This window comes from Pan paniscus, chromosome 5 (assembly GCF_029289425.2).
Source record: "Pan paniscus chromosome 5, NHGRI_mPanPan1-v2.0_pri, whole genome shotgun sequence".
Lineage (NCBI taxonomy): Eukaryota > Metazoa > Chordata > Mammalia > Primates > Hominidae > Pan > Pan paniscus.
In genome coordinates, this window is record NC_073254.2 from 146503920 (window position 1) to 146576008 (window position 72089).

A 72089-nucleotide genomic window follows, 5' to 3' on the forward strand; every position below is an offset into this window, starting at 1 on the left:
CAGAGAATACTCTAAACACCTGTATGCAAAAAAACTAGAAAATCTAAGAAATGGATAAATTCCTGGACCCAAACATTCTCTCAAGACTAAACCAGGAAGAAGTCGAATCCCTGAATAGAACAATAATGAGTTCTGAAATTGAAGCGGTAATTAATAGCCTACCAGCAAAAAATGCCCAGGATCAGACAGATTCACAGCTGAATTCTACCAGAGGTACAAAGAGGAGCTGGTACCACTCCTTCTGAAACTATTGCAAACAATTGAAAAGGAGGGACTCTTCTCTAGCTCATATTATGAGGCCAGCATCACACTGATACCAAGACCTGGCAGAGACACAACAAAAAAGACAACTTTAGGCCAATATCCCTGATGAACATTGATGTGAAAATCCTCAATAAAATACTGGCAAACTGAATCCAGCAGCACATCAAAAAGCTTATGCACCACGATCAAGTTGGCTTCATCCCTGGGAAGCAAGGCTGGGTAACATATGCAAATCAATAAATGTAATCCATCACATAAACAGAACCACTAACAAAAACCAGATGATTATCTCAACAGATGCAGAAAAAGCCTTTGATAACATTCATCATCAATTCATGTTAAAGAAGAAACTCTCAATAAACTAGGTATTGATGGAACATATCTCAAAATAATAAGAGCATTTTATGACAAACCCACAGCCAATATCATACAGAATGGGCAAAAGCTGGAAGCATTCCCTTTGAAAACCCACACAAGACAAGGATGTCCTCTCTCACCACTCCTATTAAATATAGTATTGCAAGTTCTGGCTAGGGCAGTCAGGCAAGGGAAAGACCTAAAATGTATTTAATAGGAAGAAAGGAAGTCAAACTGTCTCTATTTGCAGGTGACATGATTCCATATTTAGAAAATCCCACAGTCTCAGCTGAAAAGCTCCTTAAGCTGATAAGCAAATTCAGCAATGTCTCAGGATACAAAATCAATGTGCAAAAATCACAAGCATTCCTTTACACAAACAATATACAAGCAGAGAGTGAAATCATAAATGAACTCCTATTCACAATTGCTACCAAATGGAATGAAATACCTCAGAATATAGCTAACAGGGATGTGAAGGACCTCTTCAAGGAGAACTACAAACCACTCCTCAGGGAAATAAAAGAGGACACAAGCAATTGTAAAAATAACCCATCCTCATGGATAGGAAGAATCAGTATAAAAATGGCCATACTGCCCAAAGTAATTTATAGATTCAATGCTATTCCCATCAATCTACCATTGACATTCTTCACAGAAGTAGAAAAAACTACTTTAAATTTCATAGAACCGAAAAAGAGCCTATATAGCCATGAAAATCATAAGCAAAAAGAACAAAGCTGGAGGGATCATTGCTACCTGATTTCAAACTATACTACAAGGCTACAGTAACAAAAACAGCATGGTACTGGTATCAAAACAGACATGTAGATCAATGAAACAGAACAGAGACCTCATAAATAACACCACTACAACCGTCTGATCTTCCACAAACCTGACAAAAACAAGCAATCGGGAAAGGATTGCCAATTTAATAAATGATGTTGGGAAAACTGGCTAGCCATATGCAGAAAACTGAAACTGGTCCCCTTCCTTACATCTTATACAAAAATTAACTCAAGATGGATTAAAGACTTAAATGTAAAACCCAAAAGCATAAAAACCTAGAAGAAAACCTAGGCAATTCCATTTAGGACGTAGGCATGGGCAGACTTCATGACTAAAACACCCAAAGCAATAGCAACAAAAGCCAAAATTAACAAACGGGATCTAATTAAACTAAAGAGCTTCTGCACAGCAAAAGAAACTATCATCAGAATGAACAGGCAACCTACAGAATGGGAGAAAATTTTTGCAAGCTACCCATATGACAAAGGGGTAATATCCAGAATCTACAAGGAAGTTAAACAAATTTACAATAAATAAAAAACCCCATCAAAAAATGGGCAAAGGATGTGAACAGACACTTCCAAAAAGAAGACATTTATGCAGCCAACAAACATATGAAGAAAAGCTCAACATCACTGATCATTAGAGAAATGCAAATCAAAGCCACAGTAAGATACCATCTCATGTCAGTCAGAATGGCAATTATTAAAAAGTGAAGAAACAATAGATACTGTCGAGGCTGTGGAGAAATAGAAACGCTTGTACATTGTTGGTGGAAATGTAAATTAGTTCAACCATCATGGAAGACAGTGTGGTGATTCCTCCAGGATCTAGAACCAGAAATACCATTTGATGCAGCAATCCCATTACTGGGTATATACCCAAAGGAATATAAATCATTCTACTATGAAGACACATGCACACATAGGTTTATTGCAGCACTATTTACAATAGCAAAGATATGGAACCAACCCAAATGCCCATCAATGATAGATTGGGTAAAGATAATGTGGTACATTCATACCATAGAATACTATGCAGCCATAAAAAGGAATGAGATCATGTCCTTTGCAGGGATATGGATGAGCCTGGAAGCCATCATCCTCAGCAAACTAACACAGGAACAGAAAACCAAACACCGCATGTTCTCACTCCTAAGTGGGAGTTGAACAATGAAAACACATGGACACAGGGAGGGAACAACACACACAGGTGCCATTCAGAGGGTGAGGTGGAGGGGAGGGAGAACATTAGGACAAATAGCTAATGTATGTGAGGATTAAAACCTAGATGATAGGTTGTTAGGTGCAGCAAACCACCATGGCACACGTATACGTATGTAACAAACCTACATGTTCTGCGTTTGTATCCCATAACTTAAAAAACTTTTTTTAATGGGCAAAAGTATATGAGCAAGCAATTCACAAAAAAGATAGTCTGGATAGCTAATAATTATATTAAAATTTGCTTAATTTCATTGGTAATCAGGCAAAGACTAATTTAAATGATTGGCGGGACTAATATGTTCATTAACTTCAAGTGTTGGTAAAGAATATAAACTATCCCACACTCAGAGTAAGATTCTGATTTAATAAAGCGAATATACACAGAAACAAGCCAGTTTTTCTGAAGTTAATATTAGGACACTAATTTAATATGTTTGTATCTTTTGTTATTTTGAGTTGAAGCTAAGGCATGCAGTTACAATTTTCCTGAAATAAAGTGTCATATATCAGTTACAATTAATATATTCAAGATATAAGATTCAACCTGGAAAATAAAATTATAACGTGTACAAAAATTACAAAATAAAGTTGAAGAAATTATATAGTTTACTGAAAATTCACAAATGTATAAGCATGCAGAGGGTCACACTATTAGGCTGAGAAATGCAAATAACTGTGTAACTGGTATATCTCTCCATTTATTCGGATCCACTTCTATGCTGTTTTTAAGATTTTAAATTTTTTCTCTATGAATATTTTTGCTAGATTAGTTTGTAGATTTTTTTGTTGCACTAGAGAGTGGCATATTTTCTATTCTATTTTTAGGTGGTAGAAAGGGGCATTAATAATTGTAAGTTTAATAATTTTTAAGCTATCTGCACTGTCTCTGTTGATTCACTTTACTTTCCCCAAATCAACTTTTGCTTATATTTGTTTCATTAGATTTATTATTCTTTTAATGGCTATGTTTGTAGACATCTTCTAGTTTTTCATTTTGTATTTTGTTAATTTGAATTCTTGTTCTCTATTTCTAAAGTACTATGTTTAGTTTTCAGTAATTGTAATTAATGGCAAACAGTCTTTATTAAAAATATTTTAGTAGATGATAATTTATTTGGTTGCAGAATTCTAGGTTGAAAGGTATTTTATTTCATTGCTATAAAGCTACTTTTATTGTCTTCTGTTCTATATTGCTGCTATAAGGAATTGGTTATTAGTTTAAATGTTATTTTTAATCTATAACCTTTCTTTTATCTTGGGCTTGTTTTTAGACCTTTTTATTTTTGGTCTAGAAAGAAATTTATTTATTATTACACTATGTCTAGAAAGAAATTTAGTTTTATTTATCTTATTTAGAGCTTATGATTCTTCTCAAAACCAGGCTATTATCTCATTGTATATTGTCTTTCCTACCATTTATCTATTCTCTCCTTCTGTAAGTCCTATCTGAAGGTGACCATCTTATCTTACCCTTCATATCTCTCAAACTCTTCTTTTTGTTTATCATTTATTAATCTTTCTGTACTTCATACTGTGCAAATTTTCTGATACTTTTTTCTAGTTTATTAACCCTCTTTTTTACCCACATCCATTTTTTTATTTGTTCTTAAATTTCAATGACCATATCTTTCTTTTGTAGGGTTTTCTTAGTTCTTTTCACATCCTATCATACCAATTTCTGACTCATGTTATGTGTATGTACTTTATTTTGCTATTTATTTATTTACTTACTTAAAACATATTTTATATCAGATTATTTTGCCTCCTTAAATTCTTGGGTTTCTAGTCCTCTTGTCTGTTTTTTTCTGCTAACTCTAGCTTCTGATAAATTGTTTCTTCATACATTTTGTAACTTTTGATTGTGAACTCATCTTCAGGGTGACTTTATCAGTAGAAACTGTGATTTAAGTTAATGGTTTACCCTGCAGTTGTGGTTGCACATGCTGCCAAGTGCTTCATGGAATAATCAACCCAGGATAAATTCTTAAATTTATTTCTTGACTTGAGGGCTTTCAGATCATACAGAGGTTAAAATTTAAAATTTACAAGAGGCAAAAGTTAGAATTTTTAGGAAAGCTTTCTAAAATTTGTTAGTTTGTTTTTGCTCATCCAGAGTTCTGACAGAAATACTTAACATCAGTAACTCTCTGTGGTGGTGGACAGAATTTTTCTGTTTTTCAAACAAGAGTATGGCCTTTTGAGGGTCCTGGCTTTATTCGTGTGTGCCAACTGCCCCCTTATGAGAGAAGTTCCCCTCTATTTCCATGCAGAGTTTAAAACCAGAATCCTTGGGTTATAAATATTGGCTGCCACCCCAGAGCTAACCTTTTCACCCTGCATTTCACCTTGTATTCGCAGAAGTCACATATTTAGCTAATTTCTATTGTGTTCAGGTCTCTTTTCCTCTAAATCTCCAACTTATTTCCCTTTATTTATTGAAAACTCTGTAAAATACTTAAAATCCTTTTTATATTACTGTTTTTCACATTTTTATGTAGTTTTAGCAGACTACTTTTAGGGACAATTTATGTTTTGCCATAAATGGAAACTAGGAATTTTCCATCATACCTTTCCTTGAACTTCGTTGATCCTCAATTTTTAAATAAATCTTCATCATCATATCACATTTCTCCACTTACAAACTTTTTGGCTTTGATTATTTTCTCTTTCTGCCTCTGAATTTTCTGCTCTTTGACTTCCTTCTTGGTTTGTTTTTCCATTTGAGTTTAAAAATGCTTTGTTTTCTCAAAACAAAGTTTTAGAAAGATGTTTTCTAAATCATTGTACTATCTTCAACAATAAAGATTTTTAAAAACATTTAACAAATGTTTGTTTGATGGCTTGTGTGGGAATTGAAACAGCATATATCTGCAGTGCACAGGACCAGTACTTTAATTTCAATACTTTCATGACTGTGAAAGAAATTACCTTTGTGATTCTTCCCAGGAAAAATCTCTGCCAATCTGTGGTGGTTAAATGGTCAATTTATTTGGCTCCACAGTGGCACACTTGGTTTTTCAGGGATTAACTTAACCAGCTTTAAGTTAATCGGTCTATTTCCTTCTTTATTCTTGATAATTTCTGTGAATTACTTTTATTATTTTTTATTTTAGTTTTTGTGGCTACAAAGTAGATGTGTATTTTTATGGAGTACCTGGAAAGTTTTGATACAAGAATGCAATGCTTCATAATCACATCATGTAAAATGAGGTACCCATCTTCTCAAGCATTTATCTTTTGTGTTACAAACGATCCAATTATACTCTTTTGGTTATTTTAAAATATACAATTAAATTATTATTGACTATAGACACTCTGTTATGCTGTCAAATACTAGGTATTATTCATTATTTCTAACTATTTTTTGTACTCATTAACCATCCTCACCTACCCCCATACCCCTACTTCCCTTCCCAGCCTCCGGTAACTATCATTCTATTGTCTATCTCCATGAGTTCAATTGTTTTGATTTTTAGATCCCACAAGTAAGTGAGAACATGCGATATCTGTCTTTCTGTGCCAGACTTATTTCACTTAACATAATGGCCTCCAGTGCCATCCATGTTGTTGCAGATGACAGGATCTCATTCTTTTTTTTTTTTTTAAGACTGAATAGTACTTCACTGTGTATAAGTACCACATTTTCTTTATACATTCATCTGCTGATGGACACTTAGTTGCTTCCAAATTGTTGCTATAGTGAACAGTGCTGCAACAAACATGGGAATGCAGATATCTGTTCAATATACTGATTTCCTTTGGTTGTATACCCAGCAGTGGGATTGCTAGATCATATGATAGCTCTATTTTTTTTTTGAGGAAATTACAAACTCTTCTCCATAGTAGTTGTAATAATTTACATTCCCACCAACAGTATACGAATGTTCCTTTTTTTCCACATTCTTGCCAGCATTTGTTACTACCTGTCTTTTGGATGTAAGCCATTTTAACTGGGCTGAGATAATATTGCATTGTAGTTTTGATTTGAATTTCTCTGATGATCAATGATGTTGAGCACCTTTTCATGGGCCTCTTTGCCATTTGTGTGTCTTCTTTTGAGAAACATCTATTCAAATTATTTGCCCATTTTTAAATCTGATTATTAGAGTTTTTCCTACAGAGTTGTTTGAGCTTCTTATATATTGTGGTTATCAATCCCTTGTTAGATGGGTAGTTTGTAAATATTTCCTCCAATTCTGTGAGTTGCCTTTTGACTTTGTTGATTGTTTCCTTTGCTGCACAGAAGCTTTTTGTCTAATGTGATCCTATTTGTCCTGTTTTCCTTTGGTTGTCTGTGCTTGTGGAATATTACTCAAGAAATTTTTGCCCAGGCTAATGTCCTGGAAAGCTTCCTCGAAGTTTTCTTCTGGTGGATTCATAGTTTGAGGTCTTAGACTTAAGTCTTTAATCCATTTTTGATTTGATTTTTGTATATGGCGAGAGAGGGATATAGTTTCATTCTTCTGCATATGGATATCGAGTTTTCCTTCATGGTTCATATTGGTAGGTTGTGTGTGTCTAATCATTTGTCTATTTCTTTTAGATTTTTCATTTTATTGGCATATTGTTCCTCATAGTAACCACTATGATCCCTTGAATTTCTTCAGTATCAGAAGTAATGTCTCCTTTTTCATCTCTGATTTTATTTGGATCTTCTTTTTTCTTAGTTTTGCTAAAGCTTTGTCAATTTTAACTTTTCATAAAATCCAAGGTTTTTTTTTCATTGATCTTTTGTATTGTTTTCTTCATTTCAATTTCATTTATTTCAATGAAATAAATTTTAATTTCTGCTTTGATCTTTATTATTTATTTTATTCTACTAATTTTAGGTTTGGTTTCCTCTTGCTTTTCTAGTTTTTAAAGATGCGTTAGCATTGTTACGTTGACTCTTTGAAACTTTTCCTCTTTTTTGATGTAAGCACTTTTAGCTATGAACCTCCCTCTTAGCACTGCTTTAACTCTTTTTCATAAGTTTTGGTATGGTATATGTCCATTATCATTTATTTCAAGAAATGTTTCAATTTTCTTGTTCATTCCTTCATTGACCCACTAGTCATTCAGGAGGATATTGTGTAACTTCCATGTGTTTGTGTAGTTTCCAAAATTCTTCTTGCTTTTGATTTCTACTTTTAGTCCATTGTGGTTGGAGAAAATACTTGGTATTATTTCAATTTCTTCAAATGTTTTAAGACTTACTTTGTGACTTAATACATGGTCTATCCTTTAGAATGATCCATGTGCTGAGGAAAACGATGTGTATTCTGCAGCCATTGGGATGAAATGTTCTGTAAATATGTTAGATTCATTTGGTCTATAGTGCAGATTAAGTCTGATGTTTCCTTGTTGAGTTTTCTCTCTCAATGATTTGTCCAATTCTAAAAATGGAGTGTTGAAGTCTCTAAATATTATTGTACTGGGATCTATCTCTTTTTAGTTTAATAATTTTGCTTTAAATATATGGATGCTGCAGTGTTGGGGTGCATATATATTTATAATTGTTATATCCTTTTGCTGAATGGACCCCTTTATCTTTCTTTTTGAGACAGAGTCTCTTTCTATCACCCAGGCTAGAGTGCAAATGGCATGATCTTGGATCACTGCAACCTCCGCCTCCTGGGTTCAAGCAATTCTCCTGCCTCAGCCTCTCAAGAAGCTGGGATTACAGGTGCCCATGACCACGCCCAGCTAATTTTTTGTAAATTTAGTAGAGACTGAGTTTTGCCATGTTGGCCAGGCTGGTCTCAAACTCCTGACCCCAGGTAATCCACCCACCTGAGCCTCCCAAAGTGCTGGGATTACAGGCATGAGCCACCATGCCCAACCTGACCCCTTTATCATTATATAGTAACCTTCTTTGTCTCTTGTTATTAGGTTAGTGCAAAAGTAATTGCAATTTCAGATTATGAATCTTAAATCATTATAAGAGGCTCAAGCACATCTTTATTAATCAAAATAGGAACCATTACAATCAACATATTTTTGCCAATGAAAAATATGTTTGTTAATTCTTGTAGCATAAAGATTCATGCTTCAGGATTTGACAAACTACTGGAGAGCATTTTCTTCATCCTGCTGGTTGTGGAAGCATTTTCCCTGCAAAAAGTTGTTGCAATGCTTGAAAAAGTGGTAGTCCCTTGGTGAGAGATCAGGTGAATATGGCAGATGAGGCAAAACTTCATAGCCCAATTTGTTCAACTTTTGAAGTGTTGGTTGTGTGATGTGCGATCGGGCATTGTCCTGGAGAAGAATTGGGCCCTTTCTGTTGATCAACGCCAGCTGCAGGCATTGCAGTTTTGGTGCATCTCATTGATTTGCTGATTGTATTTCTCAGATGTGATGGTTTCACCAGGATTCAGAATGCTGTAGTGGATCAGACTGGCAGTAGACCATCAAAGAGTGACCATGGCCTTTTTGTGATGCAAGTTTGGCTTTGGGAAGTGCTTTGGAGCTTCTTCTCGGTCGAACCATTGAGCTGGTCATCACTAATTTTCATATAAAATCCACTTTTCATCACATGTCACAATCTGGTTGAGAAATGGTTTGTTGTGTAGAATAAGAGAAGATGACACTTCAAAATGACAATTTTTAAAATTTTGTCAGCTCATGAGGCACCCACTTATCAAGCTTTTTTGCCTTTCCAATTTGCTTCAAATGCCAAACAACTGCAAAATGGTTGACCTTGAGTTCTTTGGCAACATCTTGTGTAGTTGTGAGAGGATCAGCATAGATGATTGCTCTCAACTGGTCATTGTCAACTTGTGATGGCCAGCCACTATACTCCTCATCTTCAAGGCTCTCATCTCCTTTGCAAAACTTCTTGAACCACCACTGCACTGTATGTTTGTTAGCAGTTCCTGGGACAAATGCATTGTTGATGTTGCCAGTTGACTCTGCTACTTTATGACCTATTTTTAACTGGAATAAGAAAATTATTCGAATTTGCTTTTTATCTAACATAATTTCAATAGTCTAAAATAAACAGCAAGTAATAAGTCATTAGAAAAAAAGCAAGAAATGGCTATTAAAATAACGTGTAACATAACCACATTTATTTAAGAATGTATTCCAATATCAAACAGCAAATCCCAACAACGCAAAAACCACAATTCCTGCTGCACCAACCCATTTTTGTCTCGAAATCTATTTAATCTGATATGAATATAGCTACTCCTGCTCTTTTGTGGATCCATTGGCATGAAATATCTTTTTCCATTTCTTTATTTCTCATCTATGTGTGTCTTTATATGTGAAGTGTTTTTCTTGTAGGCAACAGATCATTGAGTCTTTTTTTAAAACTTCATTCAGTTGTATGTGTTTTGATTGGAGAGTTTAGTCAATTTTCATTCAATATTATTATTGATAAGTAAGGACTTACTGCTGCCATTTTATTATTTGTTTTCTGGTTGTTTTATGGTCTTCTCTTCTTTCTTTTCTTTCTTCCTGTCTTCCTTTTAGTGGAGGTGATTTCTCTGGTGATATGGTTTAGTTTCTTACTTTTTATTTCTTGTATATCTGCTTTATGTTTTTTGGTTTGTGGTTACCATGAGCCCTGCAAATACTACCTTATAACCCATTATTTTAAGATGATAACAACTTTCTATTCATGTAAACAAACAAGCAAATAGACAACTAAACTAATGAAGACTCTATGCGTTACTTCATCCACCTACTTTTTAAGTTTTGTTGTTTGTATTTACATATTATTGTACTTTCTATTTCTTAAAAAGTTGTTGTAGTTGTTATTTTTTACTGGTTCATTATTTTTACTTAAGGGAACTTATTTTACACACCACAGTTACAGTGTTATAATATTCTGTTTTTCTGTGTATTTACTATTACCAGTGAACTTTGTACCTTTAGATGATTTATTATTGCTGATAATGTCATTTTCTTTCTGAATGAAATACTTCATTTAGCACTTCTTACGGGAAAGGTCTGATGTTGATGAAATATCTCAGCTTTTGTTTGTCTGGGAAAGTCTGTATTTCTCCTTTATGTTTGAAGGATATTGTCACCAGATATACTATTCTAGGGTAAAACACATTTTTCCATTAACACTTTAAATATGTTATGCCACTCTCTCCTGGCCTATAAGGTTTCCACTGAAAAGTCTGCTGCCAAGTGTATTGAAGCTGCATTGTATGTTATTCATTTCTTTTCTCTTGTTGCTTTTAGAGTCCTTTCTTTATCCTTGACCTTTGTGAGCTTGATTATTCAATGCCTTGAGGTAGTCTTCTTGGGTTAAATCTACTTGCTGTTCTATAACCTTCTTCTACTTGGATATTCATATCTTTCTCTTGGTTTGGGACATTCTCTGTTATTATCCCTTTGAATAAACTCTACCCCATTTCTTTCTGTACCTACTCTCCAATCTTTAAGGCCAATAAATTTTATGTTAGCCCTTTTGAGTCTATTTTCCAGATCCTGTGGACATGCTTCATTGTTTTTAATTTTTTTCTTTTGTCTCCTCTGACTGTGTATTTTCAAGTACCTGTCTTCAAACTCACGAATTCTTTCTTCTGCTTCATCAGCTTTGCTATTAAAAGACTCTGATGCATTCTTCAATGTGCCAATTAAATTTTTCAGCTCCAGAATTTCTGCTTGAATGTTTTTAAATATTTTAATCTCTTTATTAAGTTTGTCTGATAGAATTCTGAATTCCTCCTCTGTGTTATCTTTAATTTCTTTGAATTTCTGTACAATAGCTATTTTGAATGTTTTGTCAAAAGGTCACTTATCTTTGTTTCTCCAGTGTTGGTCTCTGGTGCTGTAATTAGTTCATTTGGTAAGGTCATGTTTTCCTGGATGGTCTTCATACTTGTAGATGTTTGTCAGTGTCTGGGCATTATTAAGAGTTAGGTATTTATTATTGTCTTCTCAGTCTGGGCTTATTTGTACCCATCCTTCTTGGGAAGGCTTTCTAGATATGCAAAAGGAGCTGAGTCTTGTGATCTAAGCTGTATCTGCTTTTGGGAGCACCCTAACCTTATTAACATTGTGGTTCTTGTGGACTTGTTGAAATACCACCTCGATGGTCTTGTACAAGATCCAGAAGAATTATCTGGATTACCAGGCAGAGACTCTTGTTCTCTTCCCTTACTTTCTCCCAAACAAATGGAATTTGTTCTGAGCCACCTGGACCAGGTGATGAAGTGACATAAGCACCCCTGTGGCCACCACTATTATGATTGTGCTGGGTCAGGCCTGAATCTAACAGAGCACTGGGTCTTGCCCAAGGCCTTCTATAACCACTCCCTGGCTACCACCTACATTCACTCAAGGCCTTGGGGCCCTACAATCGGCAGGTGACAAAGCCAGTCAGTGCTGTGTCCTTCTCTTCAGGGTGGCAAGTTTCCTTAAGCCGTGGTTGCATCCAGAGATGCTGTCTGGGAGCCTGGGACTAGAGCAAAAATCCTTAGAAAGTCCCTCTGATGTTCTAACATACTTAGTCTGACCTGGCACTCAAACCACAAGATGTAGTTCTTCTCATTCTTCCATCCACTTTCCAAAGGCAGAGGAGCCTCACCCTGTGGCCACCTCCACCACAGGCCCATGGGGAGTACTGCCAGACTACAGCTGATGTTCCCTTAAGGCCCAAGTGCTCTTCAGTCAGCTCGTGGTGAATGCTTTCTGTCCTGGGATTTTCCCTTCAGGGAAGTGGGCTCCCCTGTGGCCCAGGGCAGGTCCAGAAATGCCATCCAAGATTCATGTCCTGGAATTGCAAACCCCAAGAGCCCACTTGGTGCTCTATTCACCTGTGGTTGTGCTGGTACCTAAGGTAAAAGACAAAGTACCTCTTACTTTTCCCTCCACTTTTCTCAAGTGGAAGTTATCTCACCCCATAGCCACTACAGCTGGGAATGTGCTGAGTCTCACCTAAAGCCAGCAAGTCTCAAAGTCTCCCTCAAGGCCATCAACATAGTACTTGGGTATTGCTGCTGGTTATTCAGGGCCTAAGGGCTCTTCAGTTAGCAAGTGATGAATCCTACCAGGACTGGGTTCTTTTCTTCCATAAAGCAGATTCCCTTCTGGTGCAGGTCATGTCTAAAAATGTTGTTTGGAAGCAACGGCTCGGAAAGAAGACCTCATGACTGACTGGTGCCCTATCCTGTTGTGGCTGAGCTGATATTCAAGATGCAAGATGCAGTGCTCCCCGCTCTTCCTTCTCCTCTCCACAAGTGGAAGGAAGGGGTTGTTTTTGGAGCCACAAGCTGTGTAGCTTGGGGTTATGGGAGAGGTAATGCCAGAACTCTCTTAGCTGCCCTTTGCTGGTGTCTCAGTAGGCTGAGCTTGTCCCAGTCCACTGGCTAGGGGTGGCACTAAGACTCATTTAGGCATTGCAGTCCTTGTGGCCTAGACTGCCTTTCAAGTTTAGTTAGAGCCCCAGAGCACTTTAGCCCATATTGATGAGACTTGAGGAACTCGAGTTCAGATCACTGGGATGGCGATTATCCTCAGGCTAGGGCTGGTTTGAATGCTTCCTCCCTAGGAGGGCATTGGCTGAGTTTGGTCTGGTTTTGTTTTCTGCTATAACAGGGGAGTTCAATGCCTTAAAATTGCTGTGTTCTCCGTCTCCCCAGTGCACAAAAACACTCTGCACCAAGCCACTGATGCTGAGAGGGATGGAGAAGAAGTGGTGGCGGAGACTCAGGACTGTTTTTCCTACTTCTTCAGTGCCTCTTTCAGCAATATGAAGTTAAAACCAAGTGCTGTGAGTGCTCACCTAATTTTTGGTTCCTATGAAGGTTCTTTTTTTGTGTGTAGATAGTTGTTAAATTGGAGTGTCTTGGTTTGGGGGATGATAGGTAGAACCTTCTATTCTGCCATGTTGCTCTGCCCCCAAATATTTTTAGATATATGTATTTACCTTAGTTCCATATATAAAGAATATTCTTCAAAATTATACCATCACAATCACAAAACATACTAAGATCTGAACTGGAATGTTTAAAGACCAACAACAAACAAACCCTACATCCTATTTTCTCTTAATGACTCTCTCTGGGCTGCTATACTGGTTGGATCATACATAATAATTCAGTGTTTTAGAATGACACACTATAAATTTTAATAATTCTTTAATAGCTGTGCAAAATGCATGACTAAAAGAGTGATATTGGGGTAATGATAAGATAGATATTGAGATAATGATAAGAGATAATGACTAAGAGATAATGATATTTGATTCTGTGAACTTATGATAAAATTAAATATTACATGTTATTGGGTTCCCTATAGAAGGCAATTCAATAATGAGTGATCAAATGATAAAGAAGTGAATGCAAATAACAATTTTTAAAATGCAGTATACACTCTCATAAGGACAAAAGGTTAGAGCCGTTTGTATTGATAGAAAGTACAAAAATTAAAAAGGACATTTATTTCAAAGGTAAAAGAAAAATGAGCTTTGCCTTGAATTCCCATGCTTGACAGAGAGATGTGCAAAGAGAAATTTTAAAAGCAGCATAATATGTGTTTCAGAGTTTGGTTATTTTATTTAAAAATAATTAATTAAGTATTTTAATTGACAGTAATTGTATATATTTATTATGTATAATATGGTGTTTTGAAATATGTATACCTTGTGAAATGGCTAAATTAAGCTAATGTACATATATATCACCTTGCACACATCATTTTCTTGTGATGAGAACATCTAAAACCTATCCTCTTAGTGATATGTAAGAATATAATACATTGTTATTAACTATAGTATCTATGTTATAGATCTTTTGAACTTATTACTCCTACATAAGAATATTTTGTATTATTTGACCAACATCTCCCCAAAACCCTCTGCTAGACTCTAGTAACCACCATTCTACTCTCTGCTTCTATGAGTTTAACATTTTTATATTTCACATAATTGAGATCATGTGATACTTGTCTTTCTATGGAGTTTTTCCCTACATTCTAGGAGTTTTACAGTTTAAGTTTTTAATCCATTTTGAATTGATTTTTGTATATGGTGTGAGATAAGGGTCTAATTTCATTCTGCATGTGGATATCCATTTGTCCAAAAACCATTTATTGAAGAAACTGTCCTTTTCCCATTATATGTATACTTGAAAGCTTTGTCAAATATCAATTGACCATAAATGCGTAGATTTGTTTATAGGCTCTCTATTTTGTTCCACTAGTCTATGTGTCTGTTTTTACACCAATATAATGCTATATTGATTACTATAGTTTTGTAGTATATCTGAAAGTCAGGTGGTGTGATGCCTCTGTTTTTGTTCTTTTTGATCAAGGCTGCTTTGGATACTTTGGGATCTTTTGTGGTTCTATACAAATTTTAAGTTTGTTTTCTTCTATTTCTGTGAAAAATGTCATTGGTATTCTGATAGGGATTACATTGAATCTGTGATAGCTCTGAGTAGTATTACCATTTAAAAAATATTAATTCTTCCAATCCTTGAACACAGGATATCTTTCCATTCCAGGACTTGTTTTAAAAGTGTTGTAACTAGTGCCGTGTCTTTGGTAAAACCTTGCTCAATAATTGCTATGCCATGTCCCAAGCATTGTTCTTATAAAATGAAGGAATTATTTTATTTCATATTATATTTTTACAGACAAAACAATAAGAACTTAGTCCCCTAAATGCTGAATATTAATTATATAGTGCACATTGTTATAAGTTTCTGTAACACATTTAATTTGTTTGGTTTTATTTTGTGAGTGACAATGACTGCTTAAACTCTACTATGGATTGATCAAAGATAGTGAAACGTAATGTTTACAATTCTCCCTCAATCAACATCAGACTTTTGGTAAAATACATAAAACTGAATTATTTCTTTCATAAAATTAGATTCAACTTATACAGTTTGAATTTAGAAATCCTTTACAGGGGACATGACTGATTATATGTAAACATTATCTTGTTCTTACTCAATGAGTTAATTTTTAAAATCAGTTATTCAGATGGACATTTAAGGACACTCTTGATCAAAACTGCTTTCAAAAATGGTGACTTTATCAGGTATAAGCTTCAATTATATAGAAAACTCAACTAGATATTAAACACTTATTTTCCCAGTAATGCTTAGGAGATTGAAGCAATACTTTATGCCTGGGAGGGCGGGGGGAAACAAAAACAAAACTATTTCTTAAAATGAGTTCCTGTTTGCAAGAATGAAGAGAAAACAAATCATAGGAAATGCAGCCTGTATTGACCCCATTTCTTAGTCATTAAGCTATTTTTGAGACTAATGAGAAAATATGTCAAACATATTTAATTTTTCTCCACATGAACAACCAGAATAAACCTCTGTGGTGAGCCTAGCACACTGATCAAGTTTTCATATCATTTTTTTAAGTGAGCACCTTCCCCAAACAGTTTTTTTGAGTGAAATAGTCAAGGTAAGGAAAATTTCCTTGCCAGCCTTCCTTGAGCATACTGAAGCAGCAGTAACAGAAATGATTGTACCAGCCCTTTCACTGTGTAAATTCAAGCTGTAGTTCAGAGAACATCAAAGGGGTCAAAGGGATAGTAGGGGTTTTTGTGTCCCAACTTGTCCCTATTCTTTTTGTGGTAGCTGATCCCATCTGTCTCCAAGAGCTGATTGTAGCTTATTCTTTGTGAGTATTTTTCACAAGTCACATAAGTAAAGATTAAACTTGTGGCTCCTTTCCCATGTGTTCAGTCTGGTGTTAAAATGTAAAAACAGCCGTCTATTTGTACGAGCACACAGTCATAAGTAATGTGAGTCTGTAATATAGAATAACATTATTTAAATTTAACATATAAATATTTGAGATATTTTATGTTTTTATACTTTCTAACGATTTTAGAGATTTAAGTAGCCAAATTAGGCAAATAAAAGTTACTCTGCAGCGTGGTTGTGAAGCTGGAGGTTTCCTCAACCTGCAGAAAATACTGAGTATAGTGACTGACAAACAGTAAATAATATTTATGAATGATCATAACTGAACTTCTGGCCATAATGAGATTCATTAGCTGAAGAAAGGTGCTTTCAATGGGAGAGGATATATTTTTATATTTTCTAAAATCTTTACCTATTTTCTAATTTCTCCTTAAGTGTAAGGATGACAGCTTCTATATACTGAGCAACGACTATGTCTAACATTTTGTTGTTATTGCTTTACATTCATGATGTTGTGGCAGATATCTTATAATACAATTCCCCACACCAGAGAATCTAGATACTTAACAAAAAAAAGCAACATGTATAATTGAGAAACAATTGGTCATTAATTCTTAGGCTTGGTTTTAGGGGAAACAGAGTTAATGCACTTTAATAAGTCTTCCTGTGGTACATATGTGTTGTAAGAGAGCTCTAGAGACTTAAAGCCTACAGGAGGTGTCTAGTGTGAATTAAACTACATTTGTTAACATCATTTTTCTGACTTATTTATAATGATTAAATATACTCGATTATTTTGCCCATAACCCAAGAATTAATTGACCTGGGCATTAAAAAAATATATATATATATATTTGTTTCAATTAAACGAAACAGATAAGTTAAATTGTTTTTATGTCCTGTGAACACTCCACCTTTGTTCATTATAGTAAATAGGGGAAGTACAAGTCATTTGATTGCTCTTTAACCTTTCATTATATCGACAATCTGTTATTGTCTAGCATCAATTCCATCCTTCTCAGAAGGTGGCTTGGCATTTTTGTGGTATTTTCAATCTAGGGAAATAAATCTGCATCTCCATCTGGATTGACCAGATGAGGCTCCCTTCAGAGCCAATTAACACTTTACCAATGGGGTCACCTCAGCATGGTAGGAGGTGCTTTGCACCTCCAGGGCGACCATAAACTGTCTCCACAATGCCTCCAGATGCTCCAGGTCTGGAAACCAATCAATCTTTTACATAAGTGGTTAGTACACCTACCCCAGGGTGTACTAGAAAGACACATCAAAAGATATGTATAGCTTTCCAAGACAGAACTTTTTGAATATTCTTTTGTTTGTCTCTTCTTGTATTTACACTGACTGAGAAGAATACTTTTGACACACAGAAAAGCAAATCAAGTTTGGTGCGCAAGGCACAAGCCCCACTCCTGTTAAATTTTATAGTCACACATATGTTTATCACTTCTTAGCTAGTTTGACTAGAGATTTCTCAATAACCTCATTTGTGACCATTGAAAAGCCATAAATCCATATGGAAAGTCTTCTAGTGCCCAGTCCAGGGAGAGAGTTACAGGTCACACACCTGTAAAAATGTTTAAAGCATAGTCAGGGCAGCTCTGACACCACTGTGGGCTGCCTAAGGCACCTCTTTGTGGTATCCTGGTGGTACCTGAGAGATCTGTGGTTGTTTTTTTTAGGAGCCCAGACTTAGTTCACAGATTTCTTCAGCTTTTCTGCATAGGCGTCTCATTTAACGAAGCAATTTCCTTAACTCTACTTTAGCTGGGAAAGAATGCAAATTAAATATTCTTTACTAGAAAGAATGGGAGGGGGGACAAGTGAAGGAGAAAAAAGAAAAAAAAAGCACAGGAGCACAGTGGAGCCACGAAGTTCCCTCAGGTGGCTGGCTAACTAGCTTGGCTCTTTGTGTAGACACTGTCTGCCTGTGGGATGGAGCTAAAAGACAGAAGAATGACAGTCTGAAGGAAGAAAGAAGACAGTAATTATGGGATGCGTGCGATTAGTGTGGTAGCCAGAGAAATTAAGCCACAAGTCCTAGGAATCTTCCTTTCTGTATGGTACCTGCAGAGGAAGAGAAAAGACCTCACTACAGAGTTCAGTTGGAATCTACTCCCTGCCAGCTCAGCTTGATTGCTTTCTGGGTTACCTACTGTGGAGGTTCAGCAGCTCGACCTTCCTTTCAGTAGAGCTATATTGTCCTGCTCTGAAAAAAGGCAGATTAAGAATTTACAGGGATCCCTCCATCACTGGTCTCTGACAGGAACACTCAGGGAGCTGATTTTTCATGGTTCAATTTGCCTGTGGCCAAGATTCTTATCAAAATGTATTCTGTTAATGTAAAGTGCCATTGCAGTTTTAAGAAATATCTAACTTTCTGTTAAACTTTCTCATTTCTTTACTCTTCATCCTTTTGTTTTAGTGTTGGAATTCTTCCCTAACTACTTTATTTATTATTATTGTTATACTTGGAGGAATGTTTGCATTTAAATTCAGGTTTATAGGTGAAGAATAAATCATGTCAGTTGAGAAGTTTATAATTATTTTGTAGGTAGGTAAACTGTATTCTAACTGCCCTGAATCTGAGATATTCCCAGCTATAATTCAGATCATCCTTCAGTTGTCTATTTTGATTTAAATGCCTTAATTAAAAACTGTATGTTTGCAGAATTGAAAAGGACTCTTTGTTAACATGAAAGCTATTTCATTTTGTCAAGCCAAGAAGAAACAAAAGATATTCAATCTCTTCTTAGTTTAATACATATTTTTGAGAGCTGTTTCAAATGGAGGAGGGAAGAGGTTAGTCAGATTTTGAGCCAAGAATCTTTTCAGCCTCTGCATGTGTATTATCTTAGATAGTTCTGATTAGGTCTGAATATTGCTATCATTTTTATTGCCTCTTTTTTATTATAAGTGACTTGATATTAACCTTTTTAGCATGTATAATTCTATTAATATCTCTGCTAAAAATTTGAGGTTTTGCTGGTAAATGAAATAATTGTACTATACTTGGTTTTGTGACTTCAAAAACAAGAGGTTCTTTAATGCTGTATGTTTTGTTAACAGGGCAAGTAAAAAACTGGAAATCACATTTATTCTACTAGAGATGAGAAAGCTTAGCAGATGTACTGTAATGATTTTCCAGGAGGAGGAAAGTAAACATCTTTGTCTCCTATTCAGATTAGTTTCACCTGGCATAGTCAGACGGCGCAGAGGCCTTCACTAGCTCACTCAGCAACAATGCCTCTTGCCTATTTGTCATGTTTGATATAATAATTTTTGATGCATTGTATTTTGTTATATATTTTACATCTTCAAAATAAGTAGTTTTGAGAGTTACTCATTGAAGCCCATTTGTTTAAAATGTTCAATATAAAACATACATATGCTACTGTTCTATGTAGGCCTACCTTATTCTGGAAGGATCTATGTCATGTTCTGTCCTATTACAAGATCCTTAAAAAAGATCTTCATCCCTATTACTAGACTCTGGTAATGTAGGGTCTAGGAAATGTACTTTGGAAATGCAGAATGATGATTCCATTGCCCTACCATGTCTTATAGCAGCTTATCTCTTTAATCCTCATTCTCCTCATCACAATCTTATAGAAATAAAAGTGAGGAAGACTGACGTATTGTTTGATATCTCTGAATGACTTTATTTTTAGAGCTATTTATTAGTGGTTTATAATAACTTCAAATGAAATATATGTATTCTTCATTTTAGTTATTTTCTAATATTCAAATAACAATATATCTGAGAAATGCGATATGCATTCTCAATAAGTAACATTATTTTTTTGCAACAAAACTCTGTCAATAGGTCAGGCTATCCTTCTCATTACCCTCTAGCAGGCAGATCTTCTAAGACCTTACTCTTTTTAGTGGAAAATTTTCAATTTTATTCTCTTGATATTATTAGAAAATTTTCCAAAACATCCAGCTATGGCATTCTTCTAGTAATGATTTCTTAAATGGGATGGATGTGGTGGGGAATCTAAAAAATAAGAGGAGAGAATAAGATTTGAAACTGAAAGTGAGTTGGTTGTAGTATATCCCATTAAGAAGACAAAATAGGCTGGGCACGGTGGCTCATGCCTGTAATCCCAGCACTTTAGGAGGCCGAGATAGGTGAATTGCTTGAGGCCAGGAGTTCGAGATCAGTCTGACCAACATGGCAAAACCCCATCTCTACTAAAAATACAAAAATTAGCCAGGCATGGTGGCACATGCCTCTAATCCCAGCTACTTAGTAGGCTGAGGCAGGAGAATTGCTTGAACCCAGGAGGCAGAGGTTGCAGTGAGCCAAGATCATGCCACTGCACTCAAGCCAGACTCTATCTCCAAAAAAAAAAAAAAGAAAAGGAAAAATAAATAAGGTGGTTAAAAAAGACCAAAGTGACTTGAAGACATCTATCTGATGCTAAAGAATCATGTTGGGAAAACTATCCAAAAATCATGTTAGAAAAAGTTATAGGAAATGATCAATTGGCTAGAAAAAAGAAAGGTGAATGAATTGCTGCCAAGGCTAAGTGAAGGATGACTATCAGCTCCAGGTTAATTAGCTGGGACAGACAACTATGTTGAGATGCACAACGTCAAAGAGAATACTGAGCATGTTGTGATGTTACCACTGTACAGCAGAGTGTGCTAGAATGATTAGAACCAAACTACACAGTAAGCTGAGGTCTGTGATAATGTAGTAAGCAAGGAAATAAAAAGAGGCAAGGGAGAAAAGGACAAATAAGGAAACTGGCTGTTGATAGCTTGCACACACTTGTATGCTATAAGGACCTTTTGAAGTTGCAGCAGAAACAGTCCCTGTGGAACAATGATAACAGGAGAGACAGACATTGATGTGTAAATTACATCATCACCCAAAGCCACTTCCACTCAAGCAGAGTCCCAGATCATATTGGGGTTCAAAGGGACTCTAATCTTACCCTACTCATTTTTTTTTTCTCCTAAACTCTTGCCAGAAATGAGGGAAACACAGAGATGCTTGTTCATGTTAGCTTTTCTGACTTGACCTGGAAACTGAGAGTCATGTAATAAGACAAGGGCTGCCCAGAGTTCACAGATTTAAGGATCAAGTTTCTGAAGACATTGGCTTAGATAAAAGGACAGTAGTTAACATTAACATTACATAAGCTTGAACAACTATCTCAAGAGATATCCAGTACTTTGAGAGAAACAAGAAATTGTATCAACAGTTTATAAATAAATGTGAATTTATAATAATATGGCTAGAACTGTCTGTGAAAGGAAAAAGGCTGACCTTTCTGTCTTGAAAAATATTTTTCTTTTCTGAATAATTTAGGGCTGGACAATTTGATCTTTTATAGGTCATACTAATCAACATTTTGCTATTCTTCACTAGACTAGCTTGTTTAGCAATATGAGGAGGGTGCCTCCACTTTCTGAGGGCCATTAGAATTCCTAGGGATAATCATTGTTCAAAGAACTGGATATTAATGATAGTTTCACATAACATTATATATAGTATAAATAACATGCCTACTCACTGAGAGTGGTACGGAAATCAAGAGTCATGAAACCCAGTACAGGAAAATTAACATTGAAAGTACAAATCAAACAATGATATGGCCAAATGTTATCCCCTGTAATAAGAACCATAGATTTGAAAAGTCCCTAAATTCAAATGATAAAGCCCTTTCTCAGTATAAAGTGTTTATATAGCACAAGCTAATTAGTATTAGAAATATCTGCTTTATTTCCTTTTCTCTGAAGCTTAGACATCTATCTGGGAGGAGGCTGAGTACATCAAGTGTTCCTTTCAGTGTAAGCAATAAGTAGTTCACTTCCTGTACTTTCCATGAACTTTGTAATGGTTAAATAAAGCTATATTCAACATGAACTTGTGAATACCTCCCTTTTAATTTTTTTTTTTTTTTTGGCTAGGATTGAAACTTCAGTATAAAATAGAAACTAGTTGACTTTCTGTTCTAATACCATAACAGATTCTTTAGTAGGGTGGTAATATTAATCAGATGTGGCAAATTATTACCATTAAAAGTTAAGTGAGAACTTTGTCACTGTAGAATGTTGTATTAGGTTCATGCTGTTACATATTCCTCAGCTGTTAAAATATTGTAGGATATTTGTGGAGGTCTTTAGAAAACTTTTTACAGTAATTATTTAAATATTAGGCTGGCTTTAGTTTATTCAGTGAGAGTCTCTAGACTGCTGTCCTTGGTTATATTCTGAAGAAGACTTTGCCCTATAAAGTGAACGTGTTTATATATGCTAATTTGAAATGGGTATATGTTTGGCCAGAATTCTGGCTGGCAATTTGACAGTAAGATAAATGCAAGACACAAGGTTCATGCGTAACAACTGGTGAAGAAAGAGATTAAAAGGGGAAGTTGAAAGTTAGCATAGAGTAATTGGAGGAAGCTAGCTTTGATAAGTCCCAAAGGAATTGTATTAGTCAGGGTTCTCAGGAGAAGCAGAGGCAATAGGATATATAGATATATAAGAGAAAATATAGGAATTGGTTCTTACAGATATGAAGGCCAGTGAAGTCCCATGGTATGTCATCTGCAAGCCAGAGATCCAGGAAAGCTTGTGTAATTCAGTCTGAGCCAGAAGGCCTGAGAAACAAGAGTTCTGATGTCTGAGGGCAGGAGAAGGTAGATATCCCAGCTTAAGGAGAGAGAGAGAAAAAAAATAAAAAATAAAAGAAAATTCACATTTCCTCCACCTTTTGTTCTATTTGGGCCCTCAACAGATTGAATGATGACCGCTCTTATTGGTGAAGGTGATATTCACTCAGTCTACTGATTCAAATGTTAATCTCTTCTGGAAATAGCATCACAGACACACCAGGAAGTAATGTTTACCAGCTATCTAGCCTCGCCTTAGCTGAGTCAAGTTGAAACATACTATCAACCATTACAGGAGTGATGTGTGCAAACATGCTCCCTTGCCTCTCCCACTTATGCCTTCACCCTTTGACTGGTACTATCTTAGCTTCTGTATCATCTTTTGCATTTTTCCTGTTAATGAGCTTATCCATGATACTGCCACTTCCAGGATATTCTCCCACTCTCTCTTCCCATTGACTCTCCTTTACTCTCCTTCATCTGTGTTCTGCCAGATTTAATCCCTAAAACATTCCTTGAATCCCTATACACATCTCCAAGTCTTCTCTCAGTGCCTTAATTCAGCTACATCTTTCTCTTCTTGTCTAGGCAAAGTTAGTTGAGCCCTAGTCTCTCTATTTTATTTATTTATTATTTTTTTTTTTTGGAGACAGGGTCTCACTCTTTACCTAGGCTGGACTGTAGTGGCATGATCATGGTTCACTGCAGCGTCAACTGCCAAGGCTTAAGTGATCCTTCCACCTCAGCCTTCTGAGTAGCTGGGACTATAGGCATGTGACACCACTCTTGGCTAATTTTTTTTTTTTTTTTTTTTTTTGTAGAGATGGGGTTTCACCATGTTGCCCAGGCTGGTCTTGAACTCCTGAGCTCAAGTGATCCACCCACCTTAGCCTCCCAAAGTGCTGTGATTATGGGCATGAGCCACCATGCCCAGCCTAGTCTCCCTATCTTTAGTCTGTCTACTACACAACTGACAAAATGTTCTATCTATTCTGTCCATGTCACTTTCCTTTCTAAAATAGTTCTTCATTGTTTAGAAGATAAAATCCAGCCTCTGTTATTGTATTTTTAAGACCCTCCATAATCTGGTTATTGCAGTCATTCTAGCCTCATCTCTGCCTACTCCCCGCCTTCAAATGTCCCTGCTTGCAAAACACTTCTCTGCAGGGCATAGATAGATAAATAATTGAAGTGGGCTGGGTGGAAGAAACAGGGAGTTGTGGGAACTGTGGCACTCTGAAATATACAAGGCCCACCTAAAGAATTCAACTTTATTTGTATTAGGGCAATAAGACATGTCTTCAGGACAAGTGGGCCCTGGATTACCTGTTTATGACCTGTGCTAGCAGCATGAAATATTTGCCTGTTCTGGCGTCATGGTATTCTTTTTCCTTCCACAAGTCATTTGCTCATGCTGTTCTCCTCTGATGGTAGTGCTCATCCACAGTATTTTCCCTCTCACTTACCTCATCCTTCTCAAGTTAGCCTCTTCTCCTTACTTAAGATTTAAACCAAATAGTAGTCATCTTCTTCAAAAATCCATTCATGATCCCTATTTATTTCCTACATGTTTCTGTAAATTTTCTATAGCTCCTTCTGTGTTTATTTTAATTAAATACTCACCTCTCCCACTATATTATATGGGAAAAGATATATTGTATTAATTTCTGTACCCTCAGGGTACAGTGGAGAGCCAGGTACATAGTTAGCACTCAACAAAGCCATGAAAACAATGGTGAGTCAAATAGAATTGTGGTTCAACACCTTAGCTTTGCCTTAGAGTCTATGGCTATGGAAATCTATAGATGTCTTGAGGAATCATTTGACACCAGCAAGGGAAGAAAATGGCAAATTCCATCTTATTAATATTTCTACCAGTGGAACCTAGAGTAACATCTGTCACACCGTGGAAGGAAAAGGAGAAGGACGAAAGACAGGAAGAAAAGAAAGAAGGAAGGGAAATATTTATGTTCTTAATGCAGAAGTGCTATGGGAGAGGGAGTGGAGAGGTAGGAATTCAACTTGAGCTGAAGTGAAGAACTGAAACAAGGCCCATTTTACAAGAATTAGAAATTTTGAGATAGCCACACAAGAACAAGTCTATACTGAGAACAGGTTGAACTCAGAAAGTGCTGAACTGCTGTGAGTTATACTTCATAACATCCAGGACCTAGATAGAAATTCTTTCAATTCTTTAAAACAATCTCCACTGGAATAAAATGTGTGCTCAGATATATTTTATTCATGTAGCAACTTTTTGATTTTTCCCTATTCTTACTTCAAAAGATGATGTATGAGAAAGGAGAGGGGATGCTCTCAAAGGACATAGTCTCTAGGAAGGGGTTCACAGCATTTGGCAACAGGAATAACAGTAAAGAGACATCATCTAAACATGGCATTTTACCACAGTGGCACTGTTCATTTGCCTGGTCATCCCCTACCATCAACCAGGATCACACTTAAGATGTTTCTGACAGATATATCCTACAACCACCCTTGGTAAATCCAAAATTTTTAGCAACATGCCACCATTTAAGAATCTAACTTTAAGTTTTGAAGGCTGTATGTCTGTTCAATTCAGTGTACATAGTAGTAAGAGCAGGAGGTGGCGTAATCATGTCATATGATATTTCTGGTTTGAGTGGAGTGATTTTACAGGTCTGCCTGCAAAACACACAAAATAATGCTTGTTCCCTGTTATGGCAAGCACAATGAGAATGGACAAGACAGAAAGCACCTAAAAGTCTTTCCTTGGAAGAAAGATAAATGCAAAGGAGAAACTTCTTCCAATTTTCTTGTAACCTTTTTTTTTCACAGGGCTGTCAGATGACTGTACTGTTTGCCTCACACCAAGGGTGTGTCTATGATGTATTTTCACAAGTGCTTCAATACTGAGATAAAAAGTGTAGTGTGAGTGTTAAAGGTGGACTAAAATATAAAACTCCATTACTTGCCAGTTTTCACTGAAGATAAAATAGTTTTGCTTTGTAATAACGAAGGAAATCCATATCTCCAAGTCGGCTACTTTACAAAGCAGGAAATGGTTCTCAAGGAGGCCCCAGATCAGAGCTAATGTGGCCCAATGGTGGGTGAGCGGTGTCATTCTGGTACAGAAGACAACATATTGTATAATTCTGGCATTTTAAATAAACTTTTGCAGCTTGGCTACCCTTACCAATCTGGTTTAGGAATATAGTCTTAACTGAACTCTCCTCAGTAAGAATGACCATTTTATTTTCCAGCCTCAACTTCACTTCAGGCCTTAGATTTGAATAGTAAATAGATAGCAAAACATTACTGTTATGAGTCAAAACTCATGGCAAAATATTTTCATTATTTAAGTGCTCAGAATTGCTGTAGAGTTATAGGATATACATACATAAAATTTGTAATTTGAGGTCCATAAGGGGATAAAAAATAAAAGGAAAACTCTTGGAATTCAGAAGAATACAAGAACAACGAATCCTTTGACAGTGAATGTTATCTAAAGGGGTTAAAAGAAATCAGACTTCCCTGTGGGCTGTGCATGGGGTATGCATTATGTGCTGTCATTAAAGTATTCTTTTCTCTGTTAAGCAAGCATCCCCTGCTGGGACATCTCTTCGATTTGGTGGGAGTCTGGAGTTATACATGAAGTGTGTGCTATCAGCTAGAAATTACTCCCACATAAAAATATAATGTTATTGTTCGAGCTATTTTTCAATTAGTGCATATGTTCTATTCACATGATTTAGATTATTAAATACATGAATTATAACTGCAGTAAAACATGATCAGAATTTTTTTTTTTGCTATATTATGACTAATGAAAAACTATGAACAACAACAAAAATGAGTATAGTTGAAAGAAATCAAACCTTACCCTTGGCAATAATTCTGAGACGCTGAATATCTCAGATTGGTTAGTTTAAGGCTTTCATTTGAATCACCTTGAAAATTCTATGCATAGTGTTCAATCACCACACCTTCCTTTTTGCTCCGAGGCCCCTGTGTTTAAATCCATCAATGTCACGGAGCAGTGTGGTTTAAAAAAGTATTTGGAAGGGCACCAAGCCTGAATGTTTTGAGAGCGCTAACCAAGATACACACACAGGACTAAATGTATTTTCATGGAGATTGAAACAGATTTTTTTTTTTCAAGAGCATTATTAAAGAAGAATTCTGGCTACTTTCAGAGAACAGTGGAGCCAGTCAATATGTAGAGCTGCTTTGCTTAATTAAATTCATATCTCTTTTTAAGGCTTCTAAAACATATAGTAATCACTGAAAAGTCCTTGCAGTCTGTTTTGTGGTGTGGTATATTTATTTCCTTCTTTGTAAGACAAGCTATAACTGTTTCTTTCATAGCATATGTATCTTTAAAGGGAAGTAAGGCTGTGAAATTTGAAAATGAAATTAGGTAATCTGTTGGAGGTTATGCTGAAATCAGACCCAAAACTTAGTTACATTTGTGCCACTCTTTCTGTTCTAGTCTAATTCATACTTCTGCTCAGCATTTGTATCTTAAATATCTCTGGGAAAAATATAATTTTTGTAACACATAACTCCTTTGTTTTACATTTCTCAGAGTACTTTAAGACTATTGAATGTTTTTCAACAGCTAGAATTTAATCTAAAACTAATTTTAGGCAAATTTATTTTTCTTTGTTTTCCACAAGTCAAATGAATAATAGCTGGATATATGGACCTTTTTATTTCTTCAGAATTCGCTTTGCAAAGAGACAGATTAATTAAAGAAGGAATCCTCCAGAGGTATATTATTCCAATATCTCTCTCAGCACCCCGTATATTGATCTATTTAACATCTTCTTCATGTATAACCAAGAACAACAATTTTGAGTCTCTAATAGTATAACATCAATCAATGCTGCAATTAGAACTTTGTCAGATGAATTCATAGACAGATGCAGACCTAGATATGGTTTATGATAAAGTATTTTAAAATTGATCAACTCAGATTGATTATCTCCCCCAGTCTATGATTAAACATACTCTTTTCTCCTTCTTGCGTAATTGTCAGTGACAAAATGTGTGTGTGTGTGTGTGTGTAATGTGTGTGTTTTGTGTTAGATGTGTGCAGGTATTGGGAAGCCAATATATTATTCTTTCTTTCTTTTTCATTTAAATGTTCTTTTATTTCTTTCGAGAAATTAAATACAGAGAAGTACAAAAAGTTATTTAAGGAACATGCTACTACTGTCCCAAATTACCAACTGAGTATTGCTTTTTCGGTTCTGATGAAGTTTCAATTTTCTAAAATATGGATTCTATAAGCACTAATTAATAATATGTGAATTCTAACCTTTTTCATCCCGTATTTCCTTACTCATGAATATTGAGATTTACTGAGAGATCTAGAAGAGTCTATAATATGAATCCTAATAGGTTTCTGCAAGGAAAATTCAATAAAATTGGTTATGTTGGTAGATTTGGGAGCACTTCCTTGGAAGATAACACAGTGGTCTCTTAATTTGGAAAGTTTAGCACACTGGCATAGAAAAAAATGTAAATCAGTTTGCATGCTGCCACATGTCTTCATGATTTTATTTCTTTCACATACTTTGCTATATTTTTGGAAGAATTTTCCTATGTTGCTTCACTTTACTTTTTCTGGTGAATCTATGTCTTACTTAAAATATTATAAAAGTGCTCAAATAAAGATGCCACCTTTTAATCCTTATTAAGATAATTCTGGTAGTTAGGTGGTGGGAAACTGGTCTGAATTAAAAAAAATAAGTCTGGTCCAAGTCAAATTTCATTGTTCTCTATTTGGAAGAAGAGAGAAGTAATTTTGCCAACTTTAAAATACAGTACACTCAAAAATTGTCAGCTCTAGATTTGGAGCACATCTCAGAATTACTTTGGCTCAACTCAGCTATGTGACTTTTGGTTTGCTTTTACTTTCAATTCTCATGGTAGTTTTGAAAGAAAGAATGAATTTCACAAAAGGAATCTTGTTTGCACATTGTAAGCTACCTTTTTATAACAAAAAGTAGTTGCAAAATTTATGTTTTCCCAGAAAAGAAGAGACCTAAGTTAAAATTGAAAAAAATTTTTAAAAGTTATAAAAATATATTTTCTATTTAATGTAATTGTTTTCATGAAGTCTCTATTTCCTTTTTTCAATATAAGTGGTTTATATGGAATTATAAAGAGGGCTCAGATATGCTATTTAATTGCCATTATTTTAAGCATTCAAATTCTCAGTGTCGTCCCTGATATTTACAATGGCTGTGCAGCTGCTGCTGTTATTATTGCTGAAGCTGACATTATTTTTCATTTGTGTGAGGGAAGGAGATTGGAGAATCTCCTTTCCAGTTTGAACACAAATGAATGAACGTGTCCTTTGGTTCCTTCTCTGTAATTTTTGTAGTGGGTCACAGGACTTTTTTACCTGATTAGATCTCCCTCATCTTCCCCACCCTCCCCCAAGGCAGGTGGTTTCCTATGTTTCAACAAAACTGAAGGAAAATCTAATCTTGTTGTCAGCTGGTAGATCATTAAAAATAGTTTTTGATGATAGATCACCATGTGATTTTTGGCATGAAACGCTGACAGAGTTCAAAGAATTTTGTGACATTTCTATAAAAATAACCTTTCCCTTCCCATGTCCTTATTTTAGGAACAACTTTTCCTACTGCTACACTTATAAAAGTGAAAATAAGATAGAATTATGATGTGCCTTATTTTATCCCAGCAAAAATGATGTTTATGTATGTAATAATATACCAATTGAAAAAACCTATCTCATCTATCACACTGAGAGAGTAATTTCAAAAAAAGATTTATGTTTAATGCTTTTTGTTAAAATTTGTGATATAAATATGATTTTTGCCAAATTTCATACTACTATTATTAATAACTCAATGTATAACATTTATTTTAATATTAGAGACTTTAAGGACAAGGGAAATAGATTTTATTACTTTCTATTTATGTACTTTTTGTCAAAGAAGTGTTATAGTAGCAGAAGACTTCCAAACATACAAATAGATGAGGTAAAATTATGCTGTGAAAGTGGGATCAAAATAAGTTCTATGAAAAATACTAAAATGTGAAACTTAAATACGAGCCTGTCTACGTTTATGTAACTAGATGATAGCTGGCATTTGTCAAAGTATATATAGGTTCTAGTAGAGAACATCATATACTAGGTTCTATTGCATATGTTTAAAAGAGTGACTCAACAACTTTATTTTAAAAACCAACATATTCTATTTTCCAGAAATCATATTCTTTGCAAATATTTAAATTTATCATGACTACTTTAGATCTTAAAAATATGTGAAGGGTTATCTAGCTTTCAACATTATTTGGGGTTTATGAACAAAAGAATGCTTGAATACTACTATTCTGTACTAAATCCCAATCAAGTTGCCTGCAGTTTTGCTATTTGCTTCACTCTTGTCCATCCTTTTTATTCCAACACCATAGATCATGACTCAGGCCTGAATCATTGTGGATTAGTCACCCTTCTTTGGACACTGAAATTGGCAATTTCTCATCTTGTCTCTTCAGTTCATACCTATCCCTCAGCTATAAGGTGCTGTCCTCTGTTAAAAGTCTAGCCCTCCTTTACGCCCAAGCTAAAAGTTTGCCTCTTCTTTGATACTGCTCATAGTTATCCCAGCTGGAAGAAAAATTTTTTCTCCTCTGCACCTTTTAAATAACTAGTTTGTATCAGTTGTATAACTCTTATCTTACACTGCCCTTTAGATAGAGTCTAAATATTTGTCTCTTCCACATGAGTATAAACTCTTATGTGAAAAGACCATGTCCTTTTGTGAGCTTATTATGCTTCACAGTGCAAAGTATAGAACCTCATGCTTAGTAGGCTCATTTGTTGAATCGATGTCTGAATGAATTAGATATATTAAAAGGAAAACATTTTCTATTATTTCGAAGATCCTTTGATGTGGCTTTCTTGTAACTTCTACCTTAGAAGTCATGGGTGGGGGGATATTGAAATCAGCCCAATGAGGGAGATGGGATTAATACTGAGGAAGCCACACTGGGAAATTTTTTCTAGATAGTTAAATATATTGGGAAGAAATGAAAGCAGGCAAAGTATGAATGGAAACAAATAGAAACATTTTAAATTTGATATGCTACAATATTCTGTATGAGTGATTTTGAATGTGATGAGAGAAAAAATGAAGCACTGACCCCATAAGTAAACATATTGGAGGAAACAGTATAAAAGGGATAGGAAGGAAGCAAGGGACTTTGTCAACAGAATTTTTGTTTTTTGTTTTTGATTCAGCTTGTAGAAATTCAGTTTAGGAACTGTATGGCCAGAACAGCTGTACCTTTAATTATTTTATTAGTGGTTTTTTTTTTTTTCACTACATGAGTTCCAAAGTAATCAAATTACTTAGACAAATATAAAGGGTTTTTTCCATCCTATTTTATCATAAGATTTTTGTTTTGTTTAGTTTTTATTGGAGGATAAAATATTTCCTAACTTTCTTAAATTTTAAAATAATGTTTCAGAGGACAGCTATCTATAATCTAGAACCTATGAGTTATTTCATTCCTCAAATAGTGCTTTTAATGGTCTCATAACACTTGAGCCCATGTGATTCCCAGAGCCAGAAGTCCAGTGTTGCTTAGTAAGGTCTTCTGGGAATCTATTGATGTTAGGTTTTATGTTTTAACACACAGAGCCTAGCATTCAAAGAGTATATTTTGAGAGCTACCTTGTAATACATTCTTACATTTTTTTGTTTTGGAAGAGGGTAGTGATTATCTTAGGGTCAGTTTTGCTTTCTTACTGATAATGTATTCTTGAAATGCAGTATAGTTGGCAGCTGATAGCAAAAATCCAAGAATTTCAACAGAAAATTTAATTATAAAATGGCTAAATTGAACAAAATCTGGTGAGGAGTTTCCAGCAATTATATAACACTTATAAGGAAGCAATAATGATTAACTACCAATTTCTGAGAGGAAAAATTACCTTGGAAAAATATATTTAAGTTAAACTCTGCCTTTCCTGGAATATGTAGAATTTATACTGAGATTTCAAGGTTTTAAAGATCTGTATTTTAATAGAGAAGCACATGTTCCCCTCTTCGCCATACCCCTGCAGAAATGGAGGACCAAGAAGAGAGAGAAATGTATTTATTAATTATTATTTATAATATATTTATTATATATATTTAGTTACTTAATATTTACAATGAAAATATGCAAATCTATACTAATCTATCATCTCTCTCCATATAATACATGTACACATGCACAATTCTGTCTCTATGAACAATTTTTAGTTTAGATGATGGAATGATATAAATCAAAGTGTCCCATGCATTTGGCTATAACTAGAACTTCACACAAGCATTTGGATATGACTACAAAGTTATGGACACTCATCAAGATAGTCTTGTTCTAATAACATACATCAGTTTGGCATGATTATCAGAAACATTCTTTATAGGAGGATTGCATCAGGAAAAATAAAATGTATAGGCAACATTTTTATTAATTTAACATAACAATAGCTTAACTGAACCCTAGCAGGGGGGTTGGAGATTATACTCATAACTAATAATACTTGCTTTAATAGAGGAATGTAAATAACAACTGATATTCTTAAAGACCATTGATGAATTTAAAGATGATTAATTGAGCACCTACATATACAGTATTGTATGTTGGATGCTGTTTTAGTCACTGAACAACACTGACACTATCTCTGTTCTTTGTAGCTTATACTCTGGATGCCAGATATTAAACAAATATAAAGATAGATGTGCAGTGGTAATAAATACTATGAAGAATAAAAAAATCAGGACAAGGAGGTAGTAAGTTATGGTGCCAAATGAATGGTTTTTTCCTATGGGTTTCATCAGGGAAGGTGTCCTCCTATCTGTGGACAGGAAGAGAATGAAAGCCTTGGAAATATCTGGGGGCCAAGATTTCAGAAAGCAATAGTGAAGACATACCTCAGCCTGTATTCTGGAAAAAAATCCAAGAGGCCAGTGAGTTTGCAGTCAAGTAATAAAGGAGAGAACTAAAGGAGTTAAGGCCAGAGTGGGAGCCAGGAGGAAGATCACAGGTGCCTTAAAGTACGTGAGTAGGACTTTGGAGTTTATTTAGAATGCAATGGAATCATTGAAGAATTGTGAACAGACAAGTGACTTGATTAAACTCCTCGCTGTGTAAAAAATAGACTATGAAGCAAAATGAAAGCAAGATACTTGTGTAGGAGTCATTATAATTATTCATGTGAGAGATGACAGGGACATTGGCCAGGATGACTGCAGTAGAGGCAGTAAAAAGTGATAGTATTCTGGATAGATTTTGAAGGTTCAGCCAGTGTAATTTTGAGGACGTGAGAGAATGCAAAGATTATATTACTTATGTGCTACTTCTGAGGAAAATATGCTTCTTCTGAGGCATACTTGGGATAAACTCTAAAAAGCAATAAATAAAATCACTAAGGCTGCTCTGAGGAGAGTGACTTAAGAGAGACAGGTGAAATAGGATGACTCATTAGGAAGTCACTGAGATTAACCTGGTGAGAAATAAAGGTTACTAAGATCAGGATTTTAGTGATAAGCATGGTAAATAGTATCCGGATGCAATTATATTTTGAAATGGGTGTTAACAGGAATTCCGATGGAATGGCTGTGAAAGATAGAATCAAATTCATGCCAAAAATTTTGTTTAAAGAATGATGTGGAAATCTTAACAGATTGATAATATTTTCCCTAAATTAGGTATCTCTCCATTTCTGAAAGCTGGAATGCCTACCGATTATTCATTACTGCATCTTAACACAGCTGTACATTCAATAACTTTCCATACATAATATAACTTTTGACTCTTGAAACAACTGGGTAAAGCAGGAAGGAGAGATATTTTATTTCAATTTTGGAGATGAAGTTGATAGATTTGGGAGAGAATACACGTCTTGCCCAAGAGTACAGTTCTAATAATGGGCAGAGTGTGGGTAAGAATCCAGACTGGTTGACCATAGTCATAAAAGACATATACTGTCTAAAAAACTAACACGATGTTTTTGAATCTGTGCTATTTGCAAGATATTAGATATCTCACTGGATCTATTTTGTTCCCTGATGAATCCCAAGAGCCTAGAATAGTGCCTGGTACAGAGTAGTTTGGCACTGAATCAGTATTTCTTGAATGAAAAGAAAAAGCTGCAATATTGCCTTATACTGTTGCTATGCTTAGATGAAATGAAATTTGATAATTAAACTCAGTCAGGAGTGGTTCTGTCTTTAAAGGAGATATTAAAGGAGATTAATATCATAATCTCCTTTATGAGGAAATTAAAATTGTTTTTATCACAGATTAGAAAGGCCCCAATACATAGACCTCTGCTCTGACCTTCTAGTTCTTGTTTTGTTTTAATAAGTTATTTTCTAATAATTATATTAGTGACATGAATTATATGTGAAAAAGGAAGTCATTTGATTACCAAAACTTTATACACCTCATTCTATATGGTAGGTTATATTGGAAGATAGCTGCCCAGCCAATAATTCACATTTACTGTTGTATCCAGGTATGGCCATGTGACTTGTTCTTACCATTGGAATATGAAAGGAAACAGTGTGTGCCATACCTGGGCCTGGGTTTTAAGGAGCTGGTAGGGCATCTTCATATTGTCTTGTCCTGCCTGCTAACAGAACCACTTGATTGATAAGATCAGTGCAAAGATTTCTCATCTATAAGGAATTGGGATAAGAGTGGGAAATGAATATCTACTGTCAGTAAAATTATTTTTTGTTATAGTTACTAGTATTACCAAATCAAATTGGCATTGGAAGTGGGATTGCAGCTTTCAAAAAGCATAAATATGTAACATTGATCTTAAGACTGGATGATGATAAAACAGATACTGGAGGTTGGGAAAATGAAGATCCATGTTTTACAGTGGCAGACCATTGATAAAACTGTTGCCTATGATAACTTTGAAGTTAGGCCATATGCTTCCAAGGCTGTGGCTCTAGAAGCAGGAGTTGGAAAACAGCATTATATTTTATGTTTATTGTTACTTGCTACATTTTATATTACAAGAAAGAGATGAATTTTGGCAAGAATTGACTGCTTTGAGAGCATAAATAAAAGGAAGTAGATTAAATCTGAGGCCTCACAAGGTTGAAAAAGCTCAAGGTCTGGACCACAACTGGATGAGATTGAAAAACAATCTCATTAAGACTTCAGTTAAACAGTTGGGCTCAACTCTGCAATGAAGATAAAAAAAACTTTGGATGTCATTATTGACACATGGAATTCACTAGCAGCAAACAGTTCAGAGGCCTCATAACTTTGAAAGAATTGATTGGCAAGGAAACTTTGAGCCCAAGTCTAAGAAGAGAGCTTCTATCATTGTGTGGGTAAATAAAGGTCTTCACCATGTCTGCCTGACACAATTTCATTATTGCTGTGGACCAGGGACTGACATATGTTTCGTATTCTTTCCCTCTCCCAGTGGGAGTGTTTATGGTGATTATTCTATTTCTGCTGCCACATTGTATGTTGGGTGTCAGAAGAGTTGGGGGAAGACAACTTGATTTTTAGTTCATGGGTCACTGGACTATAAGGTGCTACATATGGCTGAAGGAAATAACTGTGTATAATCCAGGGCTCCTGGATTTTGAGATGGATGCCAGATATTCTAAGGAATGTCACATATAGTCACAAATGAGATAATTTTCTTTTTTAAGGCTGTATAGCCTTCCATTGTATATACACCGCATTTTCTTTATCCATTCTTCCATTGGTAGACAATTATGTTGCCTTTAGATCTTGGCTGTTTTGAACAATGCTGAAATTAACATAGGAGTGTGGATATTTCTTCAACATATCAATTTCAGTTCCTTTAGATATATACCCAGAAGTGGGATTGCTGGATCATATGGTAATTCAATTTTTAGTTTTTTGAGGAATCGCCACACTGTTTTCCAAAATGGCTGTACTAATTTACATTCTCACCAATAGTGTATGTAGAAGAGTTCCCTTTTCTCTACATCCTTACCAACACTTGTTATTATTCATCTTTTTGATAACAGTGTGGAATAAACCTTTGATTTTTAAATAACACAGGAAAGATTTATCAGATAATTTTATATAAAAATCATCTACTAAAATTGTTATTTTTCAAAATCTAATTTTTTTCAAACACTGTATTTTCTCAATGACAGGTGCAAAAGATGTACCCAGCTAAAACACAGATTACATGGAATAAAGTAATTCTTGATAATGCCTTACATGTTCGTTTAAAAACAGTTTCTGAAATGAAATAAACTATCAATTAAAAACAGGCATTCTGCTATCCTAAAACTTTGAAATGGTTGCCTCTCCTGAGTTCCATTGAATTTGCCCTGAGGCTTATCTTTAATGAGGCTCTCTAAATTAGATTTAGATGATAACCTTGGCAGTGAACCTGAGACTGTATGCCTTTCCTTGCTTTCCTGTTTTCACCCTCAAAAATATTTATTAGCACTCATATTGTTTAATACATTTGGCAGCCATGGGTTTGAAAAAAAATTATTTAATTAGACAGGAATTTGCGAACACAGATCAACAATGTTAAAAATAAGTTACACATTGACATATAAGCACATTACATTGACACATAGGAACCTTACATGATTATGATTTACTTTGTTAGAAGAAATAATTATGACTTATATGAAATGATAGTGTGAAAGGAAAATAAATCTTGGAACTCCTAACTCATTAAGCCAAAGGGAAAAGTTAAGCTGGGAGCTGAGTTACATAAACTTGCCTCCCCTTTGGTTCCTAAATAAGATGGCTACTAGATGAAAAGCTACATGTCTCCCACATATTTTGCCCACAGGGAAATTCCTAGTGAGCTCCAAGACCTTTACCCTAAGATGTTTCTGTTAAAATTTAACCATGGCAATATTATTGATAGCTTATCTTTACAGGTGCAGTCACCCCCATGCCCACCAGACACAAATGCATACCTGATTGTTCCTCTGCCCCATTTGTCTATGTCATCTTATGTAAAAAAAAAAAAAATACAGATTCACTGAGCCAGACAAAGGCATGAATGACTATTTTTCTCTACCCATCTCTTACATGAAAATTGTATACTTCTCAATATGCCACCCTTTTCCCTTTAAATCTGGAGCCCTCAAAATTATCTTCAGAGAAATGCATAGGCCTGTCTCCCAGGCACACATCCTTAACTTTGGCAAATAAACCTCCCAAAATGATTAAGACTAGTCTTGTCATTTATCTCTACTGACAGTAGTTTTAAAAATTTCTTTACTTTTCTTTTTGTCAGGTAGAACAATGTTTCCAACTTTTCTGGACTTGCCTTCTGTGGATATGTTCTCTATTCTTGTATGGTGTTTATGAGAAGAGAAATATTTCCATGGAAGTTTCAGCAACTAAATATGGCTCCTACTGCATACTTTTCCTGAAAGTCTGTGATTACTTTTTACTATTCAAAAGTTATTTTGTTTTGAAGTAGCCATCACAATGCAATCTTCAGCACATTGTGGTAATACAAGTGTTTCTGTTGCTTTTTTCAGCTCTTATGGGAACTGCCATGTCCCACAGAATCAACACATGTGCGTTCTGAGAATGTTATATCACTGATTACAAAAATTGCCAGTACTCCTAGGAAATTTACTGTCTTTGTTTTCAGAAATTTTCCTGATTTTTTTGTTATGAGGTTTTTTAAAAAATGAGGCTGGTTTGGGCTGAGTTTTGTTTAAGGCTTTGGATACCAATGATATAATGTGGGGAGGAGCTTCCTTTTTGTTGTTATATATTACACTACTAAAGTTATCCTGTTTATAGAAAATCTGTATTTTGTTTGGTGTATGTTGAGAGAACAGCAGGAAAAAGTGTTCCCAAAATGAATGGATTTTGGCAGGCACATGACCTGAATATCATTACTAGAGAAGGAAAAACTTACTCTGATATTACACTGCTTTTTATGAGAGTACTGTTCTTCCTAGTCATCTTTTTGTATGTGTCAAAGTAGCCTTGTCTGAGACATTGAATGGAAACTTTGGGTCATAAAAAGCAGAAATTCCTTTCTCCACTTGTTAGATATGTTTATGAAGTAAAATTATTTGGTGGGCTGCTAGTTTTCATTACATGTAACATATAACTTACTCGAATTGATACACGAACTTAAATAGCACTTGGGTGATTGCCCAGGTGTGATGAATCCTTTGGGATTAAGGGTGGATGATGCTAAATTCACATAAGCTTTGTCAGTTGAAAGGAAATGTTAATGCCTCAGGATGCATTCCTAAGTCTGGTTAGTAACTAGTTTGTCTTGTTAATAAACAACTTCAACAGATTCAGAGGTTACACTTGAAAAACAGCTCCCCAAATTTAGCACTCTTTATCTTAACATTGATCGAATCTTCAGATTTGTCTGAAGCAATAATTTCTGCTTCTCCCTAAGTCCACAAAGTATTATTAAAGTTCTTTAAAAAGGGGACCTCTTGAGGTACAATTAAAGTTTTCTTGACAATTCTGTCCTTGCTCAAGAATCAGTGAGATTAGAATGACAGTGGGGACAGAATTCATCTATGAAGCAGAACCCCACTGAGTTTTTCAACATATGTGATTCTTTCTAATTCATATTGTTATGTGAGCTCTGCATCTTGCTTTTGTGAGCAGAAATCATCTGTGTTCTTTTTTAAATGACTAGCTTATTTTGGGGGGGCATTTTATTGAGCAAAATTCAAATTAAAACATATTAAAGAATTGTGTTTTATTAAATCCAACATTGCTTCTTTTTTGTAACATCTGTAGGGAGACTAGTCTGCTGGGACCATAGTTTCTTTTTGGTAAAACTGTCTGTACCAAATAAATGAATAAATAAATAGAATGAAAAGAAAAGGTGTGGTGGTCAGGCAGTTTATGTGTGGTTTAGGTGTGGGGAAAGCTCAGAGGTCAATGTGAAGAATGCGAAGAGAGAAATGCCCCTCTGTAGTGTCAGGGTCAGCAGCTTTTTGGTAGATGGTATAGTAGCTGGCACAGGACCAGCAGTAAAGATTCAGATAGCTGAGAAGGTAGCCATGACATAGTAGAGGGAGTTGAGGCCCATGTCCAGAAAGGATAAAACATAGTGGGGTTTGAACAGACAGTGGTAGAAGTGCCAAGGGTGTTATAGCTATGGTGGTAGCCAAAAAGCTTAAGATAATGACAAAGAAGAAACCAATGCTTCTGCCATAAGCCTATTATGCGCCTGGTATTTCTTTAAAAAAAAAATATATCAGTGAATTGGACCACTGTTGAAGTCTGCTGCAGGGAGCCAATCATAGAAATAATCGTAGAGAGCTCAGAGTAACAGTTCCCATTGGCTCATACAGAAATCCCTAGTTTACTGTGCAGAAGTAGATCATCCTCTCCAGGGAGACAAGAAGAATGCCTGGTTCATAGAAAACATTCCTTTTGCCTTCAATGGTCCAGTTCTCTTTAAGACTAGATGAGACCATGTGGCCTGAGGCAATCAAAGGATGTTCTGAGCTGCTGTGAGAGAATTAGGCAGGAAAGTCGTTTTTCTCTCTGGGAAAAATCCCTGGCAATAAAGACCAATCCTGGTGCTTTTGAGCTACTGTCTGAGGACTCCTTTTTCTTCTGTTTTCATTTGTCCCTCAGGTTGTTGTACCCCCAGCATTTTCACATCTGATAGTTTCTTAGCTTAGCTCACCACTTCTGGTTACTTGCTGCTGACACTTAGTAACTGAACCAATGTTCATTTGACATATGTAGGCTGCAACATCATCCCTCACTTTATAGAAATGAGAAAAAAAGATTTTTGATTCACTTACTGTATCAATGATGATTATTAAACATTTCAAATTGGTTCCGAAGAAAAACATTCAAGGAAAAAAAATTTTGAATCTAGGTGTCTTTTGAACATTTTATTTTGATCACATTTTGACTGTAATTATAGTCCTGTAGGCATCATCATGGTTTGAATATCAAAGTACTTTCAGGATATTATTCATCTGATAATTGAAAACTCTTAGAATCTCAGAAACAGAAGCTAGTCATGAGGTTTCATTATAGCTTATTAAATTTTTAGAAAGTTCTATTTTTAGAAGTTCTTTATTTCCTTTGAGCCTAAATCTATCTTTAAAACTTTATACATTAATTCCATTTCAGCCTTTGGAATACACAGAATCTAATCGCAGGATTAATTTTCAAATATTTGAAATTTTCATGTTCTCCAGCATAGTTTCCCGTAAACTAAATAATCTTATACTTCAGCCATTTATTTTGTGACATATTTTTTCAGGAACTTTACCTACGTTTACTCTTAAAATCACCCCAATCTGTTATTTTTTTCTAAATATAATTCAACAGAACTGAATGCCATGTTTTAGTCAGTGTAACATCACATCCCTTTTTCTGGATATTCCACTTCTATTAGCGAAGCCTAACCTTGCATTTATTTGTTTGTTTTGGTTCTCAGGAGCAATATTATTATTTGGCTCATGCTGAACTTGTACGAAATTTTGTATTTTTGACAGCACATTCAATCAGTTGGACTTTCTTTGTCTTCAAGAGATGTTATTGTGCTTTTCAAAATATAAGTTCAGATCTGGGGTTTTAATCAATTATTTGCTCACTCATTTCTCTATTCAATAAATGCCTACTATGTCTCAAGCACAGAACGTAAAAAGTTAAGCCAGAAAGATAGTGCATTCTTTACCTCATGAAGCATTTATATATGTTTCATCTGGTTAGGATCACGTCCTGATTCTAGCCCAGGAGTTCTCAACTAAGGGAGATTTTGCTCCCAGGAGACATTTGGCAATGTCGGGGAACATTTTTGATTATCAAAATAGAGGAGAGGGGAGGTGACATATGCCAGTAGCTTATCTCAGAAAATGTACCTCCTTATATTTTATCAGCAAATATAATGAACTTGTCTCCTATGTCTTTTCTCAAGTAGCTGATAAAAATGCTTACCAGAAAACCATAAGCACAAAACTGAATGACACACACTAGACAATTCATTCACCTGATTGAGTTTTCTCCATTAATCAATACTCATAGGGCACTGCCTGCAATCAGACCCCAGTTTAGTATTGAAACAGAAGAGTTCCCTTATACCCTTTGCAGGTCCTGTGACAGGGGTGTGGCTGGCTCCTTTGGTCACCCTGCTGCTCTCAAACCCCTAGGGGGAGCATGCAGACAGGCAGGTGCAGAGGCCATAGGGATCGCTTTTGGGCTCCGTCCCCACAGCAATGTTTAGGGGTGGGTGTCTGTGACTCCTGAAGCCCAAGTAGGTGTGTGTTACGGTGTGCTCTTTCAGCTTTGCCATCTACAGACGGCTTGTGTTAATCAGCTCACTAGACCTTCTGCCTTATCGCAAGGGCAGAGGGCTAGTGCAACAGCTTTCTATATCCCAAGCTCTTGCCCAGTGTACCAGAAGAATCAGATCACATGTGGACTCAAAGGATGAGTGCAAGGTTTTATTGAGTGGTGGAGGTTGCTCTCAGTGAGATGGATGGGGAGGTGTAAAGCAGGGGATGGAGTGGGAAGGTGGTCTTCCCCTGGAGTCAGGCCGCCCAGCTGCCAGGCTCTTCTCCGACTGCCTTTGGCTGAACTCCCCTCAGCCAGATGTCCTTCCTCTTCTCTCTTTCTCTGCTGTGTTGTTCTGTTGTTGCTGGTCTGCTGGTGTCTGCTGGTCTGTTCCTCTGCTCCTCTTGATATTCAGCCACTTGTGTCTGTGCCTCCTATGGTCTCATGTTTATATGAGAACAGGATGGGGGCATGGCGGGCCAGAGTGGTCTTGGAAAATGCAACATTTGGGCGTGAAAACAGGAGTGCCTGTTCTCACTTAGGTCCGTGGGCCCAGGCTTGAGGATTCAGCCTTTGCCAGGGACCCCACCCTTCTCTACCCAGCACCCCCTTCCCTGCTCCCGTGTCAGTATCATCATCATCCTGGCCATATTTCTTCCTCCTGTCAGTGACATCTTAAAAAGCTTTTTCAAACGTCTTCCTAAAATCAAGATAATGTGGAGTTTACCCTCTTAAAGAGCACCAATAATGAAATGTAGTTTGTATACACCATTCTCTTGTAGTGAGCTTGTAAGTTCCTAGTGACCACAGTGTTCTTTAGAAGTACCCTAAAGGTGTTTATTCCAGAATCTCCAATGGACTAATGCAGAATTTACTGATCTGGAAATATCTTTTATACATTCTGAAAATATTTAATCACTTTCCATATTTTGGTAAGTTTTCATTTCTCAAAGATTTCCACTGATTACTTACAGTATTTTTCCAGTGTTGGTTCCTGAACTGACATATATGCCTGGCTCTGTGCTTGGTTTTAGAAAAAGATAATTAATATAGGGTCTTTATTTCCACACCATCTATGAAAGAGTTAACAACATTTTAACAACTAACAAAAGAGAATAATGACAAGTGTTGTAACATACATATAAATTAACAGTGGAAGTCCAGAGATAGAAAATTTTCTGAGACTATCAAGTAAAGTTCCCTAGAGAAGAAGATAGTCGAGTGGATCATTAAAAGAGGAGTGGATTTCTTTAGGTGAAGAAGTCTTTTTGCATTTCATGGGTAACAAATGCCACAAACAAAATTAGAATGGCATGATGTTATAAGATATGTTTGGGAAGCATCAGACAATCCAATGTGGCTAGAGGATGTGGGCTGCAGAGATGGTGGGAAATGCAAATGTAGTTGTGACACATTCATGAATGGCCTTGATGGCAAGCCAAGGAGTTTGAGCATTATTCTGTAATGTGCCATTTCATTTGTGATTAGTAAAGGAGCAAGGCAATTAAAATTAAATTTACATGTAACTCCAATCTTCAAACCAACATTTCAAAGTCATTAGCCTCAATTTTATAGATATATAAGCCAGGATTCAGTGAGTGATGGACTGTTGTTTTTTTTTTTGTTGTTGTTATTGTTTTGGGAGAGGGGAGGGGGAAAGAGATTCACTCCTCTTGCCCAGGCTGGAGTGCAATGGCACCATCTCAGTTCACCACAACTTCCACCTCCCAGGTTCAAGCGATTCTCCTGCCTCAGCTTTCCGAGTAGCTGGGATTACAAGCATGCACCACCACAACCGGCTAATTTTGTATTTTTAGTAGAGACAGGGTTTCTCCATGTTGGTCAGGTTGGTCTCAAACTCCGGACCTCAGGTGATCTGCCCACCTCAGCCTCCCAAAGTGCTGGGATTACAGGCGTGAGCCACCGTGCCTGGCCAGTGATGGACTTTCTAAATTTATGTAAGTTTTGATGATAGATTTAAAAGTTAGGTTTATCTAACCAAAAGCCTGCCAATTTGACTAGATTTTCTTGCTGGGAAGATAATTTTAGTAAGGATGGTTGGGTAAACTAGAAAATATTTTAGAGTCAAGTAGGAAAAGGTCACATTTTTATTTAAAAAAATATATAAAACTCTGAAGAAATGTTTCAGTTTTGATGCTCAATTTGTATATATTTAAATAGTTTTAGTTGGAGGAAATTGATCCAAAATCTACTCATTAGAAAAAGTTTGGATTCTATTTTGGAGAAAATGTCAGGTAAAGTTTAGAATAACAGCATCAAAATTTTAAATAAAATGTATAAAGGCTCCAACACCTAGACTGATATAGAGAGAAATATGGAAAAAAATAGCATTTCTTTATTTTTGATATCAACTCCTATATTTAAATGTTAGTATTTCTGATAAAGTAACATTCTGTCCTAAATGGTGCAATAATAGGAGCTTGTGAAAACTTTTGAGTAAATACTGAAATTCAGAATCAGGGCCCCTGGAAAAAGACGGTCATGTATATTTTGGGAAATTTGCCTAGATGCCTGTAAAGGTAATACATTGGAGGACACATTCAGATAAATACAGTGCCTATAACAGCTTGATGTGTATTAACTAATAAATGCATTTGAACGGTAATTTGATGTGTAATAGACTAACACAAGCCTGAATTTATTCCCATTGTTGCTACTTAAGGTGTCTCTTTATTCCATATGTCCACTGGTATGGTAGCCAGCCTTCAAATGACCTCCAAAAATTCTGAATGTTTTCTGATATTTACAACCTTGTGTTGTCCCTTTCTACAGTAAATATGGCTGACCTACGTAATAAAAGGATATTGACAAAATTAGGGTTTGTGATTTTTGAAGCTGGCCATAAAAGACACTGCAGGTTCTGCTTTGCTCCTTTGGATCAGTTACTTTGGGGAAACCAGCTGCCAGGCCATGAGGACACTCAAAAAGCCCTGCAGAAAGAGGCTTTTTGTAATGAGAAACTGTATGCTTTCTGTAATGAGAAACTGATGCTTTCTACTAGCAACCAGCACTAACTTGCCAGGCATGTGGAGTGAGCCACCTTGAAAATTGACCCCTCATCCCCAGTCTATCCTTCAGATGTCTGCAACCCTGGCAGACATCTTGTCTACAGCCTAAAGAGAATAAGAGACCCTGAGCCACAAACACCTATACAAGCTGTCCCCACTTGCCTGACACACAGAAACTGTGAGCTAATAAATGTTTCTTATTTGTAATCTGCTAAATTTGAGGGTAATTTGTTGTGCAGCAATAGATAACAAATACAACTCTTCTAACTTTTTGGGCTAGAAACTTGCACAGAGGTATTCACTTTATACTAAAAGGGTTTAGTCACATTAAAGTTGTTCACTGCTTCCAAGTTTGCATTTTACGTAGAAAATGACTCAGATCAGCCAACAGCCTCCTAACTGCTTCAATCTGTTTCTCAATCCGTTTCTCAATAACAATAATAATGCCATTTGCTAAGATGTTATTATTACTTTAAATTTCATTATGTTTTATGTGATGATGGATTTAAAGCAAAAATATTACTCTTATATTTATTATATACATATATATGTATATATGTGTGTGTGTGTGTGTATATATATATATATATATATATAATGTGGTCCCTGTTACATATATATATGTATATATGTGTGTGTATATATTATATATTTATATAATGTGGTCCCTGTTTTCATGTTATTCTAATCATTATATCATGGATATTTCCATACAAGTCTTATAAACAGATGCTGAATGCCTTCTTCACTCTTATGGGTCCTTCTTGACTTATAAATTATTTCACCTTTCTTTTTCTTGGGTTAGGCCCAGACCACAGTATGTATGTTAGAAAAAGAGAGACGATTTTCTTTATACTATTTCCAGTGAATATATATATATATACACACACATATATATACATATATATACACACACACATATATACATATATATACACATATATATACACACACATATACACATATATATACATATACATATACATATATATACATATATATGTAATGCTTCTGAAATGGCTTGTTACTTTAGAATTGTTCCAGAAACAAAGAAAAACATACACACACATCTGTGTGTGTGTGTGTGTATGAGTGTGCACGCAGGCAGGCGTGTGTGTGTGCATGCACATACACACTCCCATAGAACTGTGTATCACCACAGCCTACCTATTTAGTTTTGGAAATGATCAGCACTCAAGTCCAAGAAGGTAAATGTTAACTTTGGAAAATATCATGAAACTAACTAAAACCATTAGTAAAAAATTATGTGGGTAGCATTCTGATAATCGTTGAAGAAATTAGTTTTTTTTTTTTTTTTTTGAGACAGAGTCTCGCTCTGTCACCCAGGCTGGAGTGCAGTGTCGTGATCTGTGCTTACTGCAACCTCTACCTCCCGGGTTAAAGCAATTCTCCTAACTCAGCCTCCCGAGTAGCTGGGACTATAGGCGTGTGCCACCTGCCCAGCTAATTTTTGTATTTTTAGTAGAGACAGGGTTTTGCCATGTTGACCAGGCTGGTCTTGAACTCCTGATCTCAGGTGATCCACCCGGCTCGGACTCCCAAAGTGCTGGGATTACAGGCATGAGCCACTGCGCCCCTCCAGGAACTAGTTTTAATAACCTATAATTAAACATTAGTTTGAGTGAAAGGAAAGATTTAATGTGGTCTGAAACAAAAATCTCTTTCTCTGTAGTCTTTGGTTTCCAGTTTGGCTGAGGAGGGTATAGAAGAGAGATGGGTTGGGTTCAGCCAGGTATTTCATTCAGCACTCATAATTTCTGGTACCAAGGTACTCACAGTGTGCAGTATGGGAAAGAGCTGAAACGCTGCAAATGTCTGCATCTCTCACTCCATGAAATGCCCCGAGGGCTGACTCCTGGAGCATTCTACTCACAATGTTACAAGAGCTTTGTCCCTGTCTGCATGCTGATTGGAAGCAGATCCATGGTTCAGCATCAATGTCCATTTTTTGGCTGTTGCTAATAATGTAACACCAATAAAATAGATAAATGACAGGGCAGCTGTCTAATGAAGTGAAGGTTAAGGAGTGTTAAACCGTGGTAGATATTTCTATTTGCTGGTGTTAAATTATGCTGCCTGCTCCACGTGCTTTCCTCATTAAAGGCAGATGCACTGTGTTGTTCTTAGGCAATTTATGGAATCTAAGAATGGCCTGCATGCCTGTTCTTCTGTGAGGTGGGCTGTTTGCAGCCCTGTTAATAGCAGCCCCATAATAAACCATGATTAGCAGCAGTCCAAACAATTCGTCTTCCCCATTTGCCCCCTTGCAGAGACCCCATAATCTTTTTCTTTCCAGTCAGCCATGACTTGTCATATTGTTGGTTGACATATCCCTAAAACAGAGAGTCTGGTACAGATTTGTTGAAACAGATTTCTCCCACAGCATTCTTGCTTCTTCACCATAGACCTGACTGGAGGGGAGAAAAGCATTACATGTATTTTTCTCCTGTATCAAAGATGAGAAGAACAGTCATCATTCCTGTTAGCAAATTGCCAAATAAGGTGGAGTTTATTTTTATCATTCAACATATATTTATTGAGCTTCTATAATATGTCAGGTGTTCTGTATGTAGTGGTTAAAATGATATATATGGTCCCTGCATTTTTAAGTTTTGAGGTGGTAGAAGAGACATAGCACAGGTCTAGTAAGTAGACATAAAAATTTAGGATGCTATGTGAATAGATGTCAAAGGGCAAAACCTATGTTAGGAGATTCCAGCATAGGAATATTAAGTCCAGATATTAAGTCAAGTGCTACCTCTTTTGTTTTTATTTGATTTCTTGCTTGTTTTTACATGTGCATGGGAATCACAATGGGGTGGTAATATGATGGTTGTGAATATGCCAATTGATATGGTTTATAAAAGACTTTGAAAGGATGAAGAATACCATACTATGTTTGGAAATGTTTATTCAAACCAAGGGGCAGTGCGGCATGCTTCCAGTAACAGTTTTAGTAATGATTCTCAATCTTGGCTGCACTTTAGAATTATCTGGGGAGCTTTAAAAAATCTGATGCCTAGGCCACCCCCAAAAGCAATTAAAAAAGAATCTCTAGGGGTGAGACCCAGACACCACTGCTCTTTAAAACTCCCCAGGTGATTCCAATGTGCAGCCAGTTTAAGAACCACTGAGTTATAGGCTTCCTACGTTTTCCAAATTCCCTACAAGGACCTACAGCTGCCAATTTTACCACTTATAGAGGAAAAAAAAATTACCAGGTGCAAGAAGCTTCTCTTTCTTATCCTAAGAAGTTTTTAACTTCATTTAAAAAAATGAAAGTATAGTTACATAATAAAATGTACAACTCTTCAGTATAGAGTTCCATGAGTTTTGACAAAGTATGTACCCAAGTAACCAGCACGTCAATTGAAATATAGAACATCATCATCACCTTAGAATGTCCCATAGTGTCCCTTTACATTGTTCCTCCCCACTGAAGGCAGAAATTACTCTAATTTCTGTTCCATAAATTAGTTTGGGCCATAATTGGACTTCATAAAAATTAAGTCACGGCCGGGCGCGGTGGCTCACGCCTGTAATCCCAGCACTTTGGGAGGCCGAGGCGGGCGGATCACGAGGTCAGGAGATCGAGACCATCCTGGCTAACACGGTGAAACCCCGTCTCTACTAAAAATACAAAAAATTATCCGGGCGTGGTAGCGGGCGCCTGTAGTCCCAGCTACTCGGGAGGCTGAGGCAGGAGAATGGCGTGAACCCGGGAGGCGGAGCTTGCAGTGAGCCGAGATCGCGCCACTGCACTCCAGCCTGGGCGACAGAGCGAGACTCCATCTCAAAAAAAAAAAAAAAAAAAAAAAAAAAAAATTAAGTCACACAGTATGCAGTCTTTTGTTCTGGCTTATTTCCCTAAGAATAATGTTTTTGAGATTCATCTATGAGATTGGATGTATCAGTAGTTTGTTCCTCTTTATTGCTGAGTAATATTCCATTGTATGGATATACCATAATTTGTTTATGCTCTTGTTGATGGACATTTGGTTTGTTTCCAATTTTTGTTAATATAAATTAACCACAGTGACCATTCTAGTACAAGCTTTTGTGGACATACATTTAAAAAAAAATTTTATAAATAGCCAAGAGTGAAATTGCTGTGTCATAAGGTAGTTGCATATTTAACTTAAAGAAACTGCCAGTTTTCCACACACATTTTATACTCCTGCTAGCAATGAATGAGAGAGGCTAGCTGTTTTGCATCTTTACTAATGGTTGGTGTTGTAAATTTCTTTTAATTATTGTTTAAATTTTAGTCATTCTCTCAAGCATGTAGTAGTAACTAATGTTTAATTTGCAATCCCCTGGCGGCTAATGATGTTGAGCATTTTCATGTTCATTTATTGGCCATTTATACATTTTTTTGTGAAATGTCTGTATAACACTTTTTCCCATTTTTGTATTTGTTTGCTTGTCTTTTTATTATAATTTTTATAATTTTTTAAATCTTGATATGAGTTGCTTTTCTGAATATATTTTCTTCTTGTCTGGGGCTTGCTTTTCATTTCTTTCAAGGTGTTTTAATTAACAGTAGTTTTTAATTTTAATGCAGTCTAGTTTATATTTTTTCTCTTACAATTGTAGATATTTATATCTGTCTAGGAAATCTTTGCCTATCTCCAAGATAAAAGAGATGTGTTCTTGTGTTTTCTTTTAGAAGCATGTATATTTTCTGTTTTTACAATTATGTCTGTAAGCCATCTAGCATTAATTTTGTGTATGGCATTAGGTGTGAATCAAGTTTCTACTTATTCTTTATCTAGTTTTCAATATCTAGTGGTCTACCACCACTCATTTAAAATATTTTTCTTTTCCTATGGAATTATATCAGAGACTTTGTTAAGAAAAACATTAGTTTGCATATGTATGCTTCTTTTTCAATTCTATTCTGTTCCCTTGATCTATTTATTTATTATCTGTCTTTATGCCATGTTGTATGGATCACTATAACTTTATAGTAAGTATTGAAATCGGTTGGTATAAGTTTTCCAAAATAGTTCTTCTTTTACAAAATTGTTTAGACAAATTGAGACCAATAGATTTTTATATAAATGTTCGTATAAGCTTGTCAATATCTACGAAAAAAGCCTGCTGGGATTTTTATCTTAATTGCCTTATGAGTAGTTTAGGAATAATTGACATCTGTACAATATTGAAACTTCCAACAACACCAAACTTTCTCAACAATGCTTTGTTCCTTTATATATTGTTCTAAATTTATCTCATATATTTTATTTATTTTTGATGTTTTTCTGAAGGAAATTAATTTTTAAAATTACATGTTCTATTTGTTACTCATATGTGGAAATAAAAATAATTTTTGGACAGTGGGTGGCAATATGGCTGAATAGGAACAGATCTAGTCTGCAGCTCCCAGTGAGATCAATGCAGAAGGAAGGTGATTTCTGCATTTCCAACTGAGGTACGTGGTTAATCTCATTGGGACTGGTTAGACAGTGGGTGCAGCCCATTGAGGGCCAGCCGAAGCAGGGTGGGGTTTCACCTCACCCGGGAAGCACAAGGGGTTGGGGAACTCCCTCCCTTTGCCAATGGAAGCCATGAGGGACTGTGCCCTGAGGAACGGTGCATTCTGGCCCATATACTATGCTTTTCCCACGGTCTTGGCAACCCATAGACCAGAAGATTCCCTAGGGTGCCTACACCACCAGGGCCAGCTCTGAATACAGCAGCAGATCTCCAGCAAAGCACTTGAGCTCTGCTACGGGACAGAGAGCCTCCTCAAGTGGGTCCCTGACCCCTGTGCCTCCTGACTGGGAGACACCTCCCAGTAGAGGTAGACAGATACCTCATACAGCAGAGCTCCGGCTGATATCTGGCAGGTGCCCCTCTGGGACAAAGCTTCCAGAGGAAGGAACAGACACAATTTTTGCTGTTCTCAGCCTCTGCTGGTGATACCCAGGCAAACAGAGTCCGAAGTGGACCTCCAACAAACTCCAGCAGACCTATAGGAGAGGGGCCAGACTGTTAAAAGAAAAACTAACAAACAGAAAGGAACAGCATCAACATCAACAAAAACGATGTCCACACAAAAACCCCATCCAAAGGTCACCAACATCAAAGACCAAAGGTAGATAAATCCACAAAGATGAGGAAAAACTCAAGCAAAAACTCTGAAAATTCCCAAAACCAGAACACCTCTTCTCCTCTAAAGGATCACAACTCCTCACCAGCAAGGGAACAAAACTGGATGGAGAATGAGTTTGACGAGTTGACAGAAGTGGGCTTCAGCTGGTGGGTAATAACAAACCCCCCTGAGCTAAAGGAGCACTTTCTAACCCAATGCAAGGAAGCTAAGAACCTTGAAAAAAGGTTAGACAAATTGTTAACTAGAATAACCAGTTAGAGAAGAATATAAATGAACTGATGGAGCTGAAAAACAGTACGAGAACTTCATGAAGCATACACAAGTATCAATAGATGAATTGATCAAGCAGAAGAAAGGATATCAGAGATTCAAGATCAACTTAATGAAATAAAGCATGAAGACAAAATTGGAGAAAATAGAATGAACAAGAACAAATAAAGCCTCCAAGAAATATGGGACTATGTGAAAAGACCAAACCTACACTTGATTGGTATACCTGAAAGTGACGGGGAGAATGGAACCAACTTGGAAAACACTTTTCAGGATATTATCCAGAAGAACTTCCCCAGCCTAGCAAGACAGGCCAACATTCAAATTCAGGAAATACAGAGAACACCACAAAGATACTCCTCAAGAAGAGCAACCCCAAGACACATAATCGTCAGATTCACCAAGATTGAAATGAAGGAAAAAATGTTAAGGGCAGCCAGAGACAAAGGTCGGGTTACCCACAAAGAAAAGCCCATCAGACTAACAGCAGGTCTCTCTGCAGAAATCTTACAACCAGAAGAGAGTACAGCCAATATTCAATATTCTTAAAGAAAAGAATTTTCAACCCAAAATTTTATATCCAGCCAAACTAAGCTTAATAAGCAAAGGAGAAAAAAATCTTTTACAGACAAGCAAATGCTGAGAGATTTTGTCACCACCAGGCCTGCCTTACAAGAACTCCTGAAGGAAGCACTAAACAGGAAAAGGAAAACCCGGTATCAGCCACTACAAAAACTTACCAAATTGTAAAGACCATAGACACTATGAAGGAACTGCATCAACTAATGGGCAAAATAACCAGCTAGCATCATAATGACAAGGTCATATTCACACATAACAATATTAACCTTAAATGTAAATGGGTTAAATGCCACAATTAAAAGACACAGACTGGCAACTTGGATAAAGAGTCAAGACCCATCAGTGTGCTGTATTCAGGTGACTCATCTCATGTGCAAAGACAAACATTGGCTGAAAATAAAACGATGGAGGAATATTTACCAAGCAAATGGAAAGCAAAAAGAAGTGCAGATTGCAATCCTAGTCTCTGATGAAGCAGACTTTAAACCAACAAACATCAAAAAAGACAAAGAAGGGTATTCCATAATGGTAAGGGGATCAATGCAACAAGAAGAGCTAACTATCCTAGATATATATGCAACCAATACAGGAGCACCTAGATTCATAAAGCAAGTTCTTAGAGACCTACAAAGAGACTTAGACTCCCACAGAATAATAGTGGGAGACTTTAATGCCCCACTGTCAGTATTAGACAGATCAAGGAGACAGAAAATTAACAAGGATATTCAGGACATGAACTCAGCTCTGGACCAAGCAGACCTAATAGACATCTACAGAACTCTCCACCCCAAATCAAGAGAATATATGTTTTTCTCTGCACCACATTGCACTTATTCTAGAATTGACCACATAATTGGAAGTAAAACACTCCTCAGCAAATGGAAAAGAACAGAAATCATAACAAACAGTCTCTCAGACCACAGTGCAAATTAATTAGAAATCAGAATTAAGAAACTTACTCAAAACTGCACAACTACATGGAAACTGAACAACCTACTCCTGAATGACTGCTGGGTAAATAACAAAAATAAGGCAGAAATAAATAAGTTCTTTGAAACCGATGAGAACAAAGAACGTACCAGAATCTCTGGGACACAGCTAAAGCAGTGATTAGAGGGAAATTTATAGCACTAAATGCCCACAGGAGAAAGCAGGAAAGATCTAAAGTCAACACCCTAAAATTACAATTAAAAGAACTAGAGAAGCAAGAGCAAACAAATTCAAAAGCTAGCAGAAGACAAGAAATAACTAAGATCAGAGCAGAACTGAAGGAGATAGAGACACGAAAAAGCCTTCAAAAAATCAATGAAACCAGGAGCTGGTTTTTTGAAAAGGTTAACAAAATAGACCACTAGCCAGACTAATAAAGAAGGAAAGAGAGAAGAATCAAATAGACACAATAAAAAGTGATAAAGGGGATATCACTACTGATCCCACAGAAGTACAAACTACCATCAGAGAATACTGTAAACACCTCTACTCAAATAAACTAGAAAATCTAGAAGCAATGGATAAATTCCTGGACACATACACCCTCTCAAGACTAAACCAGGAAGAAGTCGAATCCCTGAATATACCAATAACAATTTCTGAAATTGAGGCAGTAATTAATAGCCTACTAACCAAAAAAAAGTCCAGGACCCAGACAGATTCACAGCCAAATTCTACAAGACGTACGAACAGGAGCTGGTCCCATACCTTCTGAAACTATTCCAAACAATAGAAAAAGAGGGACTCCTCCCTAACTCATTTTTTGAGGCCAGCATCATCCTGAAACCAAAATCCGACAGAGACACAACAACAACAACAAAAATTTCAGGCCAATATCCCTTATCAACATCGATGTGAAAATCCTCAATAAAATACTGGCAAACCAAATGCAGCAGCACATCAAAAAGCTTATCCTCCACAATCAAGCCAGCTTCATCCCCAGGATGCAAGGCTGGTTCAACATATGCAAATCAATAAACGTAATCCATCACATAACAGAACCAATGACAAAAACCACATGTTTATCTCAATAGATGCAGAAAGGGCCTTTGATAAAATTCAACACCCCTTCATGCTAAAAGCTCGCAATAAACTAGGTATTGATGGAACGTATCTCAAAATAATAAGAGCTATTTATGACAAATTCACAGCCAATGTCATACTGAATGGGCAAAAGCTGGAAACATTCCCTTTGAAAACTGGGACAAGATAAGGATGCCCTCTCTCACCACTCCTATTCAACATGGTATTGGACGTTCCATCCAGGGCAATCAGGCAAGAGAAATAAATAAAGTGTATTCATATAGGAAGAGAGGAAGTAAAATTTTTGCAGATGACATGATTGTATATTTAGAAAACCCCATTGTTTCAGCCCAAAATCTCTTTAAGCTGATAAGCAACTTCGGCACAGTCTCAGGATACAAAATCAATGTGCGAAAATCACAAGCATTCCTATGCACAAAAAATAGATAGCCAAGTCATGAGTGAACTCCCTTTCACAATTGCTACAAAGAGAATAAAATACCTAGGAATACAACTTACAAGAAATGTGAAGGACCTCTTCAAGGAGAACTACAAACCACTGTTCAAGGAAATAAGAGAGGACACAAACAAATGGAAAAACATTCCATGCTCATGGATAGGAAGAATCAATATCATGAAAATGGCCATACTACTCAAAGTAATTTATAGATTCAATGCTATCCCCATCAAGCTACCATTGACTTTCTTCACAGAATTAGAAAAAATTTCTTTAAATTTCATATGGAACCAAAAAAGAGCCCAGATAGCCAAGCCAATCCTAAGCAAAAGGAACAAAGCTGGAGGCATCATACTACCTGACTTCAAACTATACTTCAAGGCTACAGTAACCAAAACAGCATGATACTGGTACCAAAACAGATATATAGACCAATGGAACGGAACAGAGCCCTCAGAAATAACACCACACATCCACAACCATCTGATCTTTGACAAACCTGACAAAAACAAGCAATGGGGAAAGGATTCCCCATTTAATAAATGGTGTTGGGAAAACTGGCTAGCCATATGCAGAAAACTGAAACTAGATCCCTTCCTTACACCTTATAAAAAAATTAACTTAAGATGGATTAAAGACTTAAATGTAAGAGCTAAAACCATAAAAACTCTAGAAGATAAACCTAGGCAATACCATTCAGGACATAGGCATGGGCAAAGACATCATGACTAAAACACCAAACACAATGGCAACAAAAGCCAAAATTGACAAATGGGATCTAATTAAACTAAAGAGCTTCTGCACAGCAAAAGAAACTATCATCAGAGTGAACAGGCAACCTACAGGATGGGAGAAAATTATTGCCATCTATCCATCTGACAAAGGGCTAATATCCAGAATCTACAAAGAACTTAAACAAATTTACAAGAAAAAAACCAACCCCATCAAAAAGTGGGTGAAGGGTATGAATAGACACTTCTCAAAAAAGACATTTAAGCAGCCAGCAAACATGAAAAAAAGCTCATCATCATCGGTCATTAGAGAAATGCAAATCAAAACCACAAGGAGATACCATCTCATGCCAGTTAGAATGCCAATCATTAAAAAGTCAGGAAACAACAGATGCTATAGAGGATGTGGAGAAATAGGAATGCTTTTACACTGTTGGTGGAAGTGTAAATTAGTTCAACCATTCTGGAAGACAGTGCAGCGATACCTCAAGGAACTAGAACTAGAAATACCATTTGACCCAGCAATTCCATTACTGGGTATATACCCAAAGGATTATAAATCATGCTACTATAAAGACACAGGCACACATATGTTTATTGCAGCACTGTTCACAATAGCAAAGACTTGGAACCAACCCTATTGCCCATCAATGATAGACTGGATAAAGAAAATGTGGCACATATACATCACGGAATACTATGCATCCATAAAAAAGGATGAGTTCATGTCTTTTGCAGGGACATGGATGAAGCTGGCAACCATCATTCTCAGCAAACTAACACAGGAACAGAAAACCAAACACCACATGTTCTCATTCATAAGTGGGAATTGAACAATGAGAACACATGGACACAGGGAGGGGAGCATCACACATCGGGGCCTATCAGGGGTTGGGGGGCTGGGGGAGGGATAGCACTAGGAGAAATACCTAATGTAGATGACAGGTCGAGGAGTGCAGCAAACCACCATGGCACGTGTATACCTGTACAACAAACCTGCACGTTCTGCACATGTATCCCAGAACTTAAAGTATAATAAAATAATAATAATAATAATTTTTCTACAGCATGTGCCACATAACCATACTTTGGTCAAGGACAGACCACACCTAAGAGACTGGTCACGTAAGATTCTAATACAGTATTTTAATAGCATCTTTTCTATATTTAGAAGTGTTTACACACACAAATACTTACCATTGCGTTACAATTGCCTGTAGTATCTAGCATAATATTGTGCCTGCTCTACAGGTTATAGCCTAGAAGCACTAGGCTATACCACGTAGCTTAGGTATGTAGTATGCTATATTATCTAGGTTTATGTTAAGTACACTCTTTGATGTTTGCATAATGATGAAATAACCTAGCAGTGCATTTCTCAGAACATACACTTGGTGTTAAACGACGTGTAACTGTATTTGACCTTGTATCCTGAGACCTTCATGAATTCACTTACTGGATCTAGTGAAAAGTTTGTTTGTTTGTTGGACAGATTCTCTTGTATTGTACATATGCAGTCACATAATCTATGAACAAAGGTAGTTTAACTTCATTTTTGTGATATTTATGTCTCTTATTTCTTTTTCTTGCCTTATTTCATTAAGTAAGCCCACACAGTGTCAAATGTAATAGAAATGAAGTACACACATACCTTGTCTGATTTCCAATTTTTTAAATCAAAAATTTTAGATATTTTAACAGTTCACCATTAAATATGATGTTTGCTGTACGTTTTTCCGATTAAGTTCCATTTATTCCTGGTTTGCTAAGAGGTTTTGAAAACCATGAATAAATGTGGGATATAACAAAATACTGGTTTGTATCTATGAAAAGTTATATAATTTTTCTTCTGTAATCTTATAAAGGTGTGTTTTGTTTTATTTTTTAATAACCACAAGCTTCCTGCTTTAAAATTCTAGATTACACTTGTTTTCTCACCAGAAGGAATTAAATAGTCAAAACAAAACAAAACAAACACAACTAAAAAAACAGAACAAAAATCCCTGTGGAACTGAACTTCAATTTTCCACATAGTAAGTCTCCCAGCAGGATCAGTGTAAGGCCTGTTTCTGCGGTAGGAAAAAGTGAGACTTGTGCATGGACCATGTGTTTTATAGAGAAATATTTTTTCTAGAGAAACCATAAAATGTACCATACTAAGTAAAAAGTTGTATTTAAGGAACATATATTCATAACTTAAATATCAAAGATATTTATGTGGATCACTTATTTCCTTTCCATTCTCTGCTGTTCTCAAACCACTGTCTGTGCATTGTAGGTTTGGGTTGTGTAGAATTGAATTATGTTCAATTTTCAACTTGGGGAGCATTTGCATTTAGGACCTACAGATTTTATCAGATTAGCAAAGGAATATATGACTCCAAACAGCATATAGAACTTTTCTAAAAGATTCAAATCCAGCCAAGAGGAAGTTGATCTTGCTTCATGTAGCTCAGGATTTGTTTGATCTGAAGCATCTATAAATGTCCTGGATTATCACTCATTGGAATTATTTTAGGTATCAGTAACCTAATGGGGGGAAAGTAGGCTTAAATTAGACTTAAAATTGTCTCAGTTCTCTGCTATGCATTCTAACTATAGACAGAGAGAAACATCTATCATTGGTTATAAAATTTTCGAGAATCTCAGCCTGCCCAAAGAGTAGCAGAAGTAGAAGCCTTCACAATGATTATTGTGGAGAAGATCAAAGTTGAAGCTCAGGCTTATTAGCTGCTTCCTTGATCTAATACATTGCAGTTTATGAGCCATATAAAAACCGTATCATTTTTGGTTCCTATTTTGCTATTGAACAGTTTCTGGTATAAACCTTTGAAAGTTGATTCCTGGGAGCACTTAAAAATCTCTAAATAAATAATCATTATATAGTGGTTATTTTCTCACTTCAATTATGACAATAATTTTATTAAATTTTAGATATAATTTTTATTATAATCCTAGAAATACCGTAATGAAATCACCTAAACAAGTTTTCTAGGTGATTAAGAAGATTGGTTAACCAATGTGAGGCTAAGGTGTTATTAGATTTGCCTTTATTTCCTGCTTTGACCTAGTTACAGAATCTAAGTTATGTTCCATCTCCAAAAGGTCTTTTATTATATATTGTGTTTTATATCAAAATAGATTTGAAAACATTAGATAAATTTTCTATTCTTGTTTTCTTTTGTTTTAGAGATGAGGTCTCACTCTGTTGCCCATGCTAGAGTGTAGTGGTGCAATCATAGCTCACTGCAGCATCAAACTCCTGGGCTCAAGCAATGCTCCTGTGTCAGCCTCCCAAGTAGGGATTACAAGTGCAACCACTGCACTCAGCTTATCCTTCTATGTTTTAAATTTGATTCTAAAACTAAAGGATAGAGAATAAAATTTGAAACAGAGATGAAAAAATAAGGACTACAGAGGAGAAATTTACTCTGGGGAACAAATGAAAAAGAGCTAATTAATGATTTTTTAGGAAAATAAAACAGATGAAATGTTAATAGTATTTTTCAGATAGGAAAAATCAGTTGAGATGACAAGTCAAAACACAAGGCTTAATAGACTATTTTACCTTGCCAGATTTGCTATGGAATAATTTTTAAAATTAGCAACTGGCATAAAAAGGTTTTTTTCTTTATATTAAGCTAAAGATTCCCATTAAAACAACAACAGCAGATACAAAAATCAGTAGCATTTCTATATGCTAACAACAAACAATCTTAAAAATAAAGAAAACAATTTCATTTACTATAGCAACCAAAAAATACTTTGAAATGAATTTAACCAAGGGAGTGAAAGACCTGTGCATTGAAAACTATAAAAAATTGATGAAAGAAATAGAAGATACAAATAAATGGAAGATATCCCATGTTTGTGGATTGGAAGAAGTAACATTGTTAAAATGATCATACTACCTAAAGCTATGTACAGATTCAATGCAATCCCTATCAAAATACCAATGATATCTTTTACAGAAATAGAAAAAAAAATTCTAAAATTCACATGGAAACCCAAAAGACTCCAAATACCCAAAGCAATCTTGACCCAAAATAAGAAAAACTAGAGACATCACACTATCTGACTTCAAAATATGCTAGAGAGCTATAGTAATCAATACAGCATTGCACTGGTTTAAAAACAGACCTATGGGTTAATGGAACAGAATAGAGAGCCCAGAAATAAATGCATGCAGTTACAGTCAATTGATTTTCAACAAAGGTGACAAGAACACACAATGGGGATGGACAGTCTCTTCAACAAATGGTATTAAAACAACTGGATATTCACATGCAAAAGAATTAAATTAGTCCCTTTTCTCACATCATGCATAAAACTCAACTAAAAATGAATTAAAGACTTAAACATAAAAAGATCTGAAACCACAAAAACTACTAAAAGAAAACAGGGGAAAGCTCCATGACATTGGTTTAGGCAATAATTTGTCTGAATGTGACCCAAAAAGCACAGGTAGCAAGAACAAAAATAGACAAATAGAATTGTATCAAACTAAAATGCTTCTTCACTTCCAAGGAAATAATCAACAGTGATGAGACAACTTATGGTATGGGAGAAAACATTTGCAAACCATACATTTGATAAGGGGTTAATATCCAAAATATATAAAGAGTTAATATCTAAAATATATAACTCAAACAATTCAATAGCATTAAAACAAATAACCCAATTTTTAAAATGGGCAAAGGGCTTGAATAGCTATTTCTCAAAAGAAGACATACAAATGGACAACAGGCATATGAAAATATGCTCAATATCACTAATCATCAGGGAAATGCGAATTAAAACTACAATGAGATATCGCTTTACACTTGTCAGGATGGCTAATTATCAAAAAGATGAAAGATAATAAGTTTTGGGGAGGATGTGGAGAAAAGGAAATACTTGCATATTGTTGCTGGGAATGCTAACTAGTGAAGCCATTGTGGAAGAGTATGGAGGTTCCTCACAAAATAAAAATAAAGCTACCATATGAGCCAGGAATCCTGCTACTGGATTTATATCCAAAGGAAATCAAATCAGTATGTGAAAGATATATCTGCATTCCCATGTTCATTGCAGCATTATTCACAATAGCCAAAATATGGAATTACCCAAAGTGTCCATTAATGGAAGAATGGATAAAGAAAATGTGTGTATATACACAATGGAATACTATTCAGCCCTTAAAAAGAAGGAAATATGTCATTTGCTAAAACATGGTGAACATGAAGGATATTATGTTAAATGAAATAAGCCAGACACAGAAAGATAAATATTGCATGATCTCACTCATGTGTTATCTTAAAAAGTAAGACTCATATAAGTAGACAGTAGAATGGAGGTTACCAGGGGTAAGGGGTTTGGAGGGATTGGGGAGATTTTCATTAAAAGATACAAAATTTCGGCCGGGCACGGTGGCTCACGCCTGTAATCCCAGCACTTTGGGAGGCTGAGGCAGGCGGATCATGAGGTCAGGAGATCAATACCATCCTGGCTAACATGGTGAAACCCCATCTCTACCAAAAATACAAAAAATTAGCCAGGCGTGGTGGTGGGCGCCTGTAGTCCCAGCTACTCGGGAGGCTGAGGCAGGAGAATGGCGTGAACCCGGGAGGCAGAGCTTGCAGGGAGCCGAGATCGCACCACTGCACTCCAGCCTGGGCCACAGAGCGAGACTCTGTCTCAAAAAAAAAAAAAAAAAAAAAAAAAGATACAAAATTTCAGTTAGACAGGAGGAATAAGTTCAAGAGATGTGTTGTACAATATGATGACCATAGTTAATAACAATGTATTGTATTCGTGAAACTTGAAGCTAAGAGTGTAGATTCTAAATGTTTTCACCACAACAAATAAGTAAGGTAACACATATGTTAATTACCTTAATTTAGCCATTCCACAATGTATATATATTTCAAAACAACATGCTGTACCTGATACATATATATTTTATTTTTCCCTAAATCAATAAATGAAAGTAAAGCAAAAACTTAAAACAACAACCAGAGATGATTGGGTAAAAATGATGAGACTGCTGACTGCCTGGGATGTTAGACAGTTTTTCTTTTAATTGTTTTCTGCTATTAACTAGTTATTTTATTTACTATTGGTCTATGACAGTGACTCCCTTTTGTAAAAACAAAAGCAGATAGATATCAATGTTCTTAATGTGAGAACAGTAATAACTGCCCTTTTAACCTTTGCGTCTTGTCTTTAAGGATGTAAATAAAACTAAGGAAAGAAACAGGATCTTTGGTATTTTGGTAACATAGGATGGGTTTAGACAATAGGATAATCCTTTTTAAAACTTCTTTGCCTGATGTTTCACTAATGGGTGGGTGAAATACCTTTAGTGTGAGAGGAAACAATATAAACCCTTTTTAGCTTTTGTAAATCTATACTAAATGCCTATGTTAAATAACATAATAGATTTTAAAAAGCTGACTTGGAAAATATAAACACTACATAAGTGTAAGGTATTGTTATTATGCCAAGGCTTAAATTATGGATTATAATTGTAGAGATAGCCTGAAGTAAAAGATGTATACTTTCAAAGTAAGTAACTTAGTATATATGTGTCCTATTTTTTCACATCCAAAAGAAGACATTGTTAATCTGGCCAAAAAAATGGGAAAAAAATGACCCCCACAGAAAATTTAACAGAACCAAGTGTAAGTAAATCATATCAATACAAGTATTTATAACCTGATATTAGTAGAAGTGTTCATAATCAGTTGGCATTAATTTGTACTCAGAAGTCATCATCAAAGGTAGACCAAAAACTTAAGTATTGCAAAAAAGATTCAGGACAGTCTTTCTTCACGTGCATAACATGCTCAAATTATAAAAGAAATTCAGTTCTATAAACTAGAATCAAATCATTTTTATAGTTAATACAACACCCATCTACATTAACTACTTTTGTTGTCTGGTTCTGCCAAATGTAAATACTACATCATTTATTGATATGTAAGAAGATTTATGTTCTGATGAAAGAACCAAGAAAGAATCTTGCTAGTGTCAGAGGTAAAAGATTTATGTTAGAAAGCCTTTATTTGGCATTGATAAAAAATTGACTAGGTATCAATAAAGCCCTATGGGGCCTTATAAGAACTATGGATTCTCAAGTGTTCCTGATACGTATGTAGAATAAGCATTTCTTTTTCACATAGACATTGAAATATTGCAGTCAGCAATTTTCTTCCCTAGCATCTTTTTCATGCCATCTTCTTCAAGAAAAAAAATAGTAACATCTGTTTCATAATTTAAATATAACCCAGAAGGTATCAAAACACAGGGAATTTTTAAGAAGAAAAAAAATTCTAAGCAAGCAGGTTAGAAATGTATATACATCATAAAGTTGTAGTGGGCTAGGGAATGGCTATCCAAGGACACTGTTCTCATTAAAAAATAAGTAACTCAGCTAGAGTGGTGTGTATAAATTATGTAAGTTTGTTATGGTAGGTAGAGATATTTTCATGTAAGTAAAATCAATGAAAATTAATTGATACCTACTATATTGATAGTTTAAGCCACACAAAATCCTTACATGAAATAAACTATGGTTATCCAAAGGCATGTGCAGAAACCAACATAATCTGCATCATCTGGGTGCTCACTGGAAATGCCAAAGGAAAAAAAGTAAGGCACTATCCCAGGCTTATTGAATCAGAACCTGCGTATAAACAAGATCCTTAGGTGATTTGTACACTCTAATGTCTGAGAAGCAAGGCTTTCACTTTCTTATTTGCATTGGAGAAGACTTTCAAACTTTCTACTCAACTCTCCATCCCTCCTCATAAACTCAATTTGTATGGCCAAATTTATAAAGTTTGTGCAATTTATTTACTTTAGAAAAAATTTTAGCTTGCCTTGCTTCAAAGGGAAATGAGACCTCTGGGAGTAATTAGTTTTTATTTTGTAGAATAACAAGGATTCACCATCAGAGCAGAAGAAGGCAAGGACCCAAAGTTCAGAGAAAATTTGTGCTTACTTTCCAGTCCATGTCTCAGTCCCATAATTCATCATTTGGATCAAGAACATGTTTCTGCACACTCTGGTAACACAGGTAATCCCCACTTTAAGAAATGACTGTGGTCCATTTGTAAGTTGGTGATTTGAAACTTTCAATGTATTTCCACATAGAAATAGTGTTATACTTAGTAGGTAGGTTTCTAGGCAGTTTTCAGAAATCTATATAATTTATAATGTACTAAGAAGTAAAGTGTTGGGAGGCATTGGGTTAAAGCAAGCATATTAGAATGACACATACCCAGGTTCAAATTTTGGCTCTATGACTATCCAATGCTTCACCTTGAACATTTATTTAACTTATTTGTCACATGTAAATATAATAATAATTGCCTCACAAAGTTTTTGTAAGAAATGAAATGTGTATTAAGTCACCTGATGTTGAACTAAGTCATTTTGTATGGCTGGCCATATGATAAAAGTTTAAAAGAAATTTTGTCAAAAAGCACTGTTGAATATGGATTAGGATACTTGATCCATGAGGAAGGGGAGTATGAATCTCAGGGAGGACTTGCTTAGAGAAAATGATGCCTGGAAGAGTGAGAGCATCCATATGTGGCATTAGGTAGAAGTTTCGAAGAGGATATTCTAGGCAGGAATCATGACTTAGAATTATAGATGTATACGGGGTGCAGAGTAGCAAGGAGGGTGTTCAATGGATTTGGGCTAGAGACTTTAAAAAAAGAACTGCTACTGGCATTTGCCTTTCTATTTCCTTTTCTTCCTTGCCTCCATCTCTTTTGATATTGCTAATCTACAAAAAGCGCACAGTAAGATCAATAAGAAGCGAGATCAGTATGAAGTGCCCAGCAGCAAGGAAAAAAGTAGGGAGAAAGAAAACAACTGTCAAGGGTAGAACCAGGAGGTTCTCTACTATCAGCAGTGAATATTTTTGTGTTAAATACAGTATCTTAAATGACAAAGCCTTAAGATTGACAGTGGTAATATTTGTGCTACATTCTTAATATTAGATATCACTTTGTGTTGAAGAGTCAATCTAACATTCTATTTTCATTTGAACCAAAGGTGACTGTGGCTCACGGATTATGTTGATTTTACCTTGAATTTTCAGAGTTAACTTTAATTTACTTGTCTTGTTTTGTGACTATCTTTTGTTGGTGATTCCTTTTTTATAAACCCAAATTGTGTTTTCATTCACAAAACCAAGTGGAGAATTAAGTCAATTATCTTTATATCAACAGTCATAGAGTGAGGAACTTGCCCCAAAATGAGAGTGTAAAACATTGATTGGTAATTGTTTTTTGTGTGTTCTCTAATGTGTTAAAATTTGGCATTTTAGACAACACCAATATGAAAACATATGTTTAAATTGTATTAAGTCATACAATGAACTGGAAAGTAAAATATATAATTTCACACATCAAATCACAGTGACAGATCTATAACCCAGGGACATTCAATAAAGATTTTTCTTTTTTTTTTTTGAGACAGAGTCTCACTCTATCTCTCAGGCTGGAGTGCAGTGGCATGATCTTGGCTCACTGCAAACTCTGCCTCCCGGTTCAAGCAATTCTCCTGCTTCAGCCTCCTGAGTAGCTGGGATTACAGGTGTGTGCCACCATGCCTGGCTAATTTTTGTGTTTTTCATAGAGACGGGGTTTCACCATGTTGGCCAGTCTGGTCTCAAACTCCTGACCTCAGGTGATCCGCCTGCCTTGGCCTCTCGAAGTGCTAGGATTGCAAGTGTGAACCACCATGGCCAACCTCAATGAAGATTTGATAACTGACTAAGGAAAACATCAAAAACAAATAGAGAGTTTTCTATCAAGTTTCTTTAAGCATATTTGAACAAAAATACTGAGATTCTTTTGGTTAAGATTTAAGAAAATCAAATACCATTGATGGTTATGGTTTTACCTGAGAGAATGACTGAGGGCGCCACAAGATGTTTATATCTACCTGAAAGTAAAATGGCAATATTTGTGTGTGTGATTTTTTCCCCCAAAACTCTCATGTAATTTTCTCCTGTGGAATGCATGAGGTAAGAACATGTTATTTTGTGACACCAGTATATATTCATATTAATAATTAGAGTTTGTATTTAGATAATGTAATAGTGTTGATGAATCACTTTGACATACATATTTATTATTGGTGTGTATTATTACTGAGTGAGTTATGCTTAACAGATATTGTTTTCCTCTTTTTATCTATACATAAACCTCAAGAAAGTTTAATGACTCACCTAAGGTAACATAGGGGCTCGGTGGTGGATTGAAAACTCATGCTTTCTATTTCCCAGTTCAGTGTACTTTCCATGGTACCACATTTCCTTTCAGTGTTTCTACAAGAAGACAAGAAAAAATATACTATCATTTATTGATGAACAATGTTAAGTAAAAAGCTACATCAGGTAATGGACACTGTTAAGCATACCAAGTTCCTACTTTAGAATAATAGTAAATTTCATTTCTGGTAAAATGGAAGACTAAGTAGCCTAGTTACATACAAATACTGAAAAAATAAATTGAACTTTGGTTTTTAAATGTATAGCAAAAGAGTAAGCAGATTTTCAGACTTAATAAGAAAGCACAAATTCAGAGTGGTAACATGAAAGATGTGAGTTTCTCTCAGCCCATTCTTAATAGGCAAGATTTTTAGTTTTAATCAACCATGTTTAAGCAACAGGAGAAAAACTAGATTCGGAGTGAAGTGAAAAGTCATGTCAGAGAAACCTGTGTATATCTAGCCCTTCTGAAAGGGTAAATGACTTAGCAATCAAATAAACAAATATACAACATAAAACTCCACCTCCCAAAGAAAGAAACTTGTGTTTATCATGGCTGAGATGTAGGAGCAGGGTAGAGTTTTCCCAGAGAATTTGGAGCGTAAAACAGGCTTTCAGTCAGACTTCCTGCATGACTCCAAAGTCTAAGCAATAAATTCAGCATGATAGTTCTGTCCTCAGGCATCTAAAAGACACTGACACAAATCCCCTTTAGAGGGATGTAACATAAAGCCAGTCCTAAAGATTGCTGTATATAATATTCAAATAAACTTGAGCTCACAGTCAAAAATCACAACACAAAAAAGGAAACAAGAAACTGTAAATGAGAGTCAGAAGAAACAAATGCTAGAATCAGACCACAACAAAGAATATATTAACAGTTATAGAGACTACCAGATGGAAAATACAATGCAAATATACTTAATAGGCTTAAAGAAATAATACATCAGAAATAGGGCTAAGAACAGGAAACCATCAAATATAAGCACACATATTTTCAAAAATCCAGCAAATGGAACTTGTAAAACCTGTATAATTGGGTTTAAAAACTAGGTGGAGAAGTAAAGTGTCAGATTAAAACAGCTAAAGAGATATTAAGAGACTTAGAAGATACAATGAAGATATTTTTATAATCGGAAAACCAGAGATAGGTAATAGAAAAAGTGAGGAGAGATAATACTTTAAGAAAAAAAAAAAAGCTGAGAATTTTCCAGAAGTGATGGAAGACATGAAAAATCAGAAACAGAATGCTAAGAAAAGCCAAGCAGAATAAGGAAATCAGTACTTAGCCAACTTGTGAAACTGTAAAGCAACAAATTTAAAAACAGATGATCTTTGTAGTGGACATTGTTATGTGCCACATGGTCCCTCTTTAGGATTAAAAATTTTATGCCCACAGGTGCTGGCAGTGCTGTTGGCTGTAATCATCTTTGGAAATTTTCATTTACTGTAGAGAAAGTTTTTTACCCACATTCCAATTTCTGCTCAATCCTACAGCATTTCCTTCTCTTCCACAAGCATTGGTCCCAAGAATATTCCTTAATAAACTTCGTGCACACTGACTATATAACAGAGTTTGCTTGCTGGGACACCCAATGTACAATGGTTGGTTTGTAAGTCCAGCTGTATAGAACATTTATGAAATTATCTGGAAATTTTTGAATATAGACTTAATATTAGATGATTTGAAGGACTTTTTATTAATTTTGTAGGTGTTATAATGGTATTTTGGACATATAAGAAACAATTTTTATTTCTGATAGGTGCGTACTGAATTCAAGGGAAAATAATCTCATCTATCTGCACTTTATTTTAAAATACTTCATCAGAAAAAAAAAGTTAATTTTTAAAAATCGAGTGCCACCAAATTTAAATCATGTGTTTAAGTATCAATGTATTTAAATCATGTCTTTAAGTCATGCGTGTGTGTGTGTGTGTGCATGTCTGTATATACATAGACTATTGGTTCTGTCTCTCTGAAAAACTCTTGACTAACACAAAAGCAGTACAAAAAGTTTCTAGGGGGCAATTATATAGTTTTATAGGTTAAGTCAATTTAACTAGATTAAGTAGCTACTAATCTCTCTTTTGTCTGTACAAATTTGTCTATCCTGGACATTTTATATAAATAAAATAAAATTTATAATCTTTTGTGTTAATTTTATTATAATTTGAGGTATATATATAATAATATTTGATCCTAATATTTAAGAAAAAAAATCACATTTCTGAAAGTCAGGGGATTTTGACATTATCATTTTCCTATACATGCTCATTTTTTTTTCTGTGTAACTCCTGTGTGACAATAACTAGAGAGTCCATACATATTGTCCTAAATTTAGAGTTCAGAAGAACTAATCAATGAGATTGAGTATTGTTATAGTATGCTTGGAACATTGAGAGATACAGAAGTCGTAGGATTTCTGCATTTCAAGCCACTCCTTTCTTCTTCTGCCTCTGTTTTATGTGGACTACTGTGGTGTGATCCGCTGATACCTCACCACCTACGGTCTGAGTCTTACCCCAATTTCCTGACCCATTTGATCAAGACAGGATGGAAATACATTACCTCAGTTCCAAATGCTAAGAATAGTCACTCCCACTTGTATATGGTTTTCAATGTCTCTTTGCTGTCTCTCAGTTCCTGTGTCCCAAGCGTGGCTACTTTGGTACTTTATTTCCCCATTCCCATGGGATGGCTCACCCTTCAGGAACAGGATACCACCTCAATACCTACTTCTAGCTATTGACTACATACCCAGAATTCTTAGTTCCTCCTGAGATTGGAACTATTTGGGGGCCCCTGACTGTAGAATATAGCCAGTCCTTTTTCCTAGTGGAACTGGAAACAGCTCCAACAGAAATGTGAATTCTAGAAAAACAACATAGATGTTTAGGAAATATAAATGAATTTACTTTTTAACTAAGTCAGATGTACTAAAGAAACAGGGCACCTAGTGTGTTTTATGGTCCATCTTTTCAGGGATAGTATTTGCATAAAAAGTACAGAAATAACAGAAGGTCATACTTGAGTAGTTAAGACCATGTTTCAGCTGCTATTCATAATAGCTTACAACTTCTTATTCCCATTTTATTCTATGATGCCCAAACTGATCTCACTTTTTATTTATCTAGTCTCCTGATTACTTTCAAAAATATGTGACATCCTTTAATAACTGCCAGCTGACCTTGTAAACTAAAAAATAAAGTTAAAGTAAAAGATCTACACGATGTATTGCATGGTATATCCTTTCTTCCAATTCATGTAATAAGTAGGAGGTAAAGTCTTAATTGTACTTTTTAAAATTTCTTTTAAATTAGACCTTTAAAATGATATAATGATCATTATTTTAAAATTCACTGCACAATTTTGGGTCTGCTGAATTTGCTGAGTTTAGTGACTCAACATTCTTCCACATCCTGCCTCTGTTACTTGGGAGTAGGGAGGCTGTCCTGTCACATCCAGGGTCAACTGGAACCAACTCTTGGTTGCTCACTATTCTTAATAAAAATGATTAATACAGAACTTTGCTTCAGAGATCTATCAGCTTACGGAGGTAACTATTTATTCATTAAGTAATTATATAAATACGCATTTGCACAACTCCATTTCTGCTAGACATTAGGCTAAGCTCTTTGGGAATGAAAAAATTAATTAGAGGGAAAAAAGTTCCTTTCTTCAAGGACCTTAAAATATGATGGGAGTGATTAGACAATACCCTTAAATAATTAGAGTTATAAAGCTAAATATAATTAGTTTTATATTTGCTTGATGCTTGATGAACTGAAGCTAGGCTTCAGCCTCAACATTAGGACACAGCATGCTATTCAGTTCTGCTATACAGTTTTAGTGTCATTTTTACCATCACTGATCTTGCATATTATTAGTATAGATTGATCCAGTGGTTTACAACTATATCTAATTAGCATAACACTACAGTAATACAAATAAAGCATATCATTCAAATCAATTGTTGTGTTAAAAAATCATTTTAATATACAGGTAAGGATTCCATATATAACTTTGAGTATAAATTTCTGTATGTGCTTTATATGTTTAAATGCTGTCATTCAACAAAAATATAAATGCTATTTTATTAGCGCAATGAAAAACTGGTGCAGATAGTTACTGATGATTAAAACTATTAAGCAAATATATAAGCAATTATTAAAAATGGACAAAAAATGAAATGTGTGAAAATAACTTCACAGGACATATCGTAAGACAAGAAATGTTAGATAGTTTTGTAAACATATTTGAGCCAAAAACGTTTTACAAAATTACATTTTAATATAAGGCAGAAAAAGAGAGATTGTGGTATTAAAATCTTATAAAAGTTGTTTGTGTATTCATATTTATAACATCAAAATAACCTTAAGCAATGATTTTAATTTTTAATTGTTTAGTTTCTTTTTTGGATATGAGTAACTCAAAAAGTTTTATCTAAGATTGTGTCATATCATGTAAGGATGAATTAAAAGCTGAATGTCAACATTGCCATCTCAAAGTTTAATTTTAAAAAAACCCTTAAAATTATGTACAGTAATATCCATAATAAATTATCATTATTTCAGACATAAGGAGTCTGAAGAAAAGAAAAATAGAAAAATGTATTAAAGATACCTTTTGTTCCTACTAATTGAAACTAAAAACAGATACAAGAGGAATTATTTGAGATACATTGTATTAGTTTTGAATCTATAGAGGCTAAATTTTTAAACAGAAACCTATTTAAATGTTTGCTATAGAATGGCAACCAGGAACCATATTAAGCAGGCACTATAAAGATGGAGTGAGATTCTTTACCTTGGGGATATACAGTATATTAAAAATATAGATAAGATAAAGAAGCATAGAAACATGCTAAATACCATCATAAGGAGAGACAGAGGATTATAAGCTTCATGGAATATATGCTCATTTATATGAACCTACAATGTGTTCTTGTATGTTATGCAATTAGTATTATTCACAATAAAAAATATCAAAAAATTATTTTAAAAGGAAGTATTAATTACCCTTGCTTCCACTACTATTGCACTGATTCTTAAAGACTGAAAAACAACTAGGAAAGAGAGTTTCAAGCAGAGGACACTGTATGAAGATAGGAAGATCATTATAACATTAGGAAACTGTAAATGTATTGTGAAGGCCAGATATGCAAAGGATACCTGTTGTATAAATTGGTAGACCAGCTTATAAAGGTAGACAAGAGCCAGATTTTGAAGGAAATTTTAAGTGATGCCATGAAATTTGGACCTAAACTTTATAGTTTATTGGCCATAATTAAATTATTTTAGTTGAAGGAGCAGTAAGAGATACGGGTTTAGAATTATTTTTCTTTCTAAAATGAGGTCTAGGGTCTAGATTTCATAAATTTTAGTTCAATGCTTTGCTCAAATATGTAGCTCATGGGAGAGATATAGATTGAGAGTATAAATTTGAGAGCTTAAATACTACATATATTTGAAGCAATGAGACTGAAAGAGATGACCAAAGGAGAGAAAAACAATGAGGTCTGCAAAATAAGTCCTGGTTACTCCAACATCGTAAGGTAAGGAAAAAAAAAAAGACTCAACAGAGAAGGAGATTAAGAGTCTTGGAAATTATGGCTATTTTCCTTCAATATGGGCATAATGAAATTTTAAATATGATTGTAGATTTTTTATTGAGGTAAAGCCATTTAACATGAGATCTACCCTTTAAAAAATTTATTGTTGTAGATTTAATTCTTCCCAACCTTTATTTACCTTGAATATGCTTCTACCATTATTCGACAAGTGAATGTCTTCAATCTGACTTTTTAAAAAAACATCTTTTGGGATGTTAAAAATGAACATCATTTTCTGTATTATTTAGATATATCTTTACAGATTTGTTTTCTTCAACTTTTATTTTAAGTTCTGGGGTATATGTTCAGGATGTGCCCTTTTGTTACATAGGTAAAGGTGTGACATGGCGGTTTGCTGCACGGATCAATCCATCACCTAAGTATTATGTCCAGAATCCATTAGCTATTCTTCCTGATCCTCTCCCTCCCCTCATACCCCCTGACAGGTTCCAGTGTGTGTTGTTCCCCTCCATGTGTCCATGTGTTCTCGTTGTTCATCTCCCACTTATAAGCACTTATAAGTGAGAATATGTGGTATTTGGTTTTCTTTTCCTGTGTTAGTTTGCTGAGGATAATGACTTCCAGCTCCATCCGTGTCCCTGCAAAAGACATGATCTTGTTTTTTTTTATAGCTGCATAGTATTCCATGGTGTATATGTACCACATTTTCTTCATTGATGGGCATTTGGATTGATTTCATGTCTTTGCTATTGTGAATTGTGCTGCAATGAACATATGCATGCATGTATCTTTAAAATAGAATTCCTTATATTCCTTTGGGTAAATACCTAATAATGGGATTTCTGGGTCAAATGGTATTTCTGCTTCTAGATCTTTCAGGAATCACCACACGGTCTTCCACAATGGTTGAACTGATTTACACTCCCAACAGTGTAAAAGCATTTTTTTCCACAACCTCACCAGCGTCTGTTGTTTCTTGACTTTTTAATAATCTCCATTCTGACTGGCATGAGATCTACCCTTTTAACACATTTTCCAGTGCACAATACAGTGTTGTTAACTATAAGCACAATGTTGTATAGCAGCTCTCTAGAACTTATTCATCGTGTATAACTGAAATTTTGCCATTCGGTAGATGTAATGACTTTATTCAACTATTGCTCAGGGTCCTTTGGCAAAATTTGGGTTCACGTGCATCTCCTCAATAATAATACAGTTCATATTAGTATCTACATACACGGTATAATTTAAAGACAGAGGGCTACTACTTTCTTCTAACTCTAACTGTGGCTGGAATAGTGATGTTATCCTTGTTGTCATCAAGTATATAGTGGGTAGCCTCAAGACCAACCACATGTTTGTCATAATCCTTGATGATCTCAGATTGTTCTGGATTTATCTAATTATCTTGTTTACTTTTTCTAATTTTAAGCTTATGCTTCAGGCTTTCTGATTTTAACCACTTTGAACCACAAATCCATGTTTTCTTTGGTTCCAAGTGTTTTATATATGTGATATATATATATATAAAACACACACACACACACATATTCTTTAGGCAACTAAAGAATATTTCTAAGATCATGAAGAAAACCAGAATTTTTATTATTTGGGGTGATTTTGTTACTTGCGGTGAGAAATAGAATTAAATGCATTGTCATAGTTATAAATAAAACAATTTATGGAGAGCAGAAAGTTGTAGTAATTTGCGAGAGCTATTTTTTTTCTTATAAAAAATTAAGCTGGGTGTGATGGCATACGCCTGTAGTCCCAGCTACTCAGGAAGCTGAGGCAAGAGGATTGCTTCAGGCCAGGAGTTTAAGGCTACAGTGGGTTGTGATAATTAT